Raw genomic sequence first — 72089 nt, 5'->3', positions numbered from 1 at the left:
TAATCCTGAAAATCATTTAATTTAATATTTGTCACCATCTGAAGTACATATACCAGACTACATAAACTTACTAATAAAAATTCCTAATTTAACTGACATAACATATTTCCATTACCTGGCAAACTAAGCTCGTCTGCTAATTCCTAACTCACACCCATGGCATTCATAATTCCAAAATCCTGAAATTATACACATATATATTTCCCTATCAATCGATTGAATTTCCAGAATAATTTTCATACCCACATTTCCTAAATAAACTATTTATCATCTTACCTGGGTTCTTGGAAATACCCTCTTAGTTCCTTAGCCTGCCTGCAATATATGCACCAAACCCTAAATCACAGTACCCTAGTTTAATCACCCCAAACACCAATGTATCAATATCTAATACAAAATATGGGCTCATAAAAGCCTACTAACCAAATATACCTTAAATAACCCACTTACCCTAATTTTGGGATGGTGCACAAACTTCTCAAATCAAAATTCTGCTCTAGCTAAGTTGCAAGAAATCTCCCCAGGATCATCGTGGTAGCTTCTGATCATTAAATCGGGGAGAGACGGAGCCGAAAATCTAGAGAGAAGGTAGAGGCACCAAAATTAAGAGAGAGAGAAAGAGAAAGAGATAGAGAGAGAGAGAGAGAGAGAGAGAGAGAGAGAGAGAGGAGAGAGAGAGAGAGAGAAAAGGGCAACTGAATTTCTTCCAAATTCTAATTTTTGTGCTTCTATATAATCCGTTGCCACATGTCTTCATTGATGAGATGCATGGCCTCGTCAACAAACCGAAGAAGGGAGTTCGTTGACGAAGGTAAAGGGCTTGTCGACGAACCAATAGGTCTGAATTACCCCCTCTTGGTATCTCTTCATCAACGAGACACTAAGACTCATCCTCAAATCCTACAGGGAGTTCGTTGACAAAACCAGGGCATTCGCCGACGAACCCTGCTTTGACCCTTTAAATTTTTTCTTTCTCTCTATTATTTAATTATTATAATTTCTAGGTCTTTACATTTATACTTACAACTTTCATATCATCATCAGTATATTCTTCCTCTATCTTAGGAACTCTAACCTCATCTTCAATTTTCATGGGAACAAAATTTCCTTTAAATACAACTCTCCACACCTTCCAATCAACAGTTTGAAGGTATATCTGCATCCTTTGTTTCCAGAAGGTGTAATTCACACCACTGAAAATAGGAGGACGTGTGGAGGAGGGTTTCTCAGGAAAAGGGGTTACAATATGATGAGTCATCTAGATCTTTATGCAAATTAACGATTAAGTTTAAGCAACAAGGCTCTAATACCAATTGTTGACTTGACTATAATCCCAAGAGGGGGAAGAATTGGTATTTTAAAATTTTTCTCCCCTAGGTCAATTACCAGTAGCAGTATTACACAACCTAGGGTCAATCTAAAGCGGATAATAAAATGAATTTATAAACGCAATGGAAATTTAAATCGCGCAAGTAAAATATTCAATCATACACATCAAAGCAAGTAAAGAGAAATAACACCAGATATGTTATCGAGGTTCGACAAATATGCCTACGTCCCTGCCTTGACTCACAAGCACAAGGATTTCACTACAGCTCACATAACGAGTGGAGAGGCACCTAATACAACGACGTCAAATTTAAGCAGGGCTGACCTCAACCTTTACAACCAATCCTTCTGGGCTAGATTAACACCCCCTCAAACCATGCCTACAGCAAGTAATCAATACGAATTTTGTGTACAAAATGAGTGCTTCTCAACAAGCAGATTTGTACCAGTATAATCAATACACTACAAGATGATAGGATATGATAAGCTCAATGTAGTTTAAATGTCTACTCTCAAAATAATGCTAGTATAGCTATCTGAGTGTGAAAGTGTATGTGTTAGGATCTTTGAATCAAGATAACAATATTAATCACAAAGTGCAGTATAAAAGATCTTGAGAACACAAACAAATATCTCAAAAATGTTTTTCTCAAAAATCAATCACAGGAGATATTTGAAATAAGTTTATAAAAAATATTTCACAAACAAACACAATACGAGCTCTTGAGTTTTGCAACAATAATGCAAGACTCACAAGCTCTAGAGAGTTTTCCCAAAAAAGACTTATTAACAAATTAACAAGGGAAAAACTCAAAGCTTACTCTCAAATAAAGTCAATTTTATTTTAATACAAGTAATGAGAGTGTAAGCTTTATAATATGATCTCTCAAACACTCTTACTAAATGATTTTAACAAGGAGGATGAGTAAGAAAGGAAGTAGTAGGCTTGTAGGTGAAAAATGAGTATTTGAAAATTCAGAGAGAATATAGCTAATGATGTTTTCTAATTAGTTACTAATCAAACCAAATAAGGGAGTATATATGTAACGACTTGCTACCATAAACCATTTCTTTTCTTTTTTTTTCCCTTAATATATATAAAACATATAGCAAATATGTTTGTAATACTACTGAAAACATCTCAGGCCCAAAGGAGCACTGAGGAAAACTCTGTACACAATACATCCTAAGCAGCGGTAAACATGAAACTGTAAGCAATTATATACAATACCAAAAATCTAAAAAGTCTCAAAATATACATCACAAAGATGCCCAGTGACGTCATCAAAATCCTAGGATCTACCCCAAACCACTGACATCACAGAAACACCTACCCTTCCAAAAAGGGCAACGCACAAAAACTCCTCTACCCGCAAGCCTGATCTGCTCGCCCAGCTGGATCACTTGAAAAATGGTAAGTCACTGGGATGAGACAACACTCAATAAGAGGAAATATGCTATTACTAGTGTGTGGCAGCTGAGTTACCCATTTTTTTATACAGATGTAATATTGATACTGTAAAACAGGTAGGCTAGTATACCGTGCAAATCACATTTATTATAGTTTAAAATACAACTATATATCTGATTTTTCTAATCACACATAATTCTAATATTATAATAAAATTGATATTGCACTGTATATCTGTATATATAGAAACATCTATGATAATACCCTAGGAACTGAATGTCATGATTTAACTCCTCATGACAGGGTTGTGCGGCACGTAGGTGGGACTTACTCTGGTTGGTCTACCAGACAAGTCAATCCATATCTCTATCAACCATCTGGCCCACTGTAGTCTCTCCGGGCATACTCCTACTCTATCTCATCTAACCAGCCACCTCAACCCAACTTTCTGAGGAGACTACAATCTCTCCTGGCGCGGTTAGACGGAATCCACATACTATCTGAGATATGTGGTTGCCCTCTAATCTGAAATAACAACGGTATCGTGTTCTGCTGTCTGAATCTGACTGAATATCTCAACAGGGTCTGATACTGATATATATATATATATATATGTAATTATCTTACTATTTTTACCATGATATTGAAATAACCATAACATTTCAAAATTGATCTGTATAATATGTACATCTGGCTGAATAACTGTATAAACTGAATAACTGAGTGTTATGATTCTAAAGTCATGGTATTCTGAAAATACTATAAATTATATTTCCTGGGAACTGTGTATTGATATCTTCTGTGAATAAGCGGTAAAACATGATGTTTGTAAAAACTGTATCAATACTTTACTAAACTATTATGAACTCATGCCACACATTTAAGCAGTTAGATTCTCATGCTTTAAAATCTGTAACTCCTGCTGTAATCATAATAATAATAACATTGTGGAAGAACTGAATAATAAGCTAATATAAATAAATATATGTATATACAAAATCTTTTGATATACTTTCTAAAATCCCTAGCATAGCATATTTCCCTTACCTGATTTTTGAAACCCCCTACAAAGTCTAGTCTTACACCCATAGGGTTCCTCGTTCAACAACCTCAAAACAATATCCCCCTGAATAAAACTTCAGCATTTCTCCGAGTACTACATTTCTTACAACTATAGGAAAGCCAAATATTGAATAAAAGGTCTTGCCTTAAATTTGGGATGAAATCTAAGGTAGCCCCACCAACGATCCACTCCATCATACTTGAAGAGAACTTTCACAGGAGTGTCGTGGTGGCCTCGGATTGTCGAACCGGCAAGAATCTAGCCTGAAATCTTAGAGAGAAGGGGGAGGAGACAAACAGGAGAGAGAGAGAGAGAGAGAGAGAGAGAGGAGGGTTTTCGCATGAAAATTCAAGTTTAGGCTATTTATACACTGACCTTCATCGACAAGACGCGTCACTTCGTCGACAAGGTCAAGAAGGAAGTTCATCAACGAATGCTTACTCCTCGTCAACAAAATTCAGAACTGAAAAATAGCCTCTCGGTATCTTCTCATCGACGAGACCTATGTCCCCGTCAACGATCCCCTCAAGTGTGTTTGTCGACGAGACCCTGTTTAAATTCTAATTTAAATTTCTTTCTCTCCTTCTCCTATTATTAAATTACGATAATTATCCGGGTCTCTACAATATATATACTCCAAAAAATATAACTGTTAGGGACTCATCTGGTATTTTTGAAAAGTTTAAGTGAGGTTAATAAAAAATAAACCTTGTTTTACCTCGGTAAAAATTGGGCAACCCGAGAGTTTTTAGTCGACCGTACTAAGGGTTCGGTCGACCATTTAATGAGCTTCAGTCGACCGTGGAGTTTTTCAATAGAGAATATGGTCAACCATATTCAGGTGATTTTGAACCATTCGTGGTTCGATCGAACAACAAAGAGTTCTGTCGGCTATTCATACAATTCAGTCGACCGTGGCCAAATACAACTGAGAATTTGGTCGACTAAACAATTGGGGTGTCAGACACAAGGCAGTTTGGTCAACTGTGAAAGGCAAGTTCATTTTAGAATGGTCGACCGAATGGTCAACAAGTTGACTCTAGTAAGTTCAGTCAATCGAAGATTCTATATAGCTTCCGGTTCGGTTGACCAAGACCACTTAAAGTGTTCATTTAAGTCCTGATTTTTATCAGAAGTCGCCCATGTTCATATGGGTATAGCTTTTAAGTTATAGGGGACTTTTCATGTGAATTTTAGGGACCTAAATTCAATCTATGGTCATTGAGCTTATCTGTCCTATCACACATGTAATGCATTAATTATTACAGACCATGGTTAATATTACAGACCCAAAATAAAATGAGCAATGAATACAATTGAAATTATTTGGTTTTCATTTCCTTTTCTTTCATATAACTTTGCCAATATGATCCTGCTCACAAACTTGGCAAACATTAAATACGAAAGTATTTGTCATAATGAAAGTGGGGATATGACCCATAAGGTTAGCAAGCACTCTTAATGAAATCAATCCTTGGTTAGTATAAGCAACTCATTTCTCTTTCCTAGGATGCCCTTCATCATATACATATCTTATTGTCCTAGGATAACTTAGTTCATGGACACCATTTGGTCCAAAATCTTTAGGTTATATACTTTCACTCAGGACCTAAATGGTAAAACATCATCCTTGTTATTACACATCATATGTTTTGATGATGGTCCATAAACTTGGAAAATTGCATGACTTAGGGGGAGTTTTCATCCTGCACACACTCATCATGTATTTTGAGTTATGTTATCCTTATTGAACCCCTATTGCATTACTTTTGAGTGTAGCCTTGATTGGCTATCGTATATTAAAATGAACTGCAATATGTCATGCTTGCGTGCTGAATGTCTAACATTTGCTGCATACTGAAATCCTTTGAAAGGATGAATATATGATGAATGATCTTAAATGAACATCATCCTTAAACTAAATGCAAGTATGTATGCTTGCAAATATACAAGGGAGCTTAATCCTCACTCTTAGGAAAAACTAGTAAGAGCTTAATGCCTATAGTCTCTTGCATACTAAGTGTGTTGTTATGAAGGATGAACATATGTTGAATGTGCATAAATGAAACTCATCCTTGCCAGTAAATGCACTTTTGTGTGCTTGAGAATTTACCGAGGAGTTTAATCCCCATCCTTGAGAAAAAATATTAAATGCACCTGCCCCATGGACTCACATTATTATTATTTCTACTTTTTGAGTCCCAAGCTCTTCTAGGTATCCTGAACATTATATCTTGTCTTTATTGAATCATTTTTTATATGGATTGTTCCTGGTACAAATGAACACCTTGCACATGACTTAATGTTAAATTTTTGGTGCATGTGTGTTCTAGGAATAGTTTTACTAGTGAAACACAAAATTGCTTAACGTATATCCAATAAAATCTGTTAAGAATGAAAAATTGTTGCTTATACTATTTTTAATGAATTTTCACAATTGTTATCAGTATAAGTGATTAATTTTATCTAAGCTTGCTCTTAAATTCAAAATGGGAGATTTTGCAAAATTCCATTACTTTTGTTCTCCCCACTCTAAGCTTAGATCAGAAGGTTACTATGGCTCATATGATTAGTATGATGAATTTTCTTCTGCCCACGGTAAATCTTAAACTCATAGCATCTAAGCACACATTCAAAAATAGATAGGGGGAGATTTTGAACTTACATTTCAATCTTGTTGGGCTCACCCATTCTTAGTCTTAGATGTGCATTAAGTTGTAATGTGGCATGTACTTTAAGTAAGATAATTTTATTGAAATTTTTTTTCATCGAAAAATATTTTTCTTAGCCACAGTGTCTTAGTTAGGTCATGTGATCCTTGTTTTTAAATTATTCTAATACTTTTAGAATCTATATGCTTGGTTTTTCTGCCTATTTATTGAAATATTCTGTGCTTGAATGTCAAATCAGAAAAACTTTGCTTGCTTGATCTTTGAATTAAAGTTTCCTTTTCAGCAAGCATAGCCCCCAGTATTTATCGAAAATCATAAGGAGATATATATATATATATATACACACACACACATATTTTAAAAGCAATAAATGAATTTATATGAAATATATCTTATCTCTTGCATATATGTGCTTGAATGCTTTCATGACATGTGCTAATGCTTTAAACTCAAATTTTGTGTCATGAAATTTTATCTTTCATTGTTTATGAAATTTCTAAAGGGTGTTGTATGACTATGTCATTGATCATAAATAAAAATGCAAGCTAACTAGTTAGACCATTTGTATGCTCAAACCTATGTTTTCCTATGCCGCATATTTTAAACTCCAATCTTTTGCGGGTCGTGTGTAATACTTAAATTGAAATGGTTTGTGACTATGTCTAGTCTAATCATGCTTAACATGTCATTTCATATATATATATATATATATATATATATATATATAAAACCGATTATATTGTTTTGCATGAATAATACCAAAAAAGGAGAGAATTTTATGAGAAAATAAAAAAAAATTCAAAAAGGGGGACTTTCTCTTTTAAGCTAAGAAATTTTTTTAAGAATCAATTCTTTATACTTAGCTTAGCCCCTTTTTACTAATGCCAAAAGGGGGAGAGACTTGTGAGCAAAATATTAAATTTTTTATGAGGGACAAATATAGGGGCAAATAATATAGGGGTAAAATATTTGAACTTTAATGTGCTTTAACTCAAAAATTAAATGCATAATTAATTTGTAATGTCTTCTTTCTTGATAGCTTGTGATATATTGTTTATATTTTTAAATCATGCATATTGTTAGGGGGAGCCTTTTCAGGCTGTATCAATTTTGCTTTAGTGCGTTTGTCATCATCGAAAAGGGGGAGATTGTTGACTTTTTGAGTCTGATCCCTATTTTGATGCAAACAAAACACAAGTTTCTTATGTGTGTATTTAGCATGTGAATAGGTCTATTAATTTAAAGCACACATAAAGGAACTGAAATGGAAGCCTGAGGAACGTAAAGCTCACATCATCTGGCATACTCCATAAAGAATCAAAAGAGTAAAAGAAAAAGAAGAATACATGTTTTGAATTGTAAATGCATTTAACTTTTATGTTTTAGCCTATAATAATACATAATTTTGCATGATATGACTTAATACTCAGGACGAACCATAGACTGACCTTAGGGCACCCAACATGGTAAAAGGAAAAACCTTTTTCTTAACAAATTAAATCATACAAAAAGGTTTAAATCATTTAGGGTCAAAAATTGGGCAAACCTTAAGTTTTTCACTAACCTCGGTTGATCATCTAATGCATGTTTAAAGTGCCTTAATCGACCGACCACACTAGAAGTCAAAGTTTGACTAAGCTCAGTCGACCGACCATTTTTGAACTTAGCTTCCACAGTCGACCAACCTTTGAACTTGACCCTTTCTACCTTCCCTAGCCAACCATCCTTTAAGATCAAAATAGTCTCAGCCGATCGGTTATTCGGGCAGCCGACTGAACTTACGAAGAAAAGAAAATCGCCCTAGGCCAGCCAACCGGCCCTTTGCTCGGCCGATTGAACCCAATGAGAAATTCAAAATTGATGTGTGAGGTCAGCCGATTGACGCTAGGGTCAGCCGACTGAACCTCTCAGGTTCTAGTTATTTTGCAGCGCTAATCACATTTAATTTTTAATTAAATAATTTGAAAAATACCGAGCGTGTCCCCAACGGTCAAATGTTTCAAAAACTATATATATACCCTTTCATAAGCTTAAATTAACAACTTTGATTAATTTCAAAACTCTCTCAAATATTTTTTAATCAAAGTTCCCCCACTTTTATTTTTATTATAAAATCTTTTTGGGGTACAATTTTTTTTTTTTTTCTCTCTCCCACTCTCTCATTATTTTTGAAAATATTTTAAGAGAGTATCCATTTGGGCTTTTATTTTTACATCCTTAGCGTTTACTCTCACTTGTTCTTTATTTTTGAAAATCATTCTTGAGAGTATGCCTAAGTGTTTTTCCCATACATTTTTCTTGATAAACATTTTTGGGAAAAACCAAGTTCTTGCTTGTAAATCTTTTGCACTTCCATTGCAAGATTCATAAGCTCATCTTGATTAATTGCACAATTATTTTTGAGCTTAAATCCTAGTTTCTCCAAACAATTTCTTTTTTCAAAATCTCTAGTGGAGAACATATGTATCACATTCAATCTTTGAAATGCTTTATTGCTCACTCCATATTTTAAATCAAAGATCATATATTCTTATTTGTGCAAAAATCACTTTGAAAGCAAACACCCTAGGCTCTCTTGATTTTTATTGAAAAATATTTTTGAAGAAATATTTAGTTGGATTTAAAATCTTTGAAGTTTTTATCATATATATCATGCTCAAAGATTGCAAATTTTATTTTAAGAAAAACATCCTTACTCTACTAAGCACATTTCATATCATACTAGAGTGCATATTTGAGCTTCATTGTGTACATCTATATGTGTATTTAGAAGCATGTATTATGTACGAAAAATTATTTTATGTACCGGTTGGGTTTAGCCCGTAAATTGAACTGGATAGTCTCTGCTCCGTAAAGGAGACCGGTTTGGTTCAGCCCAGTAAATTGAACTAGGGAGTCTTCGCCCCGCAAGGAAGACCAATTGGGCTCCATCTGGTAATTGAACTGGGATATTCCTCACTTCGTAAGGAGAGGCTATATGGTTGTGGATCAACCCTATAATTGAGTTGGGGTATTCCTCGCCCCGTAAGGAGAGGTTGTAACGGCTTTTGCTTTGCCCGTTTAAGTGAGTAAGGTTAGTGGAATCCTTGGAGGGTATGTGCAAGGTGGGGACATAAGTTGGTTTGACCGGACCTCGATAACAAATCTTGTGTGTGTGTGTGTGTGTGTGTGTGTGTGTGTGTCTCTCTCTCTCTCTCTCTCTCTCTCTCTCTCTCTCTCTCTCTCATTTATTTTCGCACTTTAAATTCAATTTGTGTATACTTGTTCATTTATTGTTATAACTATCTTGCATGCACACATATTTAATTTAAATGAGATATGCAGCATACGTGTATGTTAGCACACATAACTTATTTATTTCACATACACGCTTTAAATCTTAAATGTGATATGATGTGTTTGTTGTATGCAAACAGGTAATTTGTACATAATGACATATATGTTTTAAATATTTGCATACTTGATTTATTTAGGAGAATTGAGACTTCTTAGAAAGACCCTAGGTTATGCTACTAAATGTAATTTGAACCTGACCTAGGAAATTTTTTTTTAAATATCCAATTCACCCCCCCCCCCCTCGGGATCACACCAATTACATCACAATCTAATTATTCATAAGGCTAAGTAGTCTCATTTGTTGTGGTGTAAGTGATGGGTTATTGAAAGTAAATGGGAAAGTAAATACCTATTAAAAAAAATTTAAACTAAACTAAAAACAAAAGAGATTTGGCTTGCATTTTCTATTAATTAACTCAAGATTTCTTCACTTAATAACTTGAGACTTGGTTAAAAGGTAATCTGCCTTATTTTTTGAAGTAGTTTTATGATTTCATAAACTCAAAAAACATTTATTATTATTTGTTTCACAATATAAGGGACAAGAACTACTAGACTTAATATTGATGAAATTTTCTCCTTAGTACATGGTTAAATTTTGGAAATCAAAACATTGGTAGTCAATTTGTAATATTGCCTTTGGTATTTACAATGATCACAAGATTAGGGGCGTCACGCCTCAAAACCTGCTAGGTGGGGCCCCGAGATGTGATGAGACCAATCATCGTCTCTGATACCATATTTAATATACATGCAGCGGGAAAATAAAGAACAATCTCAAATAAAATACCAAAGTACTATATAAAACCCAAAAAGGAGCATCCATCCACAAACATTACATAACTGGAAATTCTAAAACATAATTTTACATATTTTAGTTCTTACTACCACTCCAAAATTTACTCAAAATTATCAGCCCTAGCCCTGAGCTTTCTAAGTTCGATCACCAGAAGGACCTGAAAAGTCAGTAATTCCTCAGGGTAAGACACCTCTCAGTAAGGAAGAAATAAACTATAAGAATGTGTGGTAGAAGAGCTTTAATATATATATATATATATATATATATATATATATATACAAAATAAACTCATCTATTAATCAACAACAACTAGCAAGACACATACAAACTGTAGTCACACTAATAAAACCAATATTTAAAGTGAAGATTCCTAAGGATTGGGAAGATTACACGCCATACATGTATCTTCCCTCTGATATAATACCTTCACAACTACCAAGGCAGTCGCCTTACTTAGTAAGCCCTCAAGCTCATATTTATAAGTAAAGTCTCTGAGTATAGGGAAATTTACACGGTCATACATGTAACTTCCCTCTGTTCTGGTACCAAACTATAATTATCAGGGCACTCGCCTTTCTCAGCAAGCCCTCGGACAGAGAGATTTACTTTACTATAATTATTTACACATTTAAGTTCACATCAATTATCTCACAAAGTCAACAACCATATACATCAAATTTCATTCACACAAGATACAATACAATCCACTGAACTCAGTACGTGGCCCACCTAGGGCAACTACATACCTCTTAGTACGTGGTCCACGTAGGGCAGTTACGTACCTCACTATATGTGGCCCATGTAGGGCAGCTACGTAACTCACTGTACGTGGCCCACGTAGGGCAGCTACGTATCTCACTGTATGTAACCCACATAGGGCACCTGCCTACTCCACTATATGTGACCCACGTAGGGCAACTGCATACTCCAGTGTACGTGGCCCATGTAGGGCAATTACGTATTTCACTGCACATTTATACTCACAACAGACAGAATTCACAATCAACCCATATTCACTATTAAACAATGCACACAGCCAAGCAGTATTCACAATCAAATAACATCCACAACCAATCGGTATTCACAACTAGTTAGTGCTCACATCCAGACAACAATAGCAAGCAGAAGATTAAAGACATTTAAATTTCATTTGTATTGTATTTTGTTTTATATTTGGTCTGTAATAATGCATGGCATGCATGATTTGAATGATAAGCTCAGATGACCATAGACTGACCATAGAAAATCGAACAAAGGCCATAGACTGACCCTAGGATATAATACCCTTAATCTAAAATACTATAACTTATTCACAAGGGTTTCAAAAAGAATTTAGGGTCAAAATTGGGGCAAGAATGACTTCAGTCAACCGACGCTTAGTTTTTGGGCTTAATTAAAAGCCTCGGTTGACCGACCATCGCAAGGTCATTTGACCTTGGTTGACCAAACTGAGAAAGTTGATCAAAGTCAAAGCTTTGGTCAATCGAACCCTTGGTAGTATAGATGCCTCAGTCGACTGAATCGACTAGGAGTCAACATATTGATTTCGCTCAGTCAACCATTCTGAATTAAAAGTATTGTCTTAGGTCAGCCGAACTGACACATGTCTGATCCCCAACTGTTCAGCCGACCAAACTTGTAGTTCATTTTGGCCACGATCAACCAAACCATAGCTTCAATCAACCGAACCCATAAAAGGGTTCAAAATTGCCCTGAGACAGTCGGCCAAATACTTAGTTGAAAATTACCATGGTCAACCGAAGATAGCAATACGGTCGACCGAATCCTAAATATGGTCGACCAAACCTCTCAGGTTGGTCAATTTTTTACCGCAGGTAAACAAAGTTAATTTTAATTAAACATCATTAATATTTCTCTAAAATGACCTCCGTGTCCCCAACAGTTATATTTTCACCCAAGTCTATATATGCCCCCTCATAACTCAAAATTAGCAAGATGATTAGTTAGAAAATCCTCTAAAATTTATATATCATATTTTTCATCTTCCTAAGCTAGTTTTTCATCATCTCTTTGTTATTTATTCGAAAAAACATTTTCAAGAGAGTATTCTTTATCTTGGACATTTTTTTTTTTTACAAATCAAATTACTTATCCTCTCATATCTCATTCTTTTTAAAATCATTATCTTGAGAGTAAATCATAAGTTTTCTCCATATATTTCATTGATAAACATCTTTGGAGAAAAACTATTTCTTTCTTGTGAATCTTGCACATCCATTGCAAGATTCAAAGACTCACTTGCCTGTGCTTGCAAAAATATTTTTGAGCCATAAACGCTAGATTCTCCAGCACTTTATTTAGAAAAATATTTTTGGAGGGATTTCTTATTTGGGTTAAAATCTCTGAGAACTTATCATAAACATCTTTATACAAAGGCTATTTATGAGAAAATCACCATACTCACATTGAGCTTATTTTCATACCATACGTGAGTGCATATTAAGCTAACTAGTGTACACATCAGCCTATTTTAAAAGCAATTTATTTGTACAAAATATTTTATTTGTTCTATTTCCGATGTGTGGTCGAAAGAAGGAGACTTGCACTATGAAAAGTCCTAGACTGGTTCAGACCCAATTAGGAGAACTAGGTGCACCATCCTATAAGGTGTTGTATTAGGTGTCGCTCCACCCGTTAAGCGAGTCATAGTGGATTCCTCTTGCTTATGAGCTTGAGGCGGGAACGTAGGCAATATTGGCTTAACCCCGATAACATATTTGGTGTAGCTTTTATTTTTCTGCAATTTATTTTTTGCACCTGCATGTTATTATTTATTGCTCCGATAGTTTTACTAATATGCATTGAATGATTGATAATACTGAGATTGGTTTATTAGGTTAAATATTTGCTTAGTAGTTCATCTATGTTATTGGGGAATGCTTAGACGACCCTAGGTTGTGTTATCCTACTGTTGGTTAGTTAACCTAGGACACAAATTTTTTAAATACCCAATTCACCCCCCCCCCCCCCCTCTTGGGAATACACCAATTCCAAAAAGGGCAACTACGTATTTCATTGCACATTTACACTCACAACAGACAAAATTCACAATCAATCCATATTCACCATTAAACAATGCACACAGCCAAATAGTATTCACAGTTAGATAACATCCACGACCAATCAGTATTCACAACCAGACAGTGCTCACATCCAGACAACACTAGTAAGAAGACAATATTCACATCCGTACAATATTTACAACCAGATAATTAAGAAAGAATATTTTCATGCCACACGGTTTTTCCCAATTATGATTTATAATCAAAATCATTATTTTCATTTGCCTAAACTTTTCAAAAAATCATACTATAATTATACAATTCCTATACTTGAAAATAACCGATTCAAATTTAAATAAAAGCTTGGTATAATTTTATTTCCTCTTACCCGACTCCTCGAAATTCTGCCCAAATTGAATAGGAAACCGAATCCTGTATTCCAAAAATCATAACTTAATCAGTTCAACCCTAGAATATTTATCATTTAACATCTCATAGGCCCACACACTCCCAATAATTAATTTAATACTAAAAATATCTTACTTTCCCTAGTTTTGGAGTGGTGCCCAAGAACTCCAAATCAAGTTTCTGCTTCGGCTAACTTGAAGAGAAAGTCCCCAGGAACCTCGTGGTGGTTTCCGATCATCAAATTGGACTAAATCTGATCTAAAATCGAAAAAGAAAGTGTTAGGGCCGAACCCTAAAGAGATAAAATGAGTGGAGAGAGAAATTTCACAAAAGAAAAGATCCAGGGTCACTTTATAACTTGACCTTCGTCGACGATTCTAAAAGGTTCATCGACGAAGCCAAGAAGAACATTCATCGACGAGGTCATCGCGTTCGTTGACAAAGCATTTAAAAACCTTAATTTTTCTTGCTCTCAATAATTCCTCGTCGACGAGACACATGTATTCGTCGACGAGACCAAGAAGGACGTTCGTCGACGAGAAGAACAAGTTCGTCAACGAGTCCTTGATTGATGCCTTTTTTAAATTTCTTTTCCTTTTCTTTTATTTTCCTTTTATTTATTTTTATTTTATTTTTTGGGTTCGGGTTATTACATTCTCCCCCCTTACAAAATTTCGTCCTCGAAATTCATTAACCAGTATATATTCTATCACACATTTCACACATTTCAATCTATTTTAACATGTGAACAATTGCATCACTCATAATCAAATAAAACTTATTATTTATCTCAATCATAAACACGTTACCTGTGCCTCTAGCAGTGTCTGTTCCAGCTGAGGCAAGTGTATAGACATGCGCTGGTCCGCCGTGTGGCATCAAGTTATTCCCCCGATTTTGATGTGGAGCGGGTGTGTTGCTCTGCAGTCCCAGGTTTTGACCTAGCGGCTTATGACAATCTCGAGCTATGTGGTCGTACTTGCCACACTGGTAGCATATAGGACCACTACCTTGGCATTCTCCCCAATGTCTCCTATTACACCTCGCACAATATGAGGTTATTGAATTGCCCCGATGACCTTGATCACTTCTAACTGGCCTCTGACCCCTAGTATTTCTATCTCCCCTCTATATACCTTGTCTGACATTAGCATGAGAGTTGGGAGACATAGATCTCTTCTTCTGCTCTAACATCCCTACACCTCCCTGCAGACTCAACTCTGCAACGGTGGCTTTATCCACTAGTTATGAAAAGCTCTGTATCTGTAAACATCCACATGTTCATGGATCCTCTGTTTCAGGCCCCTCTCAAACCACCTCACCTTTTGATATTCATCTAGGATCATGAAAGGAGAGAAACAAGAAAGCTCCACGAACCTAGCAGCGTACTGTTGCATAATGAGATTCCCCTGTGTCAAGTTGAAAAATTCCTCCGCCTTTGCATTCTTGGTCGAGGCGGGAAAATACTGGTCGTAGAAGACCTCCTTCCATGTCATCATAATAGATACTACCTCCTGCTCTTCCAAAAGCTTTACTGCCAACCACCACCGCCCGACCTCTCCTACCAGTTTGAAAGTGGCAAAGAGGACCTTCTGTTTCTCAATGCAATCCAGCACCATTAGTATCTTCTCCATCTTCTGCACCCAATTCTCAGCTATGATTGGGTCGGCACCTCCCGCAAAAGAAGAGGGTTTCAAGTAGGTGAATTGATTGAACGAACAACCCTAGTTCACTAGTGGGTAGCTCGATCCCTCAAGGTCCCACCTCATCTCTTCCCTGACTTGATGAGCTATACCTCGCAGCAATTGGAAGGTTTCAATCTCATCTCTATTGGAAGCCCCTAGCTTGTTTCCCCCTCCATCATTCACGCCTTTACCTCTAGGATCCATCCAGAAGATACAATAGAGGCAAGTTTAAAATTTCTATATCTTAACATAACTGGCAAAGTAATAAAACAAGAAACCAAATTAATATTTAAACCATCTAATACTGTAATGACCTGCTACTTATTTAAGCATTTAACTTCTTTTTTTCTATCTATATATCATAATATCAACTGTCTGAAATATTACTGAAAACAACTCAGGCTCAAAGAGCACTGACGAAACTCTGTCTGTCATACATATCTAAATAGCGGTGTACAAAGCTGGGAACTACTATATACAATACCAGAAAACTATAATGCTCTGAAATATAATTACAATACAAAATACCCAGTGACAACATCAAAATCTGAAACTATCCCCAAAATTCACTAATACCCAAAAACACACCAACCCTTTCAGTTAGGGCAGCCTAGACAATCTCTAACCATGAGCCTAATATGCTCGCCTAGCAGGTTCTCCAGAAAAATAGTAAGTCACTGGGACGAGACAATGCTTAGTAAGTGGAAATATGCTATTACTAGTGTGTGGCGGTTGAGTTAATCATTTAAGATACTGAAATAATACTGATACTGTAATATGAGAAAACTGATAAACTGTACAGAATATATGGAATATAATTTAAAATATAGTTGTATATCTGAGTTTGCTATCTGAAGGTACTGCTAATATAATAGTATAATCTGCTGTTATCTGATATATCTGTACATAGGAACTGCTGCTATACCCTGGGATCTGTATATCATGATATATCCCCTTATGATAGGGTTGTGCGGCCCATAGGCTGGACTTACTCTGGTTGGCCTACCAAGTAAATCAATTTATATTTGTACATCCGCCAATCTGTATCAATCTAGCCCACTGCAATCACTCCGGGCCATCTCAAACCTCTATCATCGTCTAACTAGCTACCTCAACCCACCATGCTGGGGAGACTGCAATCTCTCCTTGCACGATTAGACGAAATCCACATACTATCTAAGTTATGTGGTTGCACGTTTCTGAAATAGCAACGGTACCGTGCTCTATTATATATCTCTATCTGTAATATCCATAGGGGTCTGATATCGTGTAATACTGTATACATATATAAGTATATAATCATCTTGCTACTTTTAACATGATTTCAAAAACAACCATAACACTATAATTTTGAGCTGTATAATCTGAGATATCTGACTGAAATATATGTATATAATATCTTTCTGTATCATCTGTGATTTCTGTCTGTACTATTTGTAATATCTGTATAAAAATATTTGTATATTTTGTATATATATATATATATATATATATATATACTATCTGTAATCTCTGAATAATCTAATTATAGCATCTTGATGTCATAACTAAATAATCTGTCTGTAATATCTGTACTATCTGTCTGTAAAATCTATCTAAGTGTTATGGTTTAGAAATCATATTATTCTTAGAAATATTGTAAGTCTCATTCATTGCTAATAATCTAAAATATCTTAATATCTGTAATACGGTAAAATCTATATACTATACTGTAATAAACTCATGCCACACATTTGAGTAAACACAATCTCATGCTTAATTTCTATAATTCTGCTATAAAGATAATATTCATAATTCTCTAGAAAATTAATCTGATCTGCATGCTTATATATACACATTCATAATATTCTGTATACATATTAAAAATTGCTAGCATAACATATTTCCCTTACCTTAAATCTGAAAAACCCCTACTAAATTCTGGCCCTATACCCGTAGAGTTCTTAGCTCACCATCCTGAAAATGACATCCCCTAGAACAAAACATTAGTATTTTTCTGTATACAACACTTCTTATAACTATAGGGAAAATAGATTTTAAATAAAACACCTTACCTTGGATTTGGGATGAATTTCAAACCACTTTCACCGACGATCCGCTCCAACAGACTTGTAGAGAATGTCCCCAGGAGCGTTGTGGTGGCTTCAGATCTTCAATCTAGTGAGAAATGGAGCCAGGATCGAAAAGGGAAAGGGAGGGACACGTAGAGAGAGAGAGAGAGAGAGAGAGGAATTTTCTGCGCTGAAAACTGAGTTAAAAATATGGGTTTCAGCTATTTATAGGGTTGGATTCGTTGACAAGACACATCAACTCATCGACGAGCCCTGTAGAAAGTTCATCGATGAACCCGCACCCTCGTCGACGATTTTCAGTCTGCCTTAAACCCTCTTTTGGTATCAACTCGTCGACAAGATGGGACTTCATCGACGAGATCCTGAAGAGCCCTCGCCAATGAAACCCCTGTGTTCGTTGACGAGTCCTGTATAATTTCTTGGGTTATTACACATTAAACATCCAATACCCAATTAACCACTATCATCTAAACCTTCAAGTTCTAATTCCAAGTTTCAATCTCCCTACTTGGAAACATCACCGTCGATGGATTTACCGTGATTTTCTGAAACTGTCGACTAATTCAGAAAATCACAGAAGTCTGTCAAGGGATTTCTGTCTCCGACGAAACAAAACTCAAATTCCTATTAATACCTTAATCTACCCATTCCTATCCTCATCCTAACTTAAATCTATACTCTGGTATAAATCCTCCTAAAGTCTGTAGAATTTATGACCTAAAGCTTTGATACCACTTTGTTACACCCTGAAACTCGCCAGGCGGGGCCCAAGATGTGATGAGAACAATCACCATCTCTGATACCATATTTAATATACATGCAACGAAAAAATAAAGAACAACCTCAAATAAAATACCAAAGTACTATATAAAACCCAAAAAGGAGCATCCATCCACAAACATTACATAACAAGAAATTCTAAAACATAATTTTACGTATTTCAATTCTTACTACCACCCCAAAATTTACCCAAAATTCTTAGCCCTACCCCTGAGCTTTCTAAGCTCAAACATCAGAAGGACCTGAAAAGTCAATAATTCCTCAGGGTGAGACACCTCTCAGTAAGGAAGAAATAAACTATAAGAATGTGTGGTAGAAGAGCTTTAATATATATATATATATACAAAATAAACTCATCTATTAATCAACAACAACTAGCAAGACACATACAAACTGTAGTCACACTAATAAAACCAATATTTAAAGTGAAGATTCCTAAGGATTGGGAAGATTACACACCATACATGTATCTTCCCTCTGATATAATACCTTCACAACTACCAAGGCAGTCGCCTTACTTAGTAAGCCCTCAAGCTCATATTTATAAGTAAAGTCTCTGAGTATAGGGAAATTTACATGGTCATACATGTAACTTCCCTCTGTTCTGGTACCAAACTATAATTATCAGGGCACTCGCCTTTCTCAGCAAGCTCTCGGACAGAGAGATTTACTTTACTATAATCATTTACACATTTAAGTTCACATCAATTATCTCACAAAGTCAACAACCATATACACCAAATTTCATTCACACAAGATACAATACAATCCACTGAACTCAGTATGTGGCCCACCTAGGGCAACTACATACCTCTTAGTACGTGGTCCACGTAGGGCAGTTGCATACCTCACTGTATGGGGCCCACGTAGGGCAGCTACGTAACTCAATGTACGTGGCCCAAGTAGGGCAGCTACGTATCTCACTGTACGTGACCCACATAGGGCACCTGCGTACTCCACTATACGTGACCCACATAGGGCAACTGCGTACTCCACTATACGTGGGCCACGTAGGGCAATTACATATTTCACTGCACATTTATACTCACAACAGATAGAATTCACAATCAATCCATATTCACCATCAAACAATGCACACATCCAAGCAATATTCATAATCAGATAACATCCACAACCAATCAGTATTCACAACCAGGTAGTGCTCACATCAAGGCAGCACTAGCAAGTAGACAATATTCACATCCGTACAATATTTACAACCAAGTAATTAAGAAAGAATATTTTCAAGCCACACGGTTTTTCCCAATTATGATTTATAATCAAAATCATTATTTTCATTTGCCTAAACTTTTCAGAAAATCATACTATAATTATACAATTCCTATACTTGAAAATAATCGATTCAAATTTAAATAAAAACCTGGTATAATTTTATTTCCCCTTATCTGATTCCTCAAAATTCTGCCCAAATCGAATGGGAAACCGAACCTTGTATTCCAAAAATCATAACTTAATCAGTTCAACCCTAGCATATTTATCATTTAACATCTCCTAGGCCCACACACTCCCAATAATTAATTTAATATTAAAAATATCTTACTTACCCTAGTTTTGGAGTGATGCCCAAAAACTCCAAATCAAGTTTTTGCTCCATCAAACTTGAAGACAAACTCTGCAGGAACCTCGTGGTGGTTTCCAATTATCGAATCAGGCTAAATCCGAGCCAAAATCGAAGAAAGGAAGTGGTAGGGCTGAACCCTAGAGAGAGAAAATGAGAAGAGAAAGAAATTTCATGGAAGAAATGATACAGGGTCATTTTATAACCTGGCCTTCGTTGACGAGTCTAAAAGGTTCGTCGACGAAGCCAAGAAGAACATTCGTCGACGAGGTCATCGCGTTCGTCGACGGTTCGTCGACGAAGCGTTTAAAAACCTGAATTTTCCATACTCTCGGTAATTCCTCGTCAACGAGACACGTGTATTCGTTGACGAGACCAAGAAGGATGTTCGTCGACGAGGAGAACAAGTTCATCGACGAGTCTCTATTTGATGCCCTTTTTAAATTTATTTTCCTTTTCTTTTATTTTCCCTTTTTCCTTTTATTTATTTTTCTTTTATTTTCTGAGTTCGGGTTATTGCAAGAGGTACCAAAGGTCCCAAACTACAATAGTTCAGTGACACCCTTGCCAATAGTTGGATTAGGTAATGTTGATGGCTGTTTAAAAGGTACAATCTAAGAAGTACTAGGATTGAGGGAATCATCTCTAATAATGTTGGCCACAAGATCAATTATAGATGCCTTTAATATTAATATGAAAATTGAGTTGATTTTCATAAGATATGACCTTGCGTTTTATAAAAATCTTTAACCTCCGAATTTAGAGTATTCTACTTTCACGCAATTCACAAGGTTCAACAAGCAATCGTTATTTCACGATCAAGGGTAGCTGTCGTTAAACCAAGTCAAATACTTTATGAAATGGGCAGAGTAAAAGTTTTCTCCTCATATGACTCACGAAAAAATGATTCCAAGTTATGTCTATATATGGAATTATAATGTCAAATAAGGCCAATAAAATCATTGTAGCACGTGTGTCACCCCAGGGCATAAGGGGCATGATGACTTGATGTCATCGATGGGTCTTCTCAATTGGAGGATCCCCTATATGGATAATACACATTCTAGTTTCGGGTTAGAAATTTCATAGGTTAGTAGATATTAGACATTTTAAACTTCATTATTAGAATTTGTATTTAAAGCACATATTATCCAATGTGTAGACTAACTTAGATCTGACAACACAACTTGGTAACAGATTTGGTGATCCCTTTGAGAAATTTGGATTCTCTACTTATAGCAAATAAATTTAGTATCCTATTTCTTAGGTATTTTTTTTTTAATTTTCATCTTACAAAAATGATTATGACTTTTCTTTATTTCTAATTATGACTTTTACAAAAATGACTTTAAAATTCAGTCAGAAACATTACTCCTCCCCATTTTCTCATTCCATATAAATGTCATGAATTGAAAAATAAAAAGAAAAATTTTAATTTTAATTAAATCCTCCCTTTGTCTAATTATATGTGTGCATGCGTGTTAGATAATTAGGTTTTGTGAAAAACTGAATGTGTGCATGCTATTAAATTGATGTTTGTAAATTATTGGTATTTAGTTATTATGACTTGATAAGTTCGAAATTGTTTCCTATTTTTCCATAAAAGGTAATTATCTTTTTTCCTTCTTTCACTTCACTCTACACTCAAATTTGAACACTAATATCAAAACAGAAGCACTATTCCATAGTTACTCCATTTTCTCTTTTATTATATAGTTCATGGACTCATATTTTCAATTAATTTATAATTTTAATATATTTTAAATTATTGTAATTCTATGCTAAACATAATAGCTGCTTCGATCTTCAATTCAATTATCTTTTAATTACATTTGGGTTTTCTTAGACTCTTCCCGAGATTCAAAAAGGATTTATATATATATATATATATATATATATATATATATATAATCTGTGCGAGGCGCTTTCGTTGCCGGACCCAACTGAGAGAGGAATGACGATTCCTTGTGAGCAAAGCTATTGTGCAAGATTGTGACTTGAGAAAGACGAGCTTCGACTTTCCTCTAGGACACAGTGGTAGCCTTGCTCGTCGGGGAGCAGCGTTTTCACCTCTGGCGTTGGTAGTAGTAAGCTCCGGCGTCGCTGTGAGGAGGGTTGGGGAAAAGACGAAGTGGTGACAGCGAATCTGCGTGAGCGACATACGGTGACGGCAGACGTAGGTCTATGAAACTGCAGGTTTGGTTTTTTTATTTTTTATTTATTATTTTTATTTGCTTTTTGGTGGTCAATATGGAAAACAGGTAATTTTTTAGATATGACTAAGTCATCTTTGGTAGCTGTTACCGGAGGGTTGAGGGGAGGTGTCGATGATAGTATACGGGAGACAAGGAGTGGTTCGGGGGATGTTAAGGTCGAAAAGGGGGAAGGTTTCACTGGGGGAAAATCATTTGCAGAAGCCTTGAAGAGGCCAATTCCATCTTCAAAATTCAAAATCCCTTTGAGGAAACTGGAACTAATTAATGGGGAATTAGGTTTTGTTTTCTCGGATGTGGAGATGGAAAAGGCTGCGGAGGATCTGAAGTTTGCATTGGTGCTTAAATTTCTTTCTACAAGACTATCTATCGATGTCCTTCGGAGGCATATTATCTAATCCTGAGGTCTCTCTGAAGTTCCCATGATAAGTTTTATGGATAACTACCATGTTTTGTTGCATTTGGTAAACAAAAAGGACTACATTCATGCATGGGCACGAGAAGGAAGATGGGTGGCAGGGTGCCAATTTCAGCTTTTTAACTGGTCCGTGAATTTTGATGTCAACAAGGAGCCATCAATCGCACCTTAGTGGATTTTCTTACCAGGTCTGCCTTTACATTTATATAGAATGGACTGTTTACAGAGTTTGGCCACTAGATTTGGTAGATTCTTGGGAACGGATAATACCACGTTATATAGAGCACAAGCCACAGGTGTGAGATTATGTGTTGAAATGGATTTGTAGAAGGATCCTGTGGAGGGTTTTCCACTGGTGGTAGGACAAAAACAGAATTGGCAAAGGGTAATATATGAGAAGAGGGGTTTCTATTGTAACAAATGTTGTAGGCAAGGTCACACTGAAGTAGTATGCCAGTTTAGAGTTAAGCCTAAGGATAAAAGGAAGGTAGGTATGAGGAAGGAGGTAGATGGGATGGTTTGGAAAGAAGTGGGTAGAAAAAAGAATATGACAGTTGAAGAGGAAGGTCTTGTTTTGAAGAGTCCGGAACAACGGGTGGAGGAGAAGAAGGATGGAAACGTGAATGGTCCGTCGAAGGTGATTGAGAAAAATAAATAAATTGTGAATGAGGTTAATAATGTGGGTACTAAAAAAGTGGAGGAAGTTAATTTGGTAGAGAAGAATACTGGAGAGAAAGCCGATCATTGTAAAGACCAGAAGTCAGGGCTGGTAGGGGTGTAGGGGAGATTGTTCTAGGTCTGTTCAGGAAATCGGAGTTGTTTATGAAGGGGGGAGGGGAAAAGTTGAAAAGGATAAGGATGGAGAGTTGATTTTAGTGGAGGAGGTGGATAAGAGAGAGGGGGAAGTGGAGGGTGGAGTGTGGAGGGATAATTATGATGTGTTATTTGAGGGAGATTTGGAGGTTTGCGTTGATACTCAAAAAGAATTTTTTTTCTGATCCAGGTAATGTGACAGTGGGTGAATTGGAAGGAAGAAATAAATATGATGGACAAGTGAGAAAGTCTAAAAGGTCTAAGGCAGTACCTCAAAAGTTGAACCTATGTTTGACAAAATTATGTTTTGAAATATAAGAGGGCTGAGCACGTCGAAGAGAAGATTGAAACAAATTGTGAAGGATTAGAAGGTTTTGATTTTGGCAGTCTTGGAACCTTTTCAAGAAATAGAAAAGATACGAAGGTGGGCGATGTATTTGCAATTTACTAACTGTTGCTTTAATGTAGAGGAAGGTGGGAAGATTTGGTTGTTCTGGAAAGATGATGTTCAAGTGGATTGGGTGGGTACCTTAAATCAATGTGTGATAGTTTTGTTAATAAAGGATAGAGGCTCCCTGCTTCTTACTTTTGTATATGCTAAATGTTATCATATTGAGAGAAGAGATTTATGGGAACAGTTTCAGGGGATGTCGAGTGTTGATGTGGCTTGGGTTGTTATGGGATATATTAATGTAATTCGGTCAGATAAGGAAAGGGTGAGAGGTAGACCTCGCTTGGGTTCGTCTATGGATGAATTCAATGGTTGTATTAATAGTTATGGGTTATTGGACCTCAAATTCAAAGGAATTCAATTTTCATGGTGTGACGACCAACAAGGTTTGAGAAGAAGTTGGGCGAAACTGGACAGGGTGCTGATTAATAATATATATATATATATATATTTTTATAAAATATGGTGAAGCTAAGACTTCTTTGTTGAAAAGAAATACTTCAGATCATTCTCCTATCTTATTACAGGTGTGTGCGAGTATGGAGAGGTATGGTCCAGCGCCTTTTAGGTTTCAGAACATGTGGACGTCACATGTGGATTTTTTGGAAATGGTTGAATCATCTCGAAGAGAACACATTGTGGTGGATTCAGGATTGTGTAAATTGGCTGGTAAATTAAAATGGCTAAAACAAAGGCTTAGGGTGTGGAATAAACAGACTTTCGATCGTGTTGGTAGTTTTATTCGAGAGTTGGAGAAAAGGGTAGAAAAATATGAGAATTTACTGCAGACAGAATGCTCAGAATTAGTTAAAGAAGAGTTCCTTATTTCTAAGGCTGAATTGGAGGTTTGGTATAGAAGGGAAGCGGCTAGATTGGCGCAACAAGTAAAGATGAAATGGTTAATAGATGGGGATAAAAATTCAAAATTTTTCCATGCTGTGATTACACAAAAAAGGTGAAATTCTTGTGTAAATTCAATGACACTTCCTGATGGTTCGGTGTTGGAAAATATGCAGATAGTCCATAATGAGGTTGTGAAGTATTTTGAGCAATTCTTGGGACAAAATAGTTCAGTGCAAAGGTCAAAACTGGAAGATATCATCCATTCGGTAGTTTCGAAGGAGTCTATAGGTTAGCTGAAGGAAGAACCGACTGAGGAGGAGGTTTATGAAGCTATTTCGTCTATTTCTGTGAATAGTGGCTCGAGATCGGATGGGTTTGGGTCTTCTTTTTATATTACCTGTTGAAAGATTATTAAAAACGATGTGATGGATGTGGTAAGAGAATTCTTCAGAGGTGATATGTTGCCTCGATATTTTTGTTCCTCTTACATAGTGCTTGTTCCTAAGGTAAAGGATCCTCAGTCTTTTGATAAATTTCGGCCGATAAGCTTTTGTAACGTAATCTAAAAAATTTTCTCCAAAATCCTTGTTGGTAAGCTTTCTTTGGTGATGGGTGATTTAATATCTTTTAAAACAAGGTACTTTTGTGAAAGGGAGGAGTATTTTTTGAAAATATAATGCTTATTCAAGAGATGACAAAATTATTGCATAAGCGGGTGAGAGGAGGTAATATAATGCTAAAGCTTGATATGAGCAAAGCGTATGATCGAGTGGAGTGGCAGGTGGAAGATCAGATTTTTTAGACTTTTAGTTTTCCAGATTGGTTTTGTAAGTTGATTCAAAATTGTATTTCCACTCCATGGTTTTCTGTCATGATGCATGACACTTATAGAGGTTTCTTCAAGTCAAAAAGGGGCTTGAGGCAAGGGGATCCGTTGTCACCATATATTTTTATCATCATGGAAGAAATTCTTTCTAAATTAATTATAAAAAATTGTTTGAGAAGCGGATTTTACCATTTGCACACCCGTGTGGTGCATATATTATATCGCATTTAATGTACGTGAATGATGTTGTTATTTTTGCTAATGTTGGAAAAAAATCTGTTAGTCAGTTAATGGAGGTGATTAAGGAGTATGAAAACTGGACTGGCCAAAGGGTGAATAAAGATAAATCAACTATTTTTTTCTCAAACAAGTTGGGTGTTCAAAGGAAAGGAGAAATTTTTCAAGAGACTAGTTTTATTGAGGGTAAATTTTATTTTACGTATTTGGGTGTGCCAATAGTGGATGGTAAATTGAAAAGTTGTCATTTTGACTCTTTAATCCAAAAAATTAGTAAAAGAGTTGAGCGCTGGAAAAGTAGATTGTTGTCTCAAGGAGGTCGTCTTGTTTTGTTGAGACATGTGCTTTCAAGTATGTTATTGCATCTGTTAGCTGTTCTAAATGTACCGAAATTGGTGATTAAAAAGATTCAAGGTATGTTTGCTTCTTTTTTCTGAGGATTTAAGGATGGAAAAGAAAAAATGAAATTGAGGGCTTGGAAGAAATTGTGTGTTCCTGTGGAGGAGGGGGGCATAGGAGTAAGGGACATTTCGGAAGTGCAACGGTCTTTGTTCATGAAGTTTGGTTGACATTTATTAATGCAAAATTCTTTATGGGCTAGATTTTTTAAAGCTAAATATGTAAAAGGAGGACATATTGCTCTTTGCAGATCGCATGGATCAGATTCTTCCTTTTGGAGGAAAGTTCTGCCGGGTATGCCTGAACTGTTAAGTAAATCTAAGTGGAAGGTTAGAGAAGGAGATGTAAAATTGTGGTATGATAAGTTTCTAGATTCGGGACCTTTGTTTGTAGATTGTCCAAATGGTGCACAATCTCATATCAAATTAAAAGATTTGGTTATCAATAATGCGTGGGATGTGGAAAATTTACAGAGGATTCTGGGGTTTAGCAAGGCAGATGAAGTGATGGAAAAGGTGGGAAATCTTAGAAATTCTTCGAACATTCTGTTATAGCTCTCGGAAAAGGATGTTTGCTTTAATACAAACTTCGCATGGGATGTTATCAGAGTTAGAGCTCTAAAATTTGATTGGGCTAAGTGCGTTTGGAACAAATGGTTACCGAAGAAAATTTTTATCTATATGTGGAAGGTTGCTTTTGAGTGCCTAAGTGTTGATGAGAAGGTGATAAGGGTGGGGGTTTCACTTGTTTTAGCATGTAATTGTTGTGAGATGAGGCAATCAGAAGATTTGGAGCATGTGTTAAACAAGAGAGACCTTACTTCTGAGATTTGGAGGAAGGTTTCGGTGGAGGTAGGTGTTCCTTTCTTTAGGCAACAAAGTTGAAAAGAAAGAGTCCAAATGTGGTTTAATAGGGCTTCCAGGTTCTCTCAATTGGGTTCATTGATGGGTTTGATTCCTTATTTAGTAGTTTGGAGGCTGTGGAGAAGGAGATGTGTGGCTAGAATGGGAGGAAAATTAGAGAGTAGTACTTGTAGAGACCCAAACCTTCAAAAACTGGATTCGTCGACGAAGGATCACATTCGTCGACGAAGTCCTTCAGAGCCTCGTTGACGAAATTCAAAGCCTCGTCGATGAGAGAATGCCGAGGCGTTGTGGGAGGTTCTCGGGAAATCCTCGTCAATGAAATTCAGGGCCTCGTCGATGATTTGTGTGGTGGATTCGTCGACGAAGACGCTACCTCGTCGACGAATCGGACCAAGTCAAAGGCCCTATAAATATCCCATTTGAGTTGCTTAGGAGCTAAGCTTCTCCCAAAAGCTCTCTCTCTCTCTCTCTCTCTAACCGCGAATCTCTCTCTCTCTCTAAGATTCTTTGTCGTTCATCATCTGTTTCCAAAAACGGAGGGTATTGCGTGGATCAGAAGAGAAAACTCTACAAGTTTAGCGGATCGGATCGTCGTTTCGAAGATTTTTGGGTTTTTCCCAAAAGTTGAGGTAGGGATCTGATCTTAGTTTTGATTAGATATTTGGATAGTATTCGAAGTTGTAGTAAGATTTTGTTCTATGGTTTTAGGTTTTCGGGATCCCGAGTTGTCGATTTAGACCGTGTTCGTACGAAATTTCATTTTGAGTGTAAGGTAAGGGGAATTTGATTACAACAAAATTTTTGGAAAACTAAACTGCTAAAAAGTTAGTTTATGTTATTATATATGATTTAACTGCTTATTTGCTAAATTCTACATAGTAGAAATGCCGATTTTACGATTTTACGGTTTTTGGTAAAAACGAGGATTTTGGCGTATGATCTCCAAATCTTATGAAAATCACTTATTTGCATTTATATTGTAATAGGAGATGCTTAAATCCTTTACTTTTCCTTTCAAATGATGTTTACTGGTTTTATATCATTTAGCGGGTTTTTGGATTAAACTTGTGTGATGTATGTTGAAATGGAAATGAATGGATTTTCTATGCTATTAATATAGAATATGGGAACGAAGTTCCAATTTGTTATACTTGGAATGTGATAAACGGAGGTCGGTGATACACCGAGCTGAATCAGTAAACAAAAAGGGGTAAACTGAGTGGAAAGGCGCCGGTTTGAACCCAATGTGATTATCTGAACATGTGAAAAATACTAGAATTGCACAGGTTATTGTTTTGCTATAAATTGTATATATGATAAATAGAACCACAACTTGCTACTAAAGGAGTTGAAAGATACTCCAGTTAGAAGTTGAAAAAGCTTCAGTTATGGGGTTGAAAGAAAACCCCCAATGGCAGGGAATATTCCTCAGCTGGAAGGGTACATTGCAGCCACTCATGTTTAAAATCAGTGTGGGTACATAGATGGTCGGCTAGCAGGTGTAATGAAACCGCTGGTGAAATAATAAACCAGATGGGGGCGGTCGGACTATATATAGATACTTGATATATGCTTGCACGAACAGGGCATTGTTGGAGATATCAGTGCACAACCCGTGCCACGGGGTAAATAGACAATACATGTATGACAAGCTGGTAGTTGTTCTAATATTCATATGCATGATTTAAATATTTGATGTGCTGATAAATGTTATACGATATAGTATTATAAACAAATGTTCCAAACGTATGAGTTTGTATGAAAATGTGCATATATGCAGTCACACACTGTTGTAACACTTTCTTCCTTACTGAGAGGTGTCTCACCCTATCTTACTACCTTTGTTTTCAGGTCCATCAGTGCGTCGGTCCTAGTAGCTAAAGGGACTGGGGAGATTATTTTGGATAGCTTACGTAAGCATACGAATTTTGTATTAAACTTGGATGAAGTTCCTTTTTGGAGGGTTGTAATAATGAAAATTATTCTAAGTCCGAATTTATGTAAATTATGGATGTATTAGTAAGCTCTAGTGTAAGCTCTGGTATAAGTCTAGTAGAAATCCCAATGGATGTTTATGTTTTTTTATGACATTTACATCATGATTATGTATGATTTATACTCGTATGTCCTTGTTTAGGGCGGGTTGTTTGCATATCTTGAATAGATATAGGTATTCGATGTAAGTGAGTGACACTTGGGTCCATATAAAGGGCTGGGTCGTTACAGTACTGACGTGTGACTCTCCATTAAGTATTGGGTGGGGGTTTTGAGTAGGAACATGATAGAAATGGTTCAGTTAAAGGATGCTGCTTTTCGGGTTTTGCAGAATTTGGAAGTGCAAATTGTGAATAAAAGAATTAAAACTATGCAAAGTGTGAGATGGCTAAAACCGAGACAACGGAGGTTGAAACTAAATTTGGATGGGAGCAGCCTGGGGAACCTAGGGCCGGCAGGTGGTGGTCGTGGCATCCTTAGAGATCATACAGGTTCTTTTGTGTTTGGTTTTTTTTAAATATTTTGGTTTTTGTTCAAATAATGAAGCTGAATTGAGAGCTGTGTTAGAGGGAGTAAAGATTTGCAAACATTTGGGTCATACCTGTATCGATATTGAATGTGATTCGAATATTGTAGTTAATTGGATTAGAGTCAGAAAGTGCTCCTTGTGGTATTTGTGGGATTTTTGGGAGTAGCTTATTGGTTTATTGGAGGGAGTAGATTTTTCGATAAATCATTGGTATAGAGAAAGGAATAAAGTGGTAGATGCCTTGGCTCGACAAAGTGCTATGGGGAGGAATAGTTTGTTTACAAATAGTAGTCAACTCCCTAGAGTTAGCAATGATTTGTATAAATTGGAGAAAATGGGTACGACTTATATGAGGTATGTTTAGCTGATTTCCTTTTGGTTTTTAACTTATGCTTTATGTTATTTATCTTTTGTTTTGTTTTGTTGCGTGATGTTTGTTTTATAGGTCATGTTTTGTTTTGTTTTATTTTGTTTGGACTTGTAACCCGGTTTTTGGCTGGATGTTGGTGTTGTTCTTTGAGAGGTTTTTAACATGTTGGCTTTTATTATCTCCCATTGATTGTCTTATAACCACGGTATTCTTCCGCCAAAAGTGAGGAGTTATCAATAAATAAATGGAGGTGCCGCCCTTCCTTTAAAAAAAATAAAAATAAAAATAAAATAAATAAATAGCGTTTGAGAGTGTATATTTTAAAATTTAAATTATAAAGTTATGTACATTTTTATTAAAAGAATTTAACTTAATATTATATTATATTTCGTCCACAAAATTTAAATCTAAAAACATATGCAATGCTTTGAAACATATAATAACTTTTTTAACTTTTTAATTCTTTACTGATAAATTTTAAAATCTTTTCAGGGTAATAGGTCGCGTGAAAAGTTAATTTAAAGTCCATAATTATTATGGATCTATGGAAAGAAACATTTGAGGACGCGCGCGGGTGTATATGTATGCATCATTTTAATCTAAAAAAGTTCTTAATTATATTTGAAAGCATGAATTTAGATTTAAATAAATTTTATATTTGACCTATTTGGTCAGTATGTTCCGTGCACCTTCAAGCCACCCGATCCCTCCCTCCTCGAAACTTCACCAGAGGAGCCCTCGCATGCGCGCGACCACAAGACTGACACAAGTCAAACACCAATTACATGCCGGTATATAATTCTCTTATGAATGTACGAATACGATCCTCGAATCTACGCCTTTGCCTCCGACTCGATTCTCTAAGGTGACTCCCTAGTCAGTCTTCGATTCATGGAATCCGTACTTTGATCGTAGAAGTACATCGATTTTCCTTTTTTCCCGGATGAGGATGAAATTTCCGACATCTACTCCGATTTTCTCTATCGGAACGCAGTTTCCCGATTTAAATTGATTGATTTTTCAGGTTTTTCGGACCTTTAGCTATGGAAATTTCCTCGGCTGCTGCCGCTGTTGTTGTTGATTTCTCGAATTGGCGAACATAGATTTTGCTCTTGTTTTTGGATTCCTCCGTAGGTTCTTTGAGGTGTTTGGGTTGCTGAGGAGTTGTGTTGATCCGTTGAGGTTCTGTGATATTTTGCCTGTCTAATTCCTCCATCGAAGGAAAGATGAGTGTGGCCAAGTCTCGGGTTTGGCAGCCCTGCAAGAGGAAGAGATCTTGATCTCTGAACTCATCTCTCAGATAAAGAGAAAAAATCAATAGAGAGGGAGAGAGAGAGAAAGAGAGGGTGGGGAGAGAAGAGGGAGAGAAACAGACAGAGGGAAATGACTTCCCGGTCTAGCGGCGCGAGTCACACGAGGGTGGGGAAATACGAGCTGGGGCGGACACTTGGGGAAGGCACGTTTGCGAAGGTGAAGTTCGCGCGCAACATCGAAACGGCAGAGAATGTTGCTATAAAGGTTCTTGATAAAGAGAAGGTTCTCAAGCATAAGATGATCGGTCAGGTATATTCTTATGTTGCTCGAGCTCTCGTTTTCGTACCAATCTTAGAGCATTATAGTGACGTGTTTGACTATTCGCTGATTTGGTCTCATCGTTGTGATTATCAAAACACACTTGATTGCTTCCCTTTGGTATGAATATGATTAGTGAGCTAGATGTTCTACTTCAGCACCTGTTGGTAATCCCTTTGAACCTGAAAGTGGGCCATTATTGTCTGATTACTCAGTGAAGATCATTTAAAGTTGAATTATTATCAAAATTTTTCGCAGTTTTTGAACATATAAACTGAAGTTGAGCGTTGGCTCAATATTAAGAATGTTACTCTCAAATCTAAAAGTCTCAGGTTTAACCGACAGATATAATTCCCTCATATGTCGAAGTAAGGTTGCATACATTGTGTCCTTCAAGATTGTGTGATGGCACGAGAACCTTTTGTTCTGTTGTTGCATTTTTATTGGATGACCTCATTAAATTTTTTCATGTTATTATGGTTGCTGATATGCTCAAATAATTCAAAGAATGGGTTGGCAACAAGATCACATAAATGCAAAATAGAAAAGAAAAAAAATGTTAATATCTTTCAGCTTAAAGTTGAATTTAGTAGGAAAAAAATTTACTCATTTATTTTGTTCACAAATTGAAATGATAATTCGAGCTTCTGTTATATTGTTTCATAACAAAAATTACACCACTATATTTAGAAATTTTTTTTTGTCCTTCAGTTTGATAAAATTCTTAATTTTCTCTAATTTTTCTGAAAAAAATAAAGAGGAAATTTGCCCTTTCAATCATTTGGCAAAGGGTTGCGTTGTTGCATTATTAATAATGTGCACAGTTGCAATGGTTTTTTCTTATTGAAGCTCAGGAATCATTTTTATTTGATTTTGAATAAGTTCTACTTTCATATTTTCAATAATTGCATTTTTTTTGTTTGTCTCTTGTAGATTAAACGTGAAATTTCAACTATGAAGTTAATCAGACACCCAAATGTCATCCGCATGTATGAGGTTAGAAAGTAGTCGCATTTGTCCTCTTTTGTCTTAAATAATGTTGGTGACGAGATATGTGATTTGACCAGCATCATTCATTTTTCATCATTTGATGTTCCATATATTTTCTTAGTGATCATTTCTTAAAATTTGCTGTGTAGATGATTTTGGTTAATTAATTGGCATGGAAGAAAATTTTCTGCCCAATCTAGTCTTGTAGAGATGCACTTTGTATGCAAGAGACAGTTTTTCATGCTTTGATCCTGAAAGCATTCAGCCCTGATGTATTTGAACCAGAAATTTTATTTCTTTAGGACTCATTTATTTTTTTAGCTCCTTATTGTTGAATTCTGGTTGTAGGTGATGGCCAGCAAGACGAAGATATACATTGTTTTGGAATTTGTCACTGGTGGTGAACTCTTTGACAAAATTGTAAGATGATGTTTGCTTAAGAAATTATTTTGTTGAGAAGATAATCATACAAAGTGAGGGATGAAAGTGACTGGTGTGATCAGGAAATAATTCTGCACATATATATATATGTGTGTGTGTGTGTGTGTATATATATATATATATATATATATATATATACACATGTAATTGCAATTTTTCATTCCTTTACCAGGCTAGTAAAGGGAGGTTGAAAGAAGATGAAGCAAGAAAGTATTTTCAGCAGCTCATCAATGCTGTGGATTATTGTCATAGCAGGGGCGTTTTCCATAGAGATCTGAAGGTAAGCTAGAAAGTTTTTTGCTGAATGTATATTTCTCAACTTTTTTTTTTTTTTTTCGGTTTTTTGGTTAAATGGAGCATTTAAGGTCTTAGAAAGGTTAATCCTCTAGGGGTTTGTAAATTCCTTTTTATTAACAGTTAGCAAGTTTCGGCCAGAGAATCTACTGTTGAATGCTAATGGTATTCTTAAATTCTTAGAAAGGTTTAATTCTCTAGGAGTTTGTAAATTTCCTTTTTGTTAACGGTTTGCAAATTTCAGCCAGAGAATCTACTGTTGGATGCTAATGGTGTTCTTAAAGTTTCAGATTTTGGATTGAGTGCATTGCCTCAGCAAGTTCGAGTGAGTGTGACATCTTTAATTTTTTATAATGGTTTCATGTCTTAAGTTCTGAGTATTTAACAATAAGTTGGACTTTATAATGGTTTCATGTCTTAAGTTCTGAGTATTTAACAATAAGTTGGAGTCCAATATTGTTAGTTGTATTAGAATTCTATGAGCATTGCCTCATTCTATTTGTCCAATACCTAAAAAAATGTGCTCCTTGTTTCGTGGAGCCGAGGATACTTTAGTGAACTATTGCACAGATTTGCTTGATTCTTCATTCATACATGAATGCAGAACTGAGTAGCTTATCCTTTTTCATTAGGAAGATGGTTTACTTCATACGACATGTGGAACGCCAAATTATGTTGCTCCTGAGGTATATCAGCTTCTGATCTATTTATCCTTTTCTCTTTTTTCAATATCTCAAAATTTTCCTTACTGCTGCTATATTTTTCTAGGTGATCAACAATAAAGGATATGATGGAGCTAAGGCAGATCTTTGGTCATGTGGTGTGATCCTTTTTGTCCTTATGGCAGGCTACTTGCCATTTGAAGAATCCAACCTTGTGGCATTGTATAAAAAGGTGATTTTTCTTTTGGTTGTTAATCCTTTATCCGTTTTTGACACCAGTTTGTCTGGTATTTATCCTTGCCTTGCATTTGTGCCCAAACATTTCTGTGGGCGAGTAAATATTTAGGCCTCATTTGGTTATTGGGAATGAGTACAACAGGATGGAATCGAAGGAATGGATATAGATATCAACAAATGAGAATGAAGATTGGAATGACAATAACTGCATAAGTCATTTAACAAGGAATCAAAATGACATCCTGGACTGAGAGTAAGAGCAATTATATTTTATATTATTATGGGCAGAAAAACAAAATTTTTGTCTTATTGAAATTTACTCTCAAATAAATTGATTCTCTATGATATCTATGATGGAGAACCATCAATGGAGAACTTTTGATGTTTATATTGTAGCGAGGATAATTTATTTTAGTTTGGGAAACTTTTTGGTTATTTAGAAGTTTAGTTAATTTAGGATTATTTTGCGTATTTTAAGGACTTTATCTGAGGAGCCTTAATGACAAATCTAAAAGGACTTTGATCAAGTCTTTTTTCAAGGGTTGGAGAGGAGATGCTTGTCTTCAAGATGTGAAATCTGATTCAGTGAGTAACTTTATGTGGGGAACAAAAATTGTGGGTGGATTTCTCTTGGAGCTGCTTTTATGGAAGGATGATATGGTGATACTGCTGGATCATTCTATAAATTCCTCCGATTTCCTGTTTGTAAAGGAACTTGGAGGATAATTTCAATTGGATTCTCACAAGGGCTTACGGTTCAGAGGAAGGACTTTTCAAGAAGCTATCATGGAATGTGCTCCTGGAGGTTACAGGCAAATGTGGTGCCCCTTGGTTCTTTGGGGGAGACTTCTGTATAGTCTTATATCCTCCTGAAAGGAGCGGGAGAACCTTGGAGACTACTAGTATGCTAAAGTTAATTGATTTTATCAATGTTGGTGCCCTAATTGAACACAAACCCCCCCTCCCTGTGCCTATTTGGTCTGTTCTCATCGTCAAAACCCAGGGAAACTCCCTCATTTTTGGGAATTCCATTTCCCTAGGATTATTCAAATTTTGCTTCCAAGGCTCACCCTGGACCACTTCCCTGTTCTTCTCACACAGAAGAAATTAAATGGGGGCCAACCCCTTTTTGGTTCGAGACATATGGCTCTAGCAAGATGGATTTCATGATTAGGTTAAACAATGGGGTATGCTCTTCATTTTGAGGGGAAAGCAAGCTTTGTTGTTGCAAGGAAGTTGAAGTTGCTAAAGGAATACTTGAAATGGTGAACAAAATTGCTTTTTGGTAATATTCACATGAAGAAGAATGTGATTCTTAATGGCATTAAGGAGCTGGGTGATTAAGATCTTGGTTAAGGCCTCATTTCTGACATAAGGGTAGAAGATTTTACTTAGGAAAGAACTTGCTGATACCATTAATATGGAAGAGAAATCACTTGGAGACAGAAATATGGTGCTCTAAGGCTTAAGGAGGGGGACTGAAGTACTAGATACTTCCACCTAACTGCAAATGCATACCGTATGTTCAACATATTAACAGGATTCGAAGTTGAGGGGGAGATACTAGTTGAAGAAGTGGAAAACAAAAAGGGCGTTTGTGATTTTTACAAGAACCTTTATACCAAACTAGAGACATGGAGGCCAACAGTAGATGGCATTAATTTCAGCACTAATAACCGTTACATGGTGCAGTGACTTGAAAGGCCCTTCAATGACAACGAAATTTATCAAGCTTTCAAGGAGAGCGAAGGAGATAAATTGCATGGTCCTGATGGTTCCATTTTAGCTTTTTTCTAAGAGAATTTTGGCCTTTTTAAGCAGGATATAATCAGCATTTTTTGATGATTTTTGCAGAACAGGCAGATCCATGAGTTGTATCAACTTCACCTTTGTCACCCTGATTCCCAGGAAAACTGGGGGCCTGCAACATCAAACCTATCAGGTCTTCCTCCTCTTTCGGTCTCCTGCACTTTACTTTTATTAAAGCATCCCTTATCATTACCTTCAAAGCTGTTATTCGAAGAAGAGCACAAGGTCAGATTACCTTGTACTTCATTTGAAGGACGTTGTTTGGCATGTTGTTGCTCTAAAGGGCGGTGAATCCCCATATCATCCCAAGTCATGGGTGAAGAGGGCTCCCTTATGTTTAGGGGTTTATATTTATAGACTATTGGGCCTTCCCAGATGAGTGGCCCATTTGCTCTTCTATATAAGCTTCCCCATTGCCCAAGCCCATTTTTAAATCAAAAGACAACTTTTGGACCTCCTTAACCAAAAAGCCCATCAAAGACTTTAATAAACTCTTATTATTTTTGAATAGCTGGCCCAAATGAATGTTAATAGACAATAAGCTAGGCCCAACCCACTTTAATTTGTCAATCCATCTTCCACGCAAAAAACCCTAGCTGCCTTTGGTTTTCAACTGCTCAGTCAACACCGTCACCTTCAATGCCATCAGTTGCACTTAGGAAGCTACCTCTTGTGACCTTCCCCCACAATGAGCATAGACCTTCTCTTGCAAATTTGTAGAGATCTATCGACTTTGACCATAGCCTATGCTTCCAACAACGACATGAATTCAAGAGCAGTTTTCGTAGAACTTCTTATTATGTGCTCCATTTGAGCCCGACTGACATGAACTTTCCAAAGCAACAAAGACATCCCCAAATCAAGATCACCCTTCCTCTTTTAGCCCTTCAGGAACAAAAATGGAATACATCTTACCCCTCTATCCATGTCTTAATTCCATGATATTTCCTGCCTTAGTCACGTGAATCCCCATCTAATAATCAACATAACCCACTTGAAACCTTTGAAATCCTTGCTTGGCCTACCAACAAGAGCTAAGAATCCCTAAGAAAACCATGAAGTAGCTTTTGAAGAGAGATGAACCTACTGATTGCACTTTCGATTCTTCTCAACAATGAATAAAGCTCCTACCTTCCTTGCCTTATCCAACCTTAGATCGAGGGATGGAGTGAACCCCCACCGTTACGCCTAACTATTAGCATGAAAATAGACAAAATGGAGAATAGCGATAGAAGGGCTAAAGCGCAAAAGAGAGAAGCGATAGAAGGGCTAAAGCGCAAAAGAGAGAGTTGTTGCGAGAGAGAGAGGGAAACAAGTAGTAATGTTTTGTTTGATAACCCCCAAGTCTATTTTATGTTTCTCTACCCTACCCCTAGCTCATAGTTGTTAGAATCATACGATTGTTGATTCGAATCGTACGATTTGTATCAAGAAAGGCATAAATTGGTTTGAATTGCGTGGAAGAATTGTAGAAGGTAGTGAATCGAGGTGAATTGTATGATTCACTTGGTGAATTGAATCAAACTGAATCGTACTAATTGTAAGATTTGGATGCAACTCCTCTAAAACCCAACTTAAAGATTTTTAAACCTTTTTCTTTTTTCATGATGGCCTTCCATTAGCTATTTACATGAGTTTGTCCTTAAAGAAGGAAGAAAAAAGTCTTGGCCCTCATATTTTCCACCTCTTATTTGTGCCATTAGATGAGATTAGAAGAAAACTAGAGTTAGAGAAGGAAACTTGCCTTGAGAAGAAAGCCGAGGTCAACTAGGTGGGTGAGCTTTTGGTTGGCACATTGCCCTCTCTTCTCCTCTGGATTTAAAAATCTGATTTTCATTAGTTTCCATATTTTAGTAAGGGTCTGTTTGGTGTCGTTTTTGTTTTTTGTTTTTGTTTCTACACTGTGAAAAAACATATTATCAAAACGTGTTTGTTTCTGTTGTCGATTTTCAGCTGTTTGCCAAAAAACTAAAAACTAGATTTTATGGTTTTTAGTTGTTTTGAAAACCTGTTCCCAGAATTTTTAATATCCAAAAATAGTTTTTTTTGGTTTAAGTTATTCATTTATAAACTTTAAAATTAAAATCAAAATTTAATGATCATATGAATTTAAATATAATTAAAAGAAAAATATACGTAATTTTAAAAAATAATAATAAAGCTAATTACAAAATACTTTTGTCATATCCAATAAAATTTTTATTGTAAAGTAAAATTTGAAAGTAGAACAATTAAGTAAAATAATTATAATAAATTTTTTTTTAATTATAGCAATTTTTTTTTCATGTGTATTGTTTGTAATTTTACTATTTTAATCATATTTTTATAATATTTTGATTTAAAGTTAAAAATCAACATTTTTTTAATTAAGTTTTTAATTTATATTAGTTTATAAATGTTAATCAAACAGGTTGCTGGTTTCAAGTTTTTAGTTTTTGGTTTTCGTTTCTCTAATTTTTGATAGTGATACCAAACAGCTCCTAAGTTTATGTTTTTAATTTACTTTCTCTTCTTGTTTTAGTTATTAGAGCAAGCCTGTGCATTAAAAATGACTTTTCTTATTAAGCGCCATAAAGTTTAAAATTTTATTGTTTTTCATTGATTCATTAAACCATAAAGTTCAATTTTTCATTAAGTATTTCTTGTTTCCTCTCCTTATTGGTTTTTAAAGAAAGCATACACATGATTTTTTTTTTTATTGTTAAACATGTAAAAATTACACCATAAGCATGAATTTCAATTTTTTTTTAAAAAATTTGTCTCCTCTTCTTACCTTTTAGTGTATCTTGAAGTCTTTTAGATTTGGTGTTTTAGTTTTGAGTCGCATAATAAGTGTCATAATTTCACAAAAACTAGCTTAACTTGTTAGTTGATAGAGGTGGAGTGGTTAGATCATGGTATATCTTGCCTATATGGCTAGTTTTACTTTTATATCAATATATGTATGAGTTAAATAGATCATGGTAGGATTTAGAGCCACAAAACTTGCTTTGAAGGCAAGTATCATTCCAATTATCAACTTGGATGATCCATATTGTTGAAATTTCAATATATTTTACTATTTTACTTATTATACATATATGCAAGTCATTAGTAATCAAATTTTCAAATTTTGCACAGTATCCTATGATTCGTTTTGATTCGATTCTCGATTCTCAACTCATGCAATTGGGGTTTTGATTCACAATTCTAATCTCGATTTCACTACTATGTCGTAGCTCAATTGCCAAAAGGTTGAAGTAATTAAAAGGAGATTCCTTTGGAGAAGCATGGAGAGGAATTTAAATATCATCTTGTTAATGGGGGAGGTTAAACAACCTGATTTTAAATCTCTCTATACTTTCAACAAGGCCCTTTTGGTAAATGGCTCTGGAGATTCATGAAGGAGAAGGAACAGTTTTCAAGGAAGTCATGGCCTCTAAATATGGTCTTCATCATAATGGTTGGGCCACTAAATATGTGAGCGGAGCTTATGGTTTTGGTGTTTAAAAAATTAATTAGGAGAGGATGGTATAAAATTTCTCTCATTTATTTTCCCGAATGGGGATGTTTTCGTTTGGCTTGATACTTGGCAGAATCTTCACTTAGCATAACATTTGTTTTGCTGTTCAGGCAGACCTTCAACAAAGAAGCTTTCATCAGCAAGAACGTTGAGCTCACAAATCATGGGATTTCCTGGAATCTTCTCTTGACTAGAAATGTTTTTGATAGGGGAATTGAAAATCTTTCATAATTTTATAACAGCTTATGCAAAATCCAGTGCTGGAACACTTACCAATGAGCCTAATTGGATCCTTGACAAAAATGTTGGTTTTATGGTCAAATCCTAGTATAGAACTCTCAACTCTTCCAACAGTAACCAGCAGCAATTTCCCCTGGAAGCCCAAATGAAAAACTGCAGCCTCCACGAAGGTTGCTTTCTTTGCGTGGAAGGCAACTCTTGGAAGGATTCTTGCATTGACAACCTCCAGAAATGGGTCTGCCTCTTGTTAATATGTGCTAAGTATGTTTGGAAAATGCTGAATCAATTGTGCTTGTCCTCTTGCACTGCTCCTCGACCAGAAACCCATGGAATCTGGTCATTTCTTTAATCAAGCAGCAGTGGGTTACTGCTAGAACAGTGGAGGGTGAGTTATGGACTTCGAGAGGTATTCACTTGAGCAAGGAAAGCCTTAATCCTTCCCTTGCCATCTTTTGGTTGGTGTGGAGGGAAAGAAACAGGAGAGCTTTTGAAGGATCAGCTACGCCTCTCCATGTTGTCAAAGACCGATGGATTGCTACTGTTTCTAATTGGCACAGTGGATTGTTTTTGAATGACACTGATGTAATGCTTGACTTTTTCAACACGCTGCAGTGCAGTTGACTTCCATTTTGATTGTATGTATTTGAGTGGCATCCCTTTGATACCCTTTAATGAAATCTTCTATGCTGATGGATAAGAGGGAAAAAATGATAATGGAGAGAGTTGATGCTTTAGAAGCAAAATTACAAGAAATGGAACCTGTCAGGCCTTGGCGTCAGCGTAGCAGAAGTTTTATACCAAAAATCATGATGTTTAAACCAGTGGCTCCAAGAACGAGGCAAAATCTGTGGTGGAGCATGTACTGCGAGGCAGGAAAACTTCTATTTCGTATAGTACTAGATTGAATCCATATGACCTGGCAGATAATATTACAAAGGAGTGCAAGTTGAAGTCCTGGATTTTGACGGGAGAATCAATCCTTAAGCCTTTTCAGAATGACTTGCTACTCTAGAGAGCCATGAAACTAGTGGGACAAGCACAAATCTGGTGAATAGGTGTGGACCATGATATTTGAAGTGTAGGTCAGCCTCCTATTGTTAATTGGGAGGAAATGAAGCTATGGTATTGCAAGTACCTTTCTTATGAATATAGCGATGAGTGTTTTGAGCAACTCACCAATTTTTGAAAAGGAAGCAGATGGTAGTTGACTACATGAACAAGTTTGAGGAATATCATGAGATTGAAGACCCTTGTTAGACTCTTGCTTGATTCAAGTCAGGATTAAGGGTTGAAATTCAAACTCATATAGTGACTATCTGCTTCTTCAGCTCAATGAAGTATTCCAACTGGCTTTGAAGATCGAAAGGAGTTTGAAGCCCCCTCTAACAAAAAGGCTTGGCTCTCAAGTTGGGGAGATGAATTCAGGGAAATTTGGTGAAACGTGAAAGGCCTTTGACTAGTCCCCACGCTATAAGCTTTCACAGACAACGGACTACTAGAGCAAAGCTCTTGTAGCTAGTTATCATAATCTTTTGTGGCTAGTGATCAGAACTGTAGCAATAATGTTTATTTTAAGTACATGTGAAAAAGGAGACCTCGCATAGCAATGTCCAAAAAGAAACCTACATATTGGTGCTAGGATAAAAGAAGCTCCTAAACCTGAATATAATGATATAAATGAGTCCCAAAATGACTTTGGAATCCCTGATTCACTTGGAACCGTCATGAGTGGTTGGAGATGAGTGGAAGGCAACGTCCACGACTAAGGATAGCCTTGATTGGGTGGTCATGCCATTGCCTTTATGATGGACCTAGCACCTATGATAGCTTGTGGCAGGCATTATATTTGTTTGGTTTTTCCTTGTCTATTTAGATGACATTGCGACAAGATCAAAGAAGACACAGTATGCACTTGCAGCAAGTGTTGAGATTGTTTCGTCAAGAAAAGTTCTACATCAACATAAAGAATGCTCAATTCTCATGACCTGGCATTAAGCTTTTTGAGCTTTGTGGTGTGTGGTCTCATATAAAGGATGGAACCTGATTTTGAAAAAGGTTAGTCACATTAGAATGGCTTGTGCCTACAAACTTGCATAAATTCTATAGCTTCCGACCTGCTTTAATTATATTTATTATATCCTCTTCAGTTTTCCCTTTCACTTGCATAATAGATCTAAGATCGAAATCTATAAGTGCTATTAATTTCTTGATTTTCAAGTTTAATCTTCTCTCCACTATTCCTTATGTTATTGAAATTAGGTTTCATATATTTTGCCTTATTACTACTTATTCTAAAACCTTTAGACTTTGAAGTGGTTCTCTAAAATTTCTAACTTAGTGTCCATTTCCACTCCTACTTTCATTAATCAAGACATTATCATTTGCAAACAACATACACCAAGGGATCTATTTTTGGATATTCTTATGGAGTTCATCCATCATTAAAATAAAAAGATAAAAGACTTAAAGAAGAACCTTGACATACACCTATTGTGATTGGAATCTCAAGATTTCCTTTTTACAATCCTAACGCTAGTCATTACTCTAGACGTACCTAAGAACTTCCCTAGGTACTCTATCACATGCTTTCTGTAGGTCAATAAAAACGCTATGCAAGTCCCTCTTATTTTTCCTAAACTTTCCATTATTCTTCTTAAAAAATAAATAGCTTTTAACTATATGAGTTCAAGAAATATGTTTGAGCTATCCTCATAGCAAATGGTTTCCTTCTTTTTAGGGTATCTGCTTGTCATCAAACATTAGACTGGGAATAAGAACAAAGCAGCAGATGCACTCAGCTGAGTGAATTGTATTCTCTTTTCAATGGCTATCCATATGATTGGTTTTGATCAAATGATGAGAAACTATATGTCTTCAAAAGATTTCAACCTCATATGTGCTGACCTATGCTAGTTTGGTAGTGTACGAATCATCCAAATTTCCCCCTCAATGGTGGATATCTTTACAGGCAGACTTGTGCTTACGCCTTACAAAATACTTCATAAAAAGCAAGTAATATGACAATTACATGTTGGAGGGGCAGCTGGTCAGTTGGGTTGTGATAGAACGATTGCTATGGTACAAGATTATTTCTATTGGCCTAGTTTGAAAAGAGATACTTCTAAAATTGTTAGTTTGAAAAGAGATATTGCTAAAATTGTCATCTAATGCTGCACATGCCAACTAGCTACGAGAGGAAAGATGAGCAATGGTCTGCACATGCCTTTACCTATTCTCCATGGGTGCATTTGTTCCACACGCTAAGGTTTTGTAGGATTGAATTGGATTGAATAATATTGGACTGGATTGTCTGTGATAATTATCCTATCTCGTGTTTGTTTTGGCACCTGTGAGGGCCAGGATAAGGACATGAGAGGAATTTTTACCCCTTTTTTGTTATTATGCATTTGGTAATTGGTTTTCCTTAGCCAGAGCTGGCTGGTAAGGTTGAACCTATGAGCAGCCCATGTGCATGGACTAGAAAGCTCTCCCTTAGCCTATCCTATCATTTATCCTTGCTACACTGTGGCTTAGCCAAGCCTAGCCAACTGCACCCTATAAACCATGGCAAGACCTTAGCATGGACTTCGTCTTAGGATTGGCAAAAAACCAAGGGGTTCCTACTCCCTCTTTATGGATGTGATAGGTTCTCAAAGATAGCACACTATGAATGAAAGTGGGAGAAATGGAGTTTAACTCCCCCCCCCCCCCCTCTCTTATTGTGGATAAATCACTTCTCGAAAGGATCCTTCATATACTTTGTTCATTGTTCAAAAGACATCAGATGTTGTCCATATCATGAAATCTTCGTTTAACTAGTGTGCTTGCATTGATTACCATAGCTATTGTCTTTGACTGAGAAACTGATTTAGGAGCTATTTTTGGAGAATTCTAAAATTGTTGAACAAAAAGCTGAACTTTTATACTTTTTTCCATCTGCGAACATATAGATAAAATCTGAAGCTGTAAACTGAAGTTTGGGAGATCTCTTAGGGTGAGTATGGGTGATGATATTACCAATTGGGACCAAGTGCTTCTTGTTGCAGAATTTTCATGTATTAATTCTGTCAATGATCCTTTCAAGATTGTTTTAGACTTGCAACCATGAGAACCAATTGATTCTCTCTCTAAGACAATGCTTAGATTGTTATGCCTTTTGTGTGGATCGGAACTTGCCTAACAAGGAATTTCACTACCTTAGGACCATTATAGTTATGGCTGCTGTTCACCGGTGCTTTGGTTACCAGCTCCCTTGTCATCATGTCACCAACTTCCTTGACCTTCCGGCACTGGGCAGGAGTCAGCACCCATACATGGTTGTCGCATAGGATATTTCAACTCGCCTATAGTCCAATTTAGCATAGTGAGATGATTGATGGTGTTGTCGTCATGATGTTGGTGTAGATTCATTATTGGTCAATTGAATCAGACTTGTTGATGGCTTTTAAGAATGGATGCCTCTTAGTGTGCCCACAGGCATGTTGTATCTGCATGCTCACATCTGCGAGCATGCAAAAGTCTATGGGACATCCACTAGACAAGTATTAGAAGAGGTGTAAAGTCCGCACTTATTGCATATGGTTTGAAAATGAGCTTGTGTGGACTGCAGCTTCTTGAAGTTTTGTTTGGCTGAGTTGCTGACCAAAGCAATTTCCCTTTAATGTAGAGAGAGGTGAAAACAAAAACTATTTAAATGGGCTTGTCTTCTAAGTGGTTCAGGGAGATCAAAATAAGGTATACTTTAATATCCATTGCAAGGAGAATATTTCCCACATGAAAGCTAACGGGCTGTCTATTATTATTTCTCATTTCTGTTTTCAATTTTCTATTTTTGTTGTGGTATAGTGAACAAACAGATAGTGTCTACATTGTTAGGGCTTGTTTGGTATCATTGCTGTTTTTTATTTTCTGTTTTTATCTTGCCATAGTAAAAAAATAGATTATAAAAACGCATTTGTTTTTGTTAGTTTTTTTTTCTGTCGTCACTTTTCAGCTGTTTGCCAAAAAAACTGAAAACCAGATTTTATGGTTTTCAGTTGTTTTGGCAACCTGTTGTTAGAAATTTTTAATATCTAGAAATAGTTTTTTTGGATTAAATTATTCATTTTATATACTTTTAAATTAAAATAAAAATAAAATGATCATATGAATTTAAATATAATTAAAATAAAAATATACATAAATTTCAAAAAATAATAATAAAGTCAATTATAATATTTGTTACTATTTTTCAATTGTCATGTCCAGTAAAATTTTTATTGTAAAGTAAATTTTGAAAATAGAACATTTAAATAAATTAATTATAATAAAATATATTTTTATTATAGTAATTTTTTAATGTGTATTATTTATAATTTTATTATTTTAATCATGTTTTAATAATATTATTTGATTTAAACATGAAAATGAGCATTTTTAAATTAAGTTTTTAATTTGTATTAGTTTTATAAATTTTAACCAAATAGGTTGCTGATTTCTAGTTTTTAATTTTTATTTCTGGTTTTTTGTTTTTGTTTCTCTAATTTTTAATAGTGATACCAAACAACCCGTTAATTTTATGTTTCTGTTGTGTGGAAAAAACTAGTAACTAGTTATAATGGTTTGAGTTATTGTGGCAATCAGTTATCACAATACTTAGATATCTAGAACTTACTCGTAAGCAAATGGTTATTAAAATAAATGAGCACATGAATATGGTTGTAGATGAAAGAAAATGTCCATAAAAAATCTAAGAACTTGGAAAAAAATAAGTTATTGAAAAAGTGTGTTTTTTTTTAAAAGAAAATTTTTAATCATTTTTCAATTGTCACAGACAATAGAATTGTTCTTGGAGCAGTAAAAGGTAAGTTTAAAAATATAACCTAATTATTTGAAATAATTAAAACTATTTTTATTATAATATTTTTAATTTGTATTCTTTTTCATTTTCATTATTTAATCATATTCGTTTGATTGTTACTTGATTCAAGGACAGAAATTAACATTGTTCAATTAGGTTTTTAATTTGTTTTAGTTTTGAAAATTTTAACGTAACAAGTTGATAGTTTCAGTTCCTGTTTTTTGTTTTCATAAATTTGAATAGTGATACCAAAAGGCCCCTAAGTTTTGAATTCTTCCTTTGGATGCTGAATTCCTTTTTTCTTTCTCCTTTTTAATTTCATATCGTTATTTGCCATCCCATTGTTTTTGTCCAGTTAAATTCTTAATGTAACTCTTAACTTGGCAGAACTTTCCAGGTAGTTGGTGTTTGCTTCTGAAATCCATGTTGCCATTCAATTCTATTTAGGAACATATATATATATATATATGTATAATTATAGGCAATCACTTTTCCACCTCAATATTCATGCTTTCAGGCTTCGTCTCATCTCTTTGGCAATTTTTTCAACTTGAACCAAGCCACTCCACCATGCTAATGAATTAATTGGTCATTTTGGCCACTCTTAATTCTGATTTATAGGAGAAAAATTGTGTAAATATCATGTGTAATGTTCATTGTAGGGCCTTGTTTAGAAGAGAGTAACCAAGGCAGCATCTTGAAGTTGAACCCAGTCTTGATCTGGTTGTGATTTCATACCTTTTGGTGTAAAGTTGACATAACCAAACTAAAAAGTAAGCATTTCCTGGTTGCATGTAGATTATGCCAGCCCAACCTGCATGTATCAGCATTTATTTTTATTAAAAAGTGAATCTAAAGCAATATGCCTATCCTCCCCCAAAAAATAGTGTTTATTTGAAAGGAAAATACACCTTACAACAGGTGTAATGTTTTTGTTCATAAGAACAGTGCCTCTAAACTTGTACATTTTGCTCTTTTGTGAATCATTGGTAACCCTCCTAAAGAGAAGACAGACCAGCTAGTTACTTTAATGGACCTTGCTAGTCAAGGCGTCAATACAATATTTTTACGCATGGCTTTGCTGTAAGGCTATATTATTTTCCCAACAAGCATCTTTGCAGTATAAAGCTTGCTATATGTGGCCTGCTTGTGATTCCAGATTTTTAAGGCTGACTTCACATGCCCCCCGTGGTTCTCTTCAAATGCTAAGAAGCTAATTAGAAGGATCCTGGATCCTAATCCCTCAACGGTATGTCCAAGTTTCGCATTATTTTAGCTTGAACTTTTATGCACCCTTTTTCAGGTTTTTATGGAAATCTTGCATTCATCTTTTAAAAATGTAGAAAAATTCTTTGTTTTTTTTTTTTAAAGGAGGATTACATTAACTGTAACTTTTCTGATGACTCATGCCTTGTGAAATAATTGTATGTTTGTACTGTTCTGAAACAGCGTATTACAATTGCCGAGGTTATTGAGAATGAATGGTTTAAAAAAGGATATAAGCAACCTAGTTTTGAACAAGCAAATGTGGGTCCTGTTGATGTAGATGATATTTTCAATGAATCAGTGGTAAGTGTTCTCATTTATCATTTGAATTGCAAAATATATTTGTTATAAGCTTCTTGATTGATAAATAAGTGGGGTGGTACATCATGGTGTGGTTTGTACTTGATGTTCCTTCTTGTCATCCAGGTCTCTCAAAACTTTGTTGTGGAGAGGCGAGAAGACCAACCTCCGATGCCTGTCACTATGAATGCTTTTGAACTCATCTCTACATCTCAGGGTCTCAACCTCAGCAGTTTATTTGAGAAGCAAATGGTATGCTGTGGCTTTGATTGTTGAACACTTGGATGAGGTGGCAATTGATGAAAAATTTGGGAATTTTATTTTTTAATGCTTGCAAAATCAGATTCAATGTCCTACTATGGAGATATTTTGATACTGGTCTAGCCCTTCAAAATGTCCTCAAATGATTTATGTTGCTTTTTTCTTTTTGGCTCCATTGAAAGCACGTCATTGATGAGCCTGCCAATGTCTAATTGTGGCTTTTGCTGTCATTGATTGGTTTGAGAATATAGTCGTGTTAGCTTCACAGTTCACAGTAGCAAGTAGTTACCCAAAAAGTGAATAAATACTGTTAAGTTTCATTGTATATGTTGATTAATGATTGCTTATTTGTGATTTGCTCTCGACTCTTTTGTGATATGAACTCATTTAGAAAACCTGAAGCTTAAAGACAGCTGACATTTACTTATGGCCAGGGGCTTGTAAAACGGGAGACAAGATTCACATCCAAATGTCCTGCCAATGAGATTATCTCTAAAATTGAGGAAGCAGCCACGCCTTTGGGTTTTGGTGTAAAGAAAAATAACTACAAGGTGTCAGAATTGTTATTCTCCATCTCACCTTCAATTCATTGATTTTGTTTCATTTTTTCCTTTTTCTATTCATGTGGTTGGGCAATTTATGAGAGTCGGTCTACTTCTTAAAGTAGAATTCAAAGTCATAATTTTTTTAGAGGACTTATTTTCAAGCATTTAGTTTATCCATTTTCACTAAAGTTGTCTTTGTTTTGCTTTACCAGTACCCTGTTTTTGTCTTCTTTATTGCCATTTTTTTTTTGGAGTTGAAGGATTCTATAGCATCAGTGAACATTGATCAAACCCAGTTTTAGATTTTGTTTCATAGTTATCACATCCAAATTAGCCTCAGATCTACTTGCTCAGGAGAGAAGGATTTTAATAGTAGAACATTTGAAAATAAGGCTGCACTCATCATCCTTTGTGTCTTAATTGCAAATATACTGATGTGATCAAATTGATAAGATCCTGAATTTATAAGAATTCTACATTGTAGATCAAGTTTTATGTTATTCTTTATTATTATTATTATTATTATTTTTGGATGGATAAGTTTAAACTCATCATTTTTTTTTTCCTTGCCATCCATCTCAGATGAAACTCCAGGGTGAGAAAACTGGACGCAAGGGTCATTTGTCTGTCGCAACAGAGGTATCCCTCCCAAGCACCTTTAGAGAATCTCTGTGTCTGAAAGCATACTCAAATTACTAAGAATTAGCATAGAACTGATTGTCATGATAATTTGTTTTGTAGATTTTTGAGGTGGCCCCTTCACTGTACATGGTTGAGCTTCGGAAGTCTGGGGGAGATACCCTGGAATTTCACAAGGTATGGTATCATAATCTCGCTGCACTCATGACATTTAATTAGACACTTTTATATTTTGTTTTCTTTTTCCATGGTTAAGGCTCTTCTATGGTTTAAAAACCTGAGCCAGTAAGTTACTGGTTAGGCGGCTATGCTTAGTAGCAGCTATTTGTGTTTGTGATAGTAATTCCAAAGCTGGCAGTTAGGCATGCAGGCCTCACTGACCATGATTTAATGTTCATATGCCAGCTTGTTGCCATGTCTACTGTGCTTATGAAAGTGATTCCAAGTCTGGCAGTTTGGTATGAAGGCCCTGCTGACCAAGATTTAGTATTCATTTACTAGCTTGTCCTCATTTACAAATATTATGGTCAAAACTAAAAATTTTATGCTTAGGCTAGAATTATCTAAGTTGGCTAGGTTGAGCCAAAACAAGGCTGGTCTGTCAAACCTGCTACCATCCTAGATGGAGCCCCTCAAATTATACCTGATCATTTTTACTGACCCCAGAGGTTCGTCCAAAGAGCAGTTTCTTTTCTTTTTCGTTGTTTTCTCCTTTGTTCAATGTCTGTTGGTGTGTGCTTTTTTTTTGGGTTTATAGTAAAAAGGGGGGTTGGGGGGTGGACCTTGGGCACCACTGCACTTTTCTGGTTGGGTCAGTTCTCAGATTCAGTTATGAATGGACTTAACAGGTTGGACACAAACTTGCCTGCTCTAGCATACGTTGACATGTCTTGTGATGAACAAATCCAACTTGTTTCCAGTGCATATATTATAAATCCGATTTCTAATATTTGCCTAAATTACACAGTTCTACAAGAACCTCACCACTGGATTGAAAGATATTGTCTGGAAAACAGATGAAGCTAAGGAGGAAGGCAATTGATGGTCAGTATGCAGTAAAAGTTTGATGTCTATATCTTGTTTTCCATTTACCTTTTTGCCCCCTCTCTTATTGGCCAGCACTTCTGCTAGGCAACTGTTCTTGGAACATCGATGTTCTGCAGCGGCCCTTTATGCTGCGATTGGAAACTATCAATCAGTGTTGCTCGGCAGTTGTGCCACTGCAATTGGATTTTGGTTCTGCAACTAACAATCAGTGTTCATTTATGTAGCTTTTGGAAACATGAATTTTACCATTTTATTTTGAGTTAATATGGATTTGAACAAGACATAAAATACATGTCCTCTTTTTTTTTTTAAGTCCAAATTCAAGGTAAGGTTGTGTTCAGGAGCATGGATTTTAGGCCTCAAATTTGGATATGTGTAGATTATTAGAAAACACAGAACAATTTTATATTTCCAAGGCAATCTAAAGCCATAAATTTTCAAATGTTTTATATTTCAAACAATCTAAAGCCATGTAAATTCAATTTAAGGTTTGGAGTCCAGATTCCCAAACATGAGATTATTGTTTTTTAAAGTAAATTCATTCCTTGACTTGGGATAAAGTCGTAATGTTCCCATGCAACGTGTGCTGATGCAGTTACTGGTTGATCCTGCACCAGTCCGCATATTTAGCGCATTTATATAGAACTAGAAGACATTTAGAAGGATTTTATTGCATCATCCTTACCAGTCTCATGCACCTTATTTCAGCCTTTCGATTTCTGCCCCTAGTCTGAAAACCCTAGAGCCATTGTGTTTGGATTGAGATAAGATATAATATAAAATTGTATTGAAATTAGTCTAAATTTATCTAAATCCAAATTTAAGGTCTGAAATTCATGCTTTCAAATGCAAAATTACAGTTTTAACCAGTTTTTTAGTATGCGTTTCTCGCGTGTTGGCTCTAAATCACATGTTCTTGGTAGTTTGGTAGGTACAAGCCCTGATATCATCAGATTTACTGAAAAAATAAATGAAAATAAATAAGAAAGAACAAGAAGATGGGTCAGCCAGGAAATGAGAGGAATAATTGTCTTTTATTTGCTATCAAATTTGTGGAATAATGTTCAGAATACTGAAGTCCTCGTTCCATTGTCATGCCAGTTCCAGCATTTGATGTTTTTGCTGCCGGTCAAATTTGTTGAGCCATTTTATAAGGGCGTAACTATGAGTTTTGAATTTCCAGGTGGCAGGTGCTCATGCTGCATCAGTTGGAGACTCTGCTTTCCCCTTCATACGAACGTCTATAATGAGCTTGCGATGTGTTGTATTGTACACGAATTTTTGAGGTAGCAAGTGCATTAGCGATGGAACGAGTGTTCATAAAAAGAGTTTATTTATTTTTTATTCTGGACGCCCTTACACCATATACATTATGTTGGTTCCAAGTTTGCTCCCTTAGTTATTGGACTTCTTTTCATTCCTTGCAATAATAATAATAATAATAATAATATAATAATAAAATGTGAAGTTCTTGTTTGTCACAAATTTGTTAAGTTGGACCTTCTCATAATTTTTTTGAAAATTAGGAAAAAAAAAAAAAAAATATTTTTGTTAATTAAATGACTTTTAATTTTTAATTTTTTGATATTTTAGTACGAACCTTGAAAAATTTAAGACTCGGGATTTGCATGGTACCGTCAGCTTTTTGTTTATATTCTTCTTGATTTTAAAAAATTGGTGGTGGGGATGGTTGTTGGTGGAGTGGGGGCAATGGCGAGCCAAGGTGGCTGGGTGATGGTGGCGGTGGTAATGGCGGCAGGTGGTTGGGTGATGGTTGGTCTTGTTCCCTAAGAGAGAGTATTTGAATATATACCAAACATGCAGTTACTTTTTTATGTTATTCAAGTTCTTCATGACGGTTAAAAAAAGTTTTCTCATATAATCATAACAATTTGTTCTTGATTTAAGTTTTCTTTAAAAAAAACTTGGTAGAGAGAGAGAGAGTAGCAAAATTAATTAACAAGAAAAGAGAAGTCAATGTGAAAATTTGAAATTCTTTGAAGTAATCAAAATTATCTAGTGGAAGAGATTATCATTAAGACTAGACTAGCTTAAATATATGGGTGTAAAAGAAATTTTCCACTTTAGTATTGTGTGTTTTTGTCTTCTAAAAAATTTATTTAAATAAAAAAAGTTAATTGCTATAAGAATATTACTTATCTAATGACTAAACTATAACTATATATTTAACATAAAGATATTCAAAATTGATTTATAACTGATTCATAATAACCTATAATTAGCTATAATTAGTGCATGCTTTGGTACCTTAAAGAACCATTAAATAATAATAAAAATATATAAAATTAACAGACTAAATAAATAATAATAATTAATATTAGGAACAAATTAAATGATGTCATATCTTACACGAGGACTATTACAAGAATATTGTTAATTTCTAGGCTAAATTTCTCTCTCTCTCTCTCTCTCTCTCTCATTTAAATGGAAGTAATGCATTAGATTTTGCATTACTTATTTATTCTTTTTTCTATTGAATCTTTAACTTGTTGAAATTTTAGGCAATTACGTGCAATTTTATCTTATTTTGACTTTAGTACTATTTTTAAGGGTTCATTTGATCCGTGATATCAAAAGTATTCTAATAAGGTAACATTCTTGAAAGTCTCATTCCTAAGAATAAGATGTTTGCCTCATAAGAATACTATTGTTTGGTTCGCGTTATAAGATTTTTAAGAATATACACATTGTTCTCATATCAATATTTGGTTCAACATGAGAATCTTAATAGGTATTTTAAAAAGATAGCTATTATGCACTTGAAATGTGTATAATGAATATACAAAGAGCAATTACATTTAAAAAAAATCTACTAAAAATATGTACTTAATCAAATATATATTCTAAAATTTTCAAAAATTATAAATTTAAATATTTAACACTTAATAATTGTTTGACCGAAATAATTGGAGGCAATATAGTGTCTAAATATTAATTACTAAATTAAATTTTTATAAAATAATAATATTACTTTTATTTAATAAATTTAAAATGTCAATTATAATCTTAATTAGCATAAATATTTAACACTATTAATAGACATTATAAATATTGTCTAATTAAAAATTAATTAAAAATTTCTGATTAACATTTGTAATTAATATTTTTAAATATTTCTAATTAAAAAATTGACTACAAATTATGTAGTGATCAAATGGATCATAAAATTACTTGGAGTGTTCTTATTTTCGACATGCACCAAAAAATGTGATGTTAGAGAAAATATTAAATACACTAACTTCATTTTTAGAAGAAATTTTAGAATTTAATTTATATAAATTTAGATAAAATGAGAGTATATATAATTTTATCCAAATTCATCTAAATATAAATTTTAAAACTGGATATTTATTTTCCCAAAAGCAGTAATATTAGCTGTTAAATCAATATACAAAAACCTGTCATATTCTTTCATATGTCCTCTATTTTTGACAGTTAACCGTTCTTCATGGATACACTTAAAAAATGGCAGACAGAATATGAGTGACGCCAAGTGTACACGTGCTGACAGAAGCAATCTATTTTATCTTGACTTGGCCAATCAGTTTAAAGCAAATTGCCACGCGTCATAGAAATAATATAATAACAGATGAGATTAGTTGGCCAAGAAAGAAAGAAAGGCCAGCGGCCCTCTCTCTCTCTCTCTCGCAATGTCAGCAACAGCAGCGGCTGCATTCCATTCTTCCCTGCGCATGTCTTCCCAGCAGCAGCCAAACATCCCCCTTTCAGCAAAACCCAAGACCAAAACCCCCCTCCAAGACCACCCTCTGTATCCCCAAGCCCACACCCACCTCTCCCTCCAATTCAAAGAAAAGGTCCTCTGCCTTGAGGTACTGGGTGTGGACTCCGGCAGGGCACTGTCCCAAAACCCTGCCCTCCAAACAGCCTCCCTCAATTCCATTAACTCCATCATCTCCTTCCTCCACTCCAAGGGCATCCACCAAAAGGACCTGGGCAAGATCTTAGGGATGTGCCCCAAAATCCTCACCTCCAACATCAGAACTGACCTAAACCCAGTATTCAAGTTCCTCTCAGAGGACCTCAGTGTCCCACAACACAGCTTCAGAAGGGTCATCAACAAGTGCCCTAGGCTCTTGGCTTCCAGTGTGAGAGACCAGCTAAAGCCTGCCCTGTTTTATCTCCAGAGGCTTGGGTTTCAGGATTTGGGGGCCTTGGCTTACCAAGACTCAATTTTGTTGGTCTCCAATGTGGAGAAGACCTTGATTCCTAAGTTGAAGTATTTGGAGGGCTTGGGGTTCTCCAGAAGTGAGGCTGTTGGGATGGTCTTGAGGTGCCCTGGGCTGTTTACTTACAGTGTAGAGAATAATTTTAAGCCCAAGTTTGAGTACTTTGGAGAGGAGATGAAGGGGAGTTTGGAGGAGCTGAAGGAGTTTCCACAGTACTTTTCTTTCAGTTTGGAGAAAAGGATAAAGCCCAGGCACATTGCAACCTTGAAGAGTGGAGTAACGGTGCCTTTGCCTGCTATGCTTAAGAGCACTGATGAGGAGTTTATGGAGTTGATAAGGCAAGGGGGTGGATGAACCTGTAAAATTAAGGTGGACCTTGTTTTCTCTCTCTGTGTTCTTTTTTGTATATTTGGAATATACATTATATTTTCTGTTGCCTGTTACATATATTTATCTCAAGGATGGTGCTTTTCTTTAGGCTGATGATTGATTAAACTGGATGTATGTATTGTTGGTGCTGTGTGACTAGGAGATAACGGCACAATGTAAAAGAAAAACAGTGAAGTTTCTCAATAGCAGAAACAAAGGAAAATTATACAACAAAAACAATGAAAAATAACTTAGGGTCTACAAATGTTCCGAGGAACTGCAGGGTGGGAAAGACAGCACATCCAAGCCCTTCAAGTGTACAAAAGGTGACAAATGGGAATTTAAAACACAGGAAGGAAGAAAAGTACAATCTTTGGAAAATCTACTGCTCATTCATTTGAGTAACACCATTTGTGCAAGTCAAAAACAACTGTAGGCAGCTTCTTCACCATCATTTTCATGATCCTCATGCCCATCATTACTGTTCGATTACAGTTAGGATTGTCCAAAAGGAAGGCGATGTAGAAAGCTTGCATATTGTTAAGTATTATTATACATGATTGCAATATTTGATGCGATTTCAAACGAAATGCACCGAAGATGGATTTATAGATATTTTTCCTGTTTTGTGCAGTACCTCCAATCTTTAAACTTGGTTGCTTTTCAAGCTGAAACGGAGTCACAATTCACACAGACCCTAATTCCTCCACTAGCTAGAGAAGGAATCCTGAGTGATTAATGCAGCCCAAGCATCCTACAACCATATGGCATATTCATATCAGAAAGCATTACAATTTTTTCCAACAAATCTACTTCCTTCATTATTGGCTTTGGTTTCTTAAAGGATTTCATTCATTTCCTACTGGCTCGTTCTTTCTGCAAAAATCTCAACTTGATCATGCAAGAGTTAAAATATACCTGAAGGATGGAAAATGCCTTCTCTGCAATGTATTTTTGTGGTTGTGTTGCACCCCTTTGTTGCAGTTTGTCTGGGTGGAGACAAAGTCGTGCTCTCTGATAGGCCTTTTTCACATGCGAGTTTTCTACAAGGTTTGTAAAAGGCACTGGGTACCAGCCACTACTAGGCCACAGAATCTGAATTTGATGCCAATGGGAGAGTTATTACCAATCCCATAATATGCACTACAAATCAGAAAAGGAATCGGATGCATAAGAATATTGCAACAATCGGTGAAAGTCTTACATGATGTAGTGTTGAGAGGAGCAATCGGATGTCCATTTCCTTGCCAGTAGACCACAATCTTATATCTTCATCCAATAGTTCCAATTCTTTCTGCAACTTCAGTAAAAGAAAGAATGTAGTTATAGCTAGCACTCAGATGTTGAGTAAAATGTCCAATTAAGGTGGGAAAAATGGCAACTGTCTTGCAGTCACCACAACATTGATCCTATGATTTTTTTTATTTTTTATTTATTGTTTTTGTTGTTTGAGTGCAAGTATATATGCTTATTATTATTTTTGGATACGTTGGGTTTCTTGGGCCAGCCGTGTCCACAGCAAACACGTAGGAGGTAAATCTAGATGTGCGTTGCAAGCGGCAGGTTTCGAATCCCAGATCCACCGTTGCAAGCAGCCTTCTGGGACAAGTCTTTAGTCCTTAGTACTTGACCATATGCCCGGGGGCCATATATGCTTATTATTGCTTACTGTTCTAAGGCTTTTAGAGTTTGTGGGATCCAAAATGCTGTGTATACTTTGGGTGACAGTGTGCCCGTAAGTCTGTTTATCAAAAAAAGTTCATGAACTAATAAGCCAGCTATGAAATCACTATCAAGTTAATTTTAGAACCTCAGGTTCAGAAAAATTACTAGGGACTCTCAATCACCAAGAAATGATCTCCTGATACTAGTGGATGGTCACACCTATGTTTTTTTTCCACCTGCTATTTTGTAAATCCATTTTCTCAAATATTTGGAATTGAACACTGTGCACTGTGAAGACAACTAACATTTCATAATCTTCTTTTGAACGTACATTATGCTAAGCAATACACTGTTTCAACTGTACACGGACAATGACTCAAAAATAATAGTGGTTAGGAGCTGTGGAAAATGATAGTCAAGACACCTCTGAACTCCTACCATCCCTGCCATTCTTCACACATACATTTCGTAATCTTCTTTTGAACATACATTATGCTAAGCAATGCACTCTTTCAACTGTACACGGACAATGACCCAAAAATAATAGTGGTTAGGAGCTGTGGAAAATGATATTCAAGACACCTATTAACTCCTACCATCCCTGCCATTCTTCACACGTATACCACGTGAATGTGCAATTTTTATTAAATTATATAGTAGAAGCTTACAACTTTTTCTGATTGTTGTTTTCCTTCTTCTGTCATCCAGTTTTCTGGCTCTTTTTTCTGCAAAGAAAACAAAATAGTGAAAGTTGGTGAATATGTTGCCATCATTCAAAACTTTCAAATTCATAATCAAGACTGCATTTGCCTACTGCAGCACACTACTAAATTTGGACAGCATGTTTGGAAACCAAACAGGTTGGAATTGCACAAGCAGAGGTGGAGCCCAAAATTGGCTTTAAATTTAGATGCATTGAAAACTATGGTAAGAATAAGCCCTGTTCACAATATTTTTCGTTTTTGATTATCTTTGTAGTCAATCGATTTAGGCATACAGTATACCCAACAACAAATTTTAATGGTCTCTATATACAAATTTGTAATTTAATAAAACAAATCCTTACCCCTAGAGATCGCATCGATCCATGCCCACTGAAAAATTCAGGTGCGTGAGGCCTCTCTGCAGAATCAAAGATCAGAAAATTTTGTTACTTGAACCTCTTTAGAATTGTCATGTTGATAAACCACATGAATGTTACCATATTACCCTTTGTCTCAGAAAAATGCTTATTTTCTCGCCATCTCATGTTCCATTCGTTCTCTGGACTTTGTGTCAGAAACTTCTCTTTTGCCCATGCAATGGCTTCATCAATGGCATCAACTTCACTAGGTCCTTCCCTGTGGCTGGATGTTATCTCAATAACATAAGAGCTCATGACTTCATCTTCTTCTTCTTCCATTTCTTGCTCCTGCCACACACTGTCTTGAACCCTGGCTTTGGGTTCTGTGTCTTGACAGAGGGAAGAGACTACAGATGCGGGGGAATTAAGTTCTAGGTCATCCGCAGACACTTTGATGCTTCCATGTGAATTGGGTTCAAGGCTAATGGTCTCTGGGGATGGCACTTGTCGTGAGAATCCAAAATGGGAACTCTCAAAATGCTCTTTATATTCATTTTCAACAAAATAATCCTCCTTATAGGAAGGACACCTGCTACTAAAAGCTGGTTTCCCCTGTTTCTTTGGATGCTCCTCCAGCATCATTGTGGATGAGCTCCATGTGCATGGAACATTGATAGGCCTACACCAACCAAGAAACTAAATGAAATATTAAGAGGAGCTTGCAAAATTGAATTGTCTGCAGTTTGGAATGCCCTGATTAATCATTTCCTTGATGAACAAGATACTGGGTAAGGCGAAACATTTGGAGTTCAAACAATTAATCTTTTGTAAATGCAAAGACAGCATGCGGAGACACCTGTTAGGAACAAATAATCTTAAACATTCTCCTTCCAAAACGTTGCCTGGGAACTTCCTTGACTGCCGGAAACCACTTCCTTAGCTATTAACAAAGTGATCGGAAAATGATGAAGCATGGGAGAGTTATTTGACAGTGGCCACCAGAATAGTTTTTGCACCATAAAAACGGTGGCATGTTTGCACTAGGTGCCTAGGAATCAGACTCAAACGGGGAAAACATGCGTAAGGTTTAGAATGGCGCGGGTGATATGCCATCAGTAAAGAGTCTAGACGCCACCCACCTCACAATGATTGCTCATCAGTAAGATGAACCAAAGTGATTTTTTGTAAGATCAAGCCTGCAATTAAGCATAACACTCGTGGCAATTAAGTTGCTGACCTGTCTGTAGATGATCAGAACCCTCAATTAACTATGCTCTAGATTTCATGCAGCTTAATTATACCAAAAACCAAACTCAAGACACACACTGCTTGTCTGGAACAGTTTTTAAATTGCCCAAAAATGACGCTTAAAGTCTAAGATTCCATTTGCTGGATATTTGGGAAATTAGAGTTCAGACCTCCAATTTGGATCTGTTTGAACTTTGATAAAATACATTACACTATCGTTTGATCTCAATTGAGAGTCGCCGCTTCGCAATTCACTCAATGCAGTCCCTAAGATCAGCTGTGATTTCATGCGAGGAAGTGAAGATTAACCGAATGATGACATTAGAGTACTTAGAGGATGCCGTCAAGTAGCATTTCCCTTGCATTTACGCAGTTGTAAGGGCAAAACTGTCATTTAGTGCAAATAGCAATGGCAGAAATGCAATGCAACTGACTTGCTGAAAGATTCAGCAACTTGCAAGCTTTTAATCAAATTCAAGCAAAAGAAAATTGTCGTACCTCAGCTTAGAAGTGTAGGAAGAGAAAGCCATGTCATCACCGGTCATCGGCCGGTGAGGACTCAGCTCCTCCGAGCTCAGCACCGATGACGAGTTCGTTGACTTCGAATTCCCTTTCGATCTCGACCTTGACCTTCGACCATCGTCCGATCCAAATATGTCGCTATAAAACTCCGAGCTCCGCCCCCGGCTGGCCGGAATCCTGAACGAGGGCAAGCACAGGCCAGTACTCGCCGGGGAAACATTTACCGGCGGCCGGAAAATCTCGTCGTAAAACGATGTTGACCTGCTTCGAGCTGTGTCCATGAAAAGTTGCCGTGACAGTACACTACGAGGTGGCCCGCCGAATACGTCGGAGAAGTCGTCGGTTTCGAGGATCTGAACGTCGCCCGCAGAAAGGTTGTGAGTTTGGTCCGAGGAGGTCTGCACAGTCGATCGCCGCCCTGGTATGGTTGGCAATCCCATTCTCATTCGCCATGATTCGTCCATTTCTCGGCGATAATTCGCCGGAGAATTGGCGAATTAGCAGCGGTTTGCACATATATTATTGGAGGAAAGGACAAGTTAATCCAGGACTCCGGGCGTTTATCATAACAGCAGTCGTACGCCAGGGTGTCTTCGTAATTTTGTAATCGTACTTGTATTAAGGTGCGTTTGGTTAAATAATGTGATGTGAGATTAAATTTCATATTTAGTTTAGGTCTCAACATATTCAGGTATATATATATATATATTTGAAACAGAAAAATATGGAAAAAAATTATTTATTATTATTATTATTATTTTTCTATATCAAATATTGTCAAAATAATTTTAATATGATTAAAAATTAAAAAATAATTATGTGTTATTATGTGTATATTAATTTAACAGAAAAATAAGGAAAAATTATTTATTTATTTATTTATTATTATTATTATTATTTTTCTATGTCAAATATTGTCAAAATAATTTTTTCCATATGATTAAAAATTAAAAAATATTTACGTGTTATTATGTATATTAATTTAACAGAAAAATAAGGAAAAAATTTATTATTATTTATTATTATTATTATTATTATTATTTTTCTATATCAAATATTGTCAAAATAATTTTTTTAATATGATTAAAAATTAAAAAATATAATAATGTGTTATTATGTGTATATTAATTTTTTTAATCAATTTAGTGCATATATATATATATATATATATTCATATTTATTCATTTTTCTTAATATCCAAACATGAAAAAATAAATTCTTTTATAATTTTTTTTTCTTGAATTGTAAATGGAGTCTAAAAATAAAAAAAATTCGAGAATCTCATCCCATATGATCTATTCAAAAGTTTCTTGGGAGCCTCCTTCTCACAGTAATTTTATTTTTGGACTAATTATGTTGTCCCTATTCTTTTCATCACTCGGAGTTTAAAGCCCCCAGACATTGTGGCCTTGATAATTTTGTATTACTAAACGTTAATAATAAACTATTATACAAACAAAAAAAATGAAATAAGAAAAAAAAATCTTATTGTGTTATAATAATTATTGCATAATAGTTGAATATTTGAAATTATATTTTGCTCCATTATTCTTGGTTAGTTGAATTATTACGTACATATATATTTTTTAAAATTTGTGATGGTTGAAATTTTTAGGAAATGAATTTAATTTGATAGATATTTCAAATAGGTTTATATGCAGAAATGTAATTATTCTTCATCTTTTGACATTATATTTCACTCCATTATTTTTGGTTAATTGAATTATTATATGAAAATTTGTGAGTTGAACTTTTTAGGAATTTAATTTAATTTGATAGATATTTCAAATAGGTTTTTATATAGGAAATATAATTATTCTGTTCATATATAGTTAAAGGATATGCTAATTTGTCAAAATTCTAATGTTAAACCAAACAAGGACATAAGTATTTGTGTGTACATTTCTAAGAATCTTTATAGCAAACCAGCAAAAATATTCCCCATAAAATTGATTTCTCCTTTCCATAAATGAGATTCTCTAGATGTCATTGGACGAAAATATTTTATATTTCACAAGTCAAATGTGTTCCTAAGGCTATGTTTGGGAGCATGGATTTTGTGATTCAGCTTGAGATTTATTTCGGCTTGATTAAACTCAATACATTTTTATATTGTATTTTGTCCAAATTCACACAAATCCTATCCAAATCTTTAAGTCTAACTTCCCAAACATGCACTTAGTAATTATATCTTTTTGTGCTCGAGTGCGCAGCGAAAGACCTTATACAAACTCGGAATAATCACAGAATAAGCAATGCAAGCACTCAATGATGAACAATACGAAACAAGCAATTACTCATAAAGAGAATAAACGAAAGTAATAATAAAAAACACAAGATTTGCGTGGTTCGGCAATGTGCCTATGTCCACGGGAGCAGCAACTGAATTTTTCACTATCATAATATGAAGCTTACATCAAGCTTATCAAACTAGAATTACAAAATATGATTAAATAGTAACCCTATGCGTACAGAAGACTTAGACTACATCTAAAAAACTTCTATAGTGATTTCCCGGAAGAAGATCCTCCCAAATCTCCCAATCTATTGATCTCTCATTCAAAATCTGTGATTTGCGTAGAATGAAATCATCAACCATTTCAACCAAACCATTGATGGTTTGAAGACGAGAGCAATTTCTTGCATTTTTCCCGAAACTGTCGATGGTCACAGCTAAACCATCGACGGTTATCCCAAATCGTCAAGCAAACCGTCGACGGTTCTTCCTGCAAACCTCTGTCCTATTCTTTGCTTCACGATGCTTTCCCGGTATATGCGTTCCATTCAAATTTGAGTCACATTCCAAACAATTTCCACCTTGGCGAATATTCATCACTTAGGAGAAATTCAAAAGCATAACCCCGCTGTTCCTCTTGGGGCAATAGATTGGGACCGCCTCTCGTCTAACACTTGGAGACATAAACCAAGTCCAAGTGACACTTGAACTTGTCCATGGTAACATGAACTCCACATAGCTAAACACCCAACTCCTTGAACGATCCTTTAAATCACAAAACTACCTTGGCAGATTCAGCCACTGCCAAGTACTACGATCCAGTTGTAACTAGTGCAACCTGAGACTATACCCTAAACTTCTAACAACTAGGCCTTCCCATAACATACCCTGTTGTAGGCCTCCTTTCATCCAAGTCCTCTGTATAGTCTTCATCCACGAATCTCAAAACTGACAGATCACTCTGTTGCCCGCCGAAGTACCCCCACTTCACTAGCATAGGAAGCCTTTGATTTGTCTCGAACATCACTATCCGTCCTTGAGTGCTGAGCGGTAGACAATTTACATTGATTCACCAATAGTATATTGGTGAACGGTTTAACATTAATTATGCTAAACCTATTTAACACATGCTCCATGAAACCACCTTGAGATAATGACAGTCTTTCTGCGGTTATGACCACAAAGCCACCCTGAGATAATTCCAATCTTACTGTAGCTTTATATTTGCGAATCTCTAATCCAAGAATCCTTTTGGCTGCACCCAAAGCCTCAATGTCAAATTCCTTTCTCAATAGAGTCTCCAACTGCTTTACCTCGGTTGAAATCTTCCTAGCAATTGACATGTTATTCGCATAAAATAACAAAATAATTGCTCACTTGCATCCTATCTCCCTCTCCACCTTTGCGACCTTCACCAAACCCCATGTTCGATTCTTATACAGTAACTTAATCTTCTCCACCATGGTGCCTATCCACCTACCCTTCTCTTGGTTATGCACTGCATCCTAAAAGGTAGTAGGATCCTTTTTGATAGTAATGAAATGCATAGGACATCAGATCATTAAATTTATACTTGGGTGGTGGCTTGATAGTGCATCTAAGCCTATTGTGATCATGCTGGTCTCCCGAGCTTGAACTCTCTACATTATAACCAATGTCATCTCTACCCTGAGTCTATAACTCCACCTGCATATCAATCTCATTTCTACTATCGTTTACACTGTGATACTGCAGGTCTCCTGAGCAAGAACTCCCTGCATTTCTTCTTTGAGTCTCCAACTCCACCTACACAACATGCTCGTTGCTGCTACAGGTTTATGGCACCAATTTCTCTTCATATACTTGAGTACACTGCACCATGGCTTTAACACCAAAAACCATGTCTCTACCGATCACTACCCTATTTGCCATTGGATCACCCAACTTGAACCCACCTTTCTTATACCCTAGAAAGATGTACCGTCCGGACATTACACCAAGCTTAGTTCTCACCTCACTAGAAACGAGCATGGTTGGACCTCCAAAATCTCTCAAACTAAAGAAGTTTACCTCATAACATGTCTAAACCTCTCATGCAACTCTCCCATTTAGTGATACCCTTGGTGATCAATTAATCGAGAAACACACCATACTCGCTGACTTTATCAAGAAGTTCATTGCAAGCCCTGCTGGTAGGCTCGCCAAGGCTTGAGTCCTTAACTATCAAAAATAATATTTATAACCTAACTAATCCCAAGTTCAGTATAACAAGGAATGATTCAGGTGTCGATCTCATGGACTCTGGTGCAGCGGTGCACCAATTTTAATATAGTTAACTGCGCTTTGAATCAAAAGGAAAAATATGGAATTTTGGCTTGTTTACTAAACTACGAAAGCAATTAAAATGAATGAAAGTACTTTATGGAAAGGCAATTCCTTGGTTATGAATCCACCCTAGTCTTCATTGAGTTATAACTAGGTTTGGTCAATTATTCCATAATAGGGTTTCAAAGACAAGTTATTCACCTGAGTGGCATAGGGTAATAAGGTTCGCACCAATTGTTCGGAGTATGATATGGAGAGCAAAGTATACCCTATCCAATGAACATGAATTCCTTTTTAATGTAATCCACTCGAGTGGCATAGGGTAGCTAGGTCGCACCCATTGTCCAGAGCACGATCGGGAGACGAGGTATATCCTATCTAGCAAACATGGATTACTTTATAGCACCAACCCTATTGTTGTAATTGGTGTATTTCCAGGAGGGGGTAGGGCGAATTGGGGATTTTAAAAATTCTAGGTCAATTAAACCAGCAGTAGTATAATTCAACCTAGGGTCTTTTCTAAATAGTTCCAATTTAACCAATACAAGGATGTTCAGATAAGCTAAGCAGATAAGGCAGTTCCAGTATTACACAAGCAATCACAAAAATGTAGTTAAATATCCATACAATGAATTTAGTAGATACAGAATGAACAAGCAAGCACTAGAATGTAAAGACAGTAAAGGCACAATGACACATGATATGTTATCGAGGTTCGATAACTGTGCCTACGTCCTCACCTCAAGCTCATAAGAAAGAGGATTCCACTAACACTTCATGGGTGGAGCGACATCGTTTAAAACACCCTTTCCTTATTGGTCAAGGGAAACCCAGGTCAGATTACAAGTCCAACCCCAACCTTTACAACCTCTCCTTAAAGGGGTGGAGAATACCTATCTCAAGCCACACCTGGATTACAATTGATCCTTATAGGTTAGATCATCACCTCTTCAAGCCACGCCTGGAATATAATCAATCAATATAAATTTCGTGTACAACACAGATGCTTCTAAGCTAAGAAGATATGTACACAAATAAACACAATACAATCAATGCACTCACAGATGATAAGAATTTATGCTCAAGTGAGATTTGGTTAAGTAATATTTCAGCTCTCAATAAGTGTGTATATATTTGTATATACGTGAGAGTGATTACCTTTGATTCAAGATAATGTAATATGTAAATATGTAATCAAAGGAACTTTGAAACTCTAAGTGAATATCTTAAAAAAAATATTTTTCAAGGATCAAGCACAATCGAGATTAGGGTTCAAGCTTGCAAAAACGTATTTTATCAAATAGCACAAGCAAGCTTTCAAATATGGTAATAAGGATGCCAAGACTCAGAAGCTAATATGAGTTCTTCCCAAATGATATTTATCAATAAAATATAATGAGAAGAAGTTTAGCTTACTTTCAAAAAAAATATCAGACAATACTAGAATGTGAGAGTAATAAGCTTCAAGATAATATATGAATGCAACACAACAATGAGAATCAAACTCCTTTCAACTTGCATATAATTTGCAAATGAGGAGTATAAGAAAATACTACTCTATTTTAAAATGATTTTAGCAAGCAAGAATATAAGAGAGTATCAAATATAGGCTTGAAAATGTGGAGTATAAGCAATGGGAGTTCAAGAGGATTTAGAGAGAATTTTTGCTAATTATTATGCTAATATCCTACTAATCTTGACAAATGAAGGGGTATATATAGAATTCCATAAATTTTGGACCGTTGGGGACACGAAGGGAATTTTGGAAAAGTTTAATTAAAATTAACCTCTGTTTAATGCGGTAATAAAAAATTACGAACACGAGAGGTTCAGTCGCCTAGAGCTATAGGCTGGTCGCCCGAACAAACATAGTAAATTTGAAAGATCTTGAGGGTTCGGTTAACTGATCACTGTGTCGGTTGGCCGAGCCAAAGCGATTTTCCAAACCTTTGTAGGTTCAGTCGCTTGGCCTAATGTTCGGTTACCCAAATGGTCATGCTTGGTCGGCCAGTCAATTTTAAACCTTGAGGGCTAGTCTACTGAGGCAAACAAGTAAGATTGGGATCTTCGTTTGGGCAGCCGAGGAAGATGTGTGATAAATAGGACGGTCGCCTGAGCCCCTTTAAAAAATCTTTAATAAAAACGTTAGTCGGCTGAGGTGATTTGAACTAAAAAAGTTTAGTCGACCGGGGCTCTTTGAAGTTGCATATTTTGCCCTGTTTTTGTCCTTAAAGTTATTCAACCTTGTGTAAATAAGTTATAGCATTTTGTACCAAGTGTTTAGGGTCATGGTGGTCAGTCTATGGTATTTTGAGCATAAAATCCTATCATGCATGCAGTGCATTATTATAGACCCAAAAATTTAATTGCAATTACAATAAAGAAAATTGGTCTTCATTCCCTTTTGCTCTTCAAGTGCCATCTTGTGGTGTGAGCATTTGGTTCCCTATGGCAACAATTGTATCTTTACCATCCGTGCGTGCTAAGAGTAGTCCTGTTCAAAAGCTCAAGACATAGGTAAGATACAAAGAGATTTGTCATTATCAAAATGAGATATGATTCATAGAGTCAACAATCTCTCCCTTTTTGATGATGACAAATACTCAAGAAAAAATGGGTATAGCCATAAAAGGGCCCCCCTAAGAATATGCATAAAAATAATTGACAGTGTAGTTCAAACATATGTGGAAGGAAGACACCAAATAAACAATCATGCAATTAAATGTTTGGCAATAGAGCTCAAGTGCTATAACTATTATCTTCCTAGTTTTGCTAAGATTTTTCTCCCCCTTTTGACATCATCAGAAAGGGCTAAGTTAAAACATAGATGCATTTAAATAAACCTTAAGCAGAGAAATTTTCATTTTGATAAAAACATGATCGTTTTGAAAAGATGTTTCATTATGAGCACATTCCTAATATAACCAGAAAACTCAATTACATAGATCCCAAGTATATAAGGAAATTTAAAATAAGGATCATGTGGTTAGACTAAAGAACCCGTGGAAGAAAAATATATTTTCATTTAACATATTCAATACAATCAATAACATTAAGCACAAGCCATAGAGAATTTCATTTCTAAGCTAAAATGTGTGTGAGCATAAAGATATAGAGATTTTAAATTTAAAGGCTCCCACTATCGATTTGAATCCTAACATTAGATGAAATAAACTACCTATACTAACCAAAGATTTATTTCACTAAGTGCCAGGTAGCATAAGCAATCATTTTCGAATTTTTAGAACAATTATACTGGATATTTACGGGTTCACTTCTAACATGCTACCATTATAGACTTCCCTATAGAGCACACATATATGAAAATGTATATTAAGGCACGCAATAAAATTCATAAACCTGAGAACAATCCATATATGTTCATAGAGCTTTAAGAGTTGTATATGATATTCTAGGTTTTCAGAAGAGTCTCAATATTCAAAAGCAAGACATGATGCACATGGGTATTTTATGCTCATTTTCTATAGGGATGAAACTTAGCTCTCCTGAATATTCGATGATTATGTAAGGATGAAGTTTAATTATCCATTTAAGTTTTCACTTATCATTTCAAATACATTTTAATATTTATTTTTATCATAATCATCTTATCACATGGTTTCATTTTTGGGAAAAAATATACTAAAATTTTGGCAGCATGTCGTCTGTAAATTTGATATTTTCACATTTACCATGTACTTGAAACCTAGTTGTTTTCATCAAATTATTAATTTTAAACAATCAATAACCTATGATGTCTACCAGCATGCATTCAGGTAGCACAAATAATAGTTTATACAAAATAAACCATCCATCAAATATGAATCAATGAATAATAGTGGATAGTTATGAGTTCAGTTCAGTGATGTTTTTCATGAGGCAAAAACAATCATGAGAGCATTTAAATTATAGAACAATGAAGATAATGCTCCCCCTGAATTATGCACTCTACTTATGCCCTTTTCTTTTAACTTCTGTGAGATCTTTAGCTAAGTGTTCTAAGATTTGTAATGATTTAGACTTGGCTTGACATGCTTTGGCTTAAAGGACAAAAAAAAAAAAAAAAGCAACATTTTTAGGGTCATAAGCCTATTTCTGCCTCTTTATGATTTTTAGTGCTTGAGAGGCACAAATTTGAATGGCGTATCATTTTAATTGCTTATGCATAGGTCTTTAAAACATTTGTTGCTTCATCAAGAGTGAGACCTGTAACAATCATTTTAGCCATTTAACTTATCCTGAGGCCATGAAGCTCTAAATGATTTTATATTCATTTTAGAGCTTATGAAGTTACTTTGGACAAATACTCTTAAAAATTAAATTTCTGTTAAGTTCAGGAGAGTATTTAGGAGAAGCAGGACAATTTTCCAAGAATATTTTCATGATGGTAATCATGTCCAGGCTTGGGCAAAGAGCATTTAGGTGAATGTGAACTTATTAGAACATTGCTCTTTGGTGATCACAAATCTTCTCTTATTGGAAGGTATCCTTTAAATATGATCACAAACTGGAACAAGGATACAAATAAAGGGATAGGATGAACCTTTACCTGATATGATCGTGGTTTTGTAAAGATTTTCTATGGAGAAGATGAACCAAAAATCAGAGGATTTTTATATTTTAAGCTCAAAGAGAATACTTTTGATAGACTCAAATTCCTTGGAAGAGACTCCTAATTTTATCAAGCATGATGATTTTAAATATGCACTTTACAGATTATGAATTCATGATCAATAGTGCTCAAGCCTAGAGAGATGACTAAAATTTTGATCGAGGATTTTATGTTCAGGAGTGAACTTAGGGAATATAATGATATAGCACAAGAATTATTCCCTAATGCTTAGCCTTTTGTAATGGACAAAGATATTCTTAACTTAAGAAATTCATATTTAAGTATAAGTTAAGCACTAAGAGTTATTTACCAAGCACATATGCTTTTGTCCATTTGGAAGTGGGTTTGATGAGACAAGCTTCTTAGATCTTATTCAAGATATGATGATTTAATGTTTTCATTTTTGAAAGACAAGGTTCCAAATATTTTAGCTAATTATGCTTTGAACCTTTGCCTTGAATAGAATGGTAGAATGATATAGATTTTACTAAGGTCCTATTCAAGCAGATGCAGCTAACATTCCTTTTCAATTCAAAGGATACCATGACATAACCAATATTTTCATGTTTTACCCAATCAATATGAAATAAGTGCATTAAATTTAGATTGGATATATTGCTTGAATTTTCAAATTGGTTTGATATCAAAGATTCTCAGTAAGCCAAAAGTGTATGGTGAATGCATATACTACAAAAAGAGATTTAAGCATATACCACTTCCTAAACCTATAGCCATTACTACCTCCTTTGACTAATCCTAAGAACTAAGGGAGAACTAAGTGATTATGTAATTCCTATTGGAACCCATTCTTCCTTTGGTCCTAAGGAGTTTGCTTTCTTGGCAACCCATACCATTTTTCTATTTTTGGGTCTCGATGGATTATGACTAGGTGGTTCTTTGACTCTCTAGATTTTTTTGGATTTCACACCTTTCCTTTTAAACAGACAATCGAGTTTTATGTGCCCCCTTTTTTTTTCTTACACAGGACACAAGCGGTGTGAGCATATGGACTGGAGGAGGTACTAAATGTTTAGATTCACTTACAAAGTACCCTATGTATAGGTTTTTCCTCTTCCTATTTTCAATTCCATTAAACCCTATACCTTCTTTGTCTAAGGTCATCTTTTGTGAACCTAAGAGCATGTCAAAGTTTTCTTTGCTCCTAGTGAATGTATGAATGATCTTAGCTTGGTCCTCAATTTTTCTTTGCAGGCCTTGAATTTTTAGATTTTTTAAATCCTTGCAAACACCTTGTAATTTTATGAATTCTTTGGTCATCGTGTTTGCTTTATACTCCAATACATATATTTGAGGATCCTTTCATTTTCAATAGAAACTTTGTATCTTAAATCTTTTAGATCTTTTTCCAACATTGCATTCTTGTTATCTAATCTTTAAATTTTCAAATCCATTTCTTTTACAACAAGAATTTTAGATTCTAGTTCTTTCAATGAAGCCTTATTCTTGTTTTTCAAGTCAGTATAACGTTTAAGAATTTTAACAAGAGATTATGAGTTTTAATATATTCCTTTTTAAGTTCCTCATAGGTTGGCATGCAATCATCATTAGATTCATCACAAGATTTACTACTAAAAGTATCACAAGATTTATTGCAAGTATCATTGCATGAATCATTTAATGAAGTAGAAGGAGAGGAATTTACTTCCTTGTTGGTTAAAGCAATAAAACATCGATTTTCTCCTTGAATGTTTGAGCTTGATGCTTCTGGAGTAGTAGACTTCTTTTTCTCGCTCTCTCCATATCGCTTTTCAAGTGCCTCCCATATCTTTTTGACACTTTGACATGCCATGATTTCTCTGAAAATGTCAGCATCAAAAGCACAATATAAGATATGCATGACATTAGAATAAATTTTCAATAAACTCAAGTCATGCTCATTCATTTCATCATAAAGTTTGGGGACCTCTTTATTACAAACAATTTTCAATGGAATATAGTTCCCTTGCTCAATTACTCTCCAAGTCCTTCAATCAACAGCTTGAATAAAAATAGTCATTCTTTGTTTCTAGGCGGTGTAATCTACGCCACAGAACAATTGAGGCCTTGACAAGGAATAACCTTCACTAAAATGAGATACACCAAAACGAGCCATTGACCTTTATGTAGCTACTCATTAGGATATGCTATAACTTGGCTCTAATACTAATTGTTGTAATTAGTGTATTTCCAAAGGGGGGGGGGTGATTTGGAGATTTAAAAAATTCTAGGTTAATTAAACCAGTAGTAGTATAACTCAACCTAGGGTATTTTCTAAAGAGTTCCAATTTAACCAATACAAGGACGTTTCTGATAAGCTAAGCAGATAAGGTAGTTCTAGTATTACACAAGCAATCACAAAAACGTAGTTAAATATCCGTGCAATGAATTTAGTAGATACAAAATGAACAAGCAACCACCATAATGAAAAGACAGTAAAGGCACAATGACATACGATATGTTATCGAGGTTTGGTAATTGTGCCTACGTCCTCGCCTCAAGCTCACAAGTAAGAGGATTCCACTAAAGCTCACTTCATGGGCGGAGCGACAATGTTTACAACACCCTTTCCTTGCTAGGTAAGGGAAACCCCTGGTCAGATTATAGGGATGACCCCAACCTTTAAAACCTCTTTTTAAAGGTGCGGAGAATACCCATCTCAAACCACACCTAGATTACAACCGATCCTTCCAGGCTAGATCACCACCTCTTCAGGTCATGCCTGGAATACAATCAATCAATATAAATTTCGTGTACAACAGAGATACTTCTAAGTTAAGCAGATATGTACACCAATAAGCATAATACAATCAATGCACTCATAGATTATAAGAATTTATGCTCAAGTGAGATTTGGTTAAGCAATATTTTAGCTCTTAATAAATTTGTATATATTTGTATATACGTGAGAGTGATTACCATTGATTCAATATAATGTAATTAGTATATATGTAATCAAAGGAACTTTGAAACTCTAAGTGAATATCTCAACAAAATATTTTTCAAGTATTAAGCACAATCGAGATTAGGGCTCAAGCTTGCAAAACGTATATTATCAAATGGCACAAGCAAGCTTTCAAATCTGGCAATAAGGGTGCCAAGACTTAGAAGCTAATATGAGTTATTCCCAAATGATATTTATCAATCAAATATAATGAGAAGAACTTTAGCTTACTCTCAAAAAAATATTAGACAATACTAGAATGTGAGAATAATAAGCTTCAAGATAATATATGAATTTGCACACAACAATGAGAATCAAACTCCCTTTAACTTGCAATTAATTTGCAAATAAGGAGTATAAGAAAATATTACTCTCTGTTCTAAAATGATTTTAGCAAGCAAAAATATGAGAGAGTATCAAATATAGGCTTGAAAATGTGGAGTATAAGCAATGGGAGTTCAAGAGGATTCAAAGAGAATTTTTGCTAATTATTATGCTAATCTCCTACCAATCTAGACAAATTAAGGGGCATATATAGAATTTCCTAAATTTTGGACCGTTGAGGATGTTGACCCTATGGGTCACACCTGATTTTGATTATGACAAATACTCTTTATATATCTAATGGGTGTTTGAGAATATGTGTAGGAACCAAAACTGTCAAAATCATAATACACATGCACATGGAGACAATGAAGAACTGAAGACAAATCTCTTATTAAGTGTTGTAATATATATTCCTCTTACACATTTGGCCTGTAATAGTAAATTAGGTTATTTGGTTTGTAATAAGCACACACAACACATGCATGGTTTAATCTGTAAGCTTAAACCAAATAGTGACCTAGAAATGACCTTAGGGCGTATCCTTCGGTCGACCGACACCGGATTTTTTCGGTGTCTTAGATTTGGGCACAAAATGACCCTAGGACACTCACTCATGTGCATACATATGTTTGAATATTTGACCTAGGTAATTGCATGCTTGAAAAAGGACAAAAATGTACAAGTCTTGTACTTTTTGACTGACCCACATAGGTCATTTTCTCCTGGTCGACCGAAACCGATCCAGGTCAACATTTTGACCACGGCCCGGTCGACCGAGCCCTTACAGTTCATTTGACCCCGATCGACCGAACCACCTGGGAGTCAACATTTTG

The 72089-nt window shown here is 35.6% G+C and overlaps 4 protein-coding genes across 22 annotated transcripts; 2 read left to right on the top strand and 2 right to left on the bottom strand.

Annotated features, from left to right (window-relative positions):
• Positions 1-15282: 15282 nt before the first annotated feature.
• On the bottom strand, positions 15283-15930 carry LOC131143854 (uncharacterized). Its single transcript, XM_058092219.1, has 2 exons — positions 15837-15930; positions 15283-15713 (listed from the first exon to the last, which is right to left on the bottom strand). Exons 1-2 carry the CDS (start codon positions 15928-15930, stop codon positions 15283-15285), a joined length of 525 nt encoding a protein of 174 aa, XP_057948202.1.
• Positions 15931-30734: 14804 nt separating this feature from the next.
• Positions 30735-51178, top strand: LOC131144217 (CBL-interacting serine/threonine-protein kinase 23). Of its 17 annotated transcripts, none has more exons than XM_058092707.1 (16): positions 30735-30982; positions 31142-31680; positions 32623-32685; positions 33028-33099; positions 33293-33400; positions 33659-33739; positions 34047-34100; positions 34183-34308; positions 46863-46952; positions 47153-47272; positions 47396-47521; positions 47965-48081; positions 48658-48714; positions 48817-48891; positions 49682-49758; positions 49834-51178. In XM_058092707.1, exons 2-15 carry the CDS (start codon positions 31501-31503, stop codon positions 49754-49756), a joined length of 1344 nt encoding a protein of 447 aa, XP_057948690.1. In that variant the 5' UTR covers positions 30735-30982; positions 31142-31500; the 3' UTR covers positions 49757-49758; positions 49834-51178. The 17 variants fall into 17 exon arrangements, with proteins under 17 accessions (XP_057948690.1, XP_057948685.1, XP_057948687.1 ...); XM_058092706.1 differs by having other exon boundaries at positions 30772-30982; positions 50945-51178; XM_058092703.1 differs by having other exon boundaries at positions 30799-30982; positions 49846-51178.
• A 2230-nt stretch (positions 51179-53408) lies between these two features.
• On the top strand, positions 53409-55814 carry LOC131144874 (transcription termination factor MTEF1, chloroplastic). Its single transcript, XM_058093797.1, has 2 exons — positions 53409-54338; positions 54973-55814. The coding sequence occupies exon 1, from the start codon at positions 53433-53435 to the stop codon at positions 54321-54323; it is 891 nt and encodes a 296-aa protein (XP_057949780.1). The 5' UTR covers positions 53409-53432; the 3' UTR covers positions 54324-54338; positions 54973-55814.
• Positions 54516-59504, bottom strand: LOC131144873 (uncharacterized). 3 transcript variants are annotated; one of them, XM_058093795.1, is made up of 7 exons: positions 58813-59504; positions 57213-57745; positions 57070-57125; positions 56672-56728; positions 55543-55638; positions 55257-55433; positions 54516-55092 (listed from the first exon to the last, which is right to left on the bottom strand). In XM_058093795.1, exons 1-7 carry the CDS (start codon positions 59298-59300, stop codon positions 55048-55050), a joined length of 1452 nt encoding a protein of 483 aa, XP_057949778.1. In that variant the 5' UTR covers positions 59301-59504; the 3' UTR covers positions 54516-55047. The 3 variants fall into 3 exon arrangements, with proteins under 3 accessions (XP_057949778.1, XP_057949779.1, XP_057949777.1); XM_058093796.1 differs by having other exon boundaries at positions 55543-55632; positions 58813-59384; XM_058093794.1 differs by lacking the exon at positions 54516-55092 and having other exon boundaries at positions 55135-55433.
• Positions 59505-72089: the final 12585 nt, after the last annotated feature.

This window comes from Malania oleifera, chromosome 12 (genome assembly GCF_029873635.1).
Source record: "Malania oleifera isolate guangnan ecotype guangnan chromosome 12, ASM2987363v1, whole genome shotgun sequence".
In the NCBI taxonomy this organism is placed as follows: Eukaryota; Viridiplantae; Streptophyta; class Magnoliopsida; order Santalales; family Ximeniaceae; genus Malania; species Malania oleifera.
The sequence above is the reverse complement of the archived record's forward strand: the minus strand, read 5'-3'. Positions and strand labels throughout refer to the sequence as shown.

Excerpts from the sequence above, each read along its gene's own strand:
- LOC131144874 (XM_058093797.1), top strand. The coding sequence starts at position 53,433 with ATGTCAGCAACAGCAGCGGCTGCATTCCATTCTTCCCTGCGCATGTCT.
- LOC131144873 (XM_058093794.1), bottom strand. The coding sequence starts at position 59,300 with ATGGACGAATCATGGCGAATGAGAATGGGATTGCCAACCATACCAGGG. Across the intron at positions 56,729-57,069 it reads GATCGATGCGATCTCTAGGG|AAAAAAGAGCCAGAAAACTG; the intron begins GTAAGGATTTGT and ends TTTTCTTTGCAG. Across the intron at positions 55,434-55,542 it reads TCCTCTCAACACTACATCAT|ATTCTGTGGCCTAGTAGTGG; the intron begins GTAAGACTTTCA and ends CATCAAATTCAG.
- LOC131143854 (XM_058092219.1), bottom strand. The coding sequence starts at position 15,930 with ATGGATCCTAGAGGTAAAGGCGTGAATGATGGAGGGGGAAACAAGCTA. Across the intron at positions 15,714-15,836 it reads AACCTTCCAATTGCTGCGAG|GTGCCGACCCAATCATAGCT; the intron begins GTATAGCTCATC and ends CTTTTGCGGGAG.
- LOC131144217 (XM_058092707.1), top strand. The coding sequence starts at position 31,501 with ATGACTTCCCGGTCTAGCGGCGCGAGTCACACGAGGGTGGGGAAATAC. Across the intron at positions 33,100-33,292 it reads GTGAACTCTTTGACAAAATT|GCTAGTAAAGGGAGGTTGAA; the intron begins GTAAGATGATGT and ends TTCCTTTACCAG. Across the intron at positions 47,522-47,964 it reads GTTTATTTGAGAAGCAAATG|GGGCTTGTAAAACGGGAGAC; the intron begins GTATGCTGTGGC and ends ACTTATGGCCAG.